The sequence below is a fragment of the Gadus morhua genome, chromosome 1 (assembly GCF_902167405.1).
Source record: "Gadus morhua chromosome 1, gadMor3.0, whole genome shotgun sequence".
Taxonomy (NCBI): Eukaryota; Metazoa; Chordata; class Actinopteri; order Gadiformes; family Gadidae; genus Gadus; species Gadus morhua.
Genome location: NC_044048.1, coordinates 12,704,352 through 12,776,440, shown reverse-complemented (window position 1 = coordinate 12,776,440; position 72,089 = coordinate 12,704,352). Strand labels below are relative to the sequence as shown.

The window sequence follows — 72,089 nt, the reverse complement described above, 5'->3', positions numbered from 1 at the left end:
TTCTGCAAGAAGCTGAATAATGCATGAATGGAAATACGGGGTTACCCCCCTCCCCCCCTATTTATTCATTATTTAGGTAATCCCGAAGCGATGACCTGTTTCTATGCTATGCGGTGCTAAGTGAGGAAGAGACAGATAACAGGCACACATCCCCCGAGTGATATACTCAGGCTTCCAGAAAAGAAGGCAACATGGAGAAGAGGAGCAGGCAACAGAGAGGAGAGAGAGACAAAGATAAAAATACATTCAAACACGTTCTGCTTGTGCGTGTGTGTGTGTGTGTGTGTGTGTGTGTGTGTGTGTGTGTGTGTGTGTGTGTGTGTGTGTGTGTGTGATGCGTCAGGGGGGGGGGGGGGGGGGGGCTGGCTATGTGGAGGCAATGACATGAGACAATGTGAACACACATTGACGGGCTGCAGGGTCAAGAACTGTGTAACATCTCTTTGTGACACCAACGGTGGCTTGTCATCTGCAATGTTCTGGCCGTGCGCTGAATCGCCTCAGCACCTCAGCGCCTTTCTCCGTCTCAACACCTTGAAGATCACGACCAGGCATGGGGTCTGTCCCTTTATTGTAACTCTGTGATTCCAGATACTATTAACTATGGTTGGTGTTGTTGATGGATGAATCAAAATAACTCCTCCGAACACAGACACTAGCGTGTCTACTCTTAACGAGACATCCGGAAATTAACTTAGCGTTTGAACCCGTGTCGGGACTTTTGTCTGAACTAGAATGTAGCAACAGTTCCAGTCAATCAATCAATCAATTATTCTGCCTCCGTTATCCCAGATAATCCCTCTTCTGCAAATTAACTGGGAGATCAAGCACCCTGCATCAGTACTGGACGTTTGAAGTTCAGACCAAGGAGTGCGCTGCCCATCCCCCCACCCCTGTTTTCCACTGCAGGGGTAAAGCTGAAAGACTAATTAAGAAAAGACGAAAAAAATATTTATAATTCATTCTATCTGGTCCCTGCCTAAGAAATGTGTTGCAGTGAAACGGGCCTGTGATATGGGATCTGCTTAGAAAGTTTGCCTCATTGACTGTGGTGTAGTGAGGTTAAAAGTAGTAATAAGCTTAATAGAAGGAGTAGTAGTAGTCAGAATAATATTTGATTAGTCACTAATAGCCTAGAAAGATTTAGCTGCAGTGATACTGTAACGGTGATTAATGGCTATACCAATATGAAGTTCACTTGATGTTCGGAGAAAAAAAAGAAAAACACACTAAATAATTAAAATGTTTTACATGTGTCACTTACTGATAATGAATACAAATAAAGCATGAAGCAATTGAGCTAGCTGAGCTCAGGGTTGATGGACGATGCGTTTGCGTGTCATTTTGTGGAAGATGTGTCAGTGTGTGAACAAGACATCCAAAGACCTCATTAGCTAATTTTCACTTTGAATATATGTTTTCTTACAAAAGACACAAATATATACAAGGTTTGTGTTGTATTCATCTTATCTGATATATGTATAGTGTACATATAGATGTATGTGCATTCATGTACATACAGGCATACAGTCCCTGTATGCATAAATACATATAAGATAAGGCTGTGATTGGGGGAGAAGAAGATGGAAAACGGGCTCCCTAGGGTGGTCAGGGGACCACGCAACATCTTCCCGGCCCTGTCCTACTGCTGTCTGATGCAGGCTGCCCTGGGGTGAGGAGGAGCAGAGAGGCTGGCTGCTGCCGGGGCCAAAGGACCCGGATGGCCTCCCTGACACTGATTAACACTGAGAGAGACACAGCCATGCGTCAACGCCGCCACAGAGGGAGAATAAGCTGCCGCCCCAGAAGCTGGTTATGTCATTCTAAGGGATGAGAGGTCTTCTTGTACCGCCTCCACTGAAACAGGCAGCAAGCTTTTCTTTTTCACACGCAGGCAGGTGCATGTCAACGCACACTCACACAAACACCCACACATGTGCGCACGCACGCACACGCACACGCACACACACCCACACCCCCCCCCCCCCCTTTCGGCTTTTATTACCCTTCTCTCCATGTCTCACGGGGGTTTACTTCCACATAATCACCTGCCATCAAATAGATTTATAGGCAATTTATCATCAATATGCATGTGTCTTGAAAGACACTTTATATCATCAATATAATATCTACATCATGTTATTATATATGTGTTCAGTATTTATTGATGGATGTTTTTCCTAATCCTACATTGTCCATTTCCTTGCCATCGTCAGCTGCTGGCTGTGTAAGGCACTCTCGTATCACTGTTAACTCAACCAGAACACGTCTGCAGGCATCAGTAAGCTCACGTTTCTGTGCTTGACAATTACTTCACTTGACATGTTCCCCTGACTCTCTCCTTCCCCTGACTCTCTCCTTCCCATCAGAAGAGGTGTGAACAAAAAAGAAAATACAAAGAAAAATGGGAAATTAGGGAGGAGACCAGAATATGGAGGACGGAGGATTTCCTCTCTCGCACCCTCCAAAAACAGTGGAAGCAACAGCAATAGCTGAAACCGCTAAAGCTATTCACTTTCAACACACTCTCATCATACATCCACCAGCATACTAGGGTATCCAACCTTCCCGATTTGACCGCGAGTCTCCCGGGTATCCAAGCACATGTATCTTTATTTCTAGGTATTACTGAGCAAGAGTATTATCATGCAATGTATTTCCAAAAACGCACGTGTTGGCATTGGTTGAGATGTAATTAGGTGATTTCCAGCCCTGGACACCGCTACAAAGGCCCAGACAACTCAGGGGGTGCAAACCTTCGGCGAACGTCAGTGTTTTGATGAAGAAGAGAACACAAATCTTGAGCTCAATCAAAGCATGAAAGGCTCATAATCCTGAACATAATCAAGGCAGGGAATCATAAATTATGATTAAATTACTTAAGACTATGTTGCATCTGTAAAATAATTTATTGGCAAACAAGGCCTACATGACTGCTATTGCTTGCTTTGCAAGAAACACCCGCCAGCCCCCCGGCGCCCCAAAAAAATAAAAACGCTTGGAATGGAATGATGTCGAGTTAGCAGCCCTCTACACCCGGAGCAGGGCACTTGCCCTCCTCATCAATGTCACTCATTTCCCTGAACTGTCGTACAGTTGAGGCATTTTTTGTTTATATTATTGTTGATGCTCTCATGCAATGCACACAAGCTAGGCTATAGGTGACCTTGTGTGCAGGCCAGTTGCCACATGTGTGCATGTGCATGTCAGATCTGGTTCCCATGTCAGCAACAGGACCGGGAAGCATTGAGGCAGAAGATAGGATCTGAGCCAGCGTGACACTGAATTCTCATGCCCTTCACATCATTCAGCACTCCCTGTATTGTTCGTCACAATATTCTGTAAGAGTAATAGAAAATACGCTATGGGCAGATATACTATATTTCTGCATTCCTAAATTCCGATAATGCATGTTTTGACGTTCATCAGTTTACTGGTACAAAGTAAACTGAATAGGAATAGAAAAAATGACTAACAAGGAAACAACATCCAAGAATTCTCTCAGCAGATGGGCTTCAGTGTCGTCAAGCAGACCCAGCACCTCTGTGGGGGCATTCGTTCCACGCCGCTCATCCATCATAGAAGCTTGGACACACAAACAGGGTTATCTCTGCAACTGCTTGCTCCATACTGGGGACAGTGTGGAGATGGGTCCTCCCATCTCGGTCAGAGCAATAGGGAGCACTGAAAGAGCAGTGGTGGTGGTGGGAGTTGATGAGGATGGAAGAGCGAATCGGCGACAATGACAGATGTGTTGAGTCCTGTTGCATTGGATTTGTTCCAAGTCGCTCATCAGCATCTCTGAGCAGATGCTGACACCATCCTGCCAGCGGTTCCCTGCTTGTGCCAAATATTAGTGGTTTGTAAGTTAATACAAAATAAACAATAACCCAGAAGAAAATAAAAAAAGCACATTTCCAGTGGCAGAATGAACCGTAAACAAAACAATCTGAACGTCTGTGGCTGGCAGTTCAATAACGATTTTGTTATGCCATTTGGGCTTGTGGTTGAGGACAAGGCCACATTTATGCATCCCATTTAAATACACACCAACATAAAAAGATAAAGAATATGAAAATACTGGTCCAAGTATTGACAGTCTGTTGAACAAACCCTGGCTTCAAACCTTAACATCAGGGAGTGAGTCACACGCGCATCGCTCCGGACCCATTGTGAGCCTGACAGCGGCGGAGGCTTGGAGGTCCTTGGGCTCAGCTAGACAACAGGCTTTGTCACCAAGCGGAAACGCTCCTGGAGGTCAAGCCGTGCCTTCTCTTCACCATGATGACTTTTCTCCAGGCAAGAGGCTTTAATGTCTATAACGAGGGCTCTTGTTTGACCTTGATGCATGCTTTGGACCGCTAAAACCGACCCACTGAAAGAAGACTAGGACAAGGAACCCCCCCACACGGGCCCAGTCAACCCTTAAGATGGGGTGGTAGCATCGTTCATTAGGCATATGCTGTGGGTGTTACAGATCTGAAGCCTTGCTGAAGAGGACAGCCGCCGACTGTTTATTGTATTCGTAAGATTAATCTGCCTGCCACCGTGGCCAATGAATGAAAACCAAACCGTGGACAACACATTTGAAACAAACAATTTATTTGTTTTGACAGCCGTGTTAAAACTCTGCAGCTGAGCCCTGTGGGGTCTGCTGGTGGATGCTGGGATAAGTAACACTAGTCCCCATGGGATGGGGACTATCCCATGGGGAGGATGAACACTGATTTATGATTCACGCCAAAGTCCCGGGCCAATTCCAGATCCCGCCAGAGAAGTTGAACTCATTAATTAGAATGATAGGGGTGTAACGATTCATGCGATGCATCGATGAATCGATTGTCAGTCCTACCGATTCAACTAAATCGATCTGCTAAAATAAATAAATAGAATGAATCGCTTTGGCTTCACCAATAATCGATATAAATGCTTTAAATCGTATGAATCGATTATGATTAATGTTTTAAGACTTAGTTTACACGTTTATTTTGTGAAGTGCAGCTCGGTAATCCTTAACTCTGTCATCAGCTAGTCAGCTTGCAAGGAAGTCCAACGAGAGTTTTTTTTCTCCCTCACCCTCTACTGGTGCATTTCAAACATGGCAGAGAGCGGCAGCGAGATTGTTAATGCACCAGCAGACTTGAAATCCAATGTGTGGAAGCATTTTGGCTTCGCAAAGAATAATGGTAAAATTTACAAGGGGTGTCACATTATTGCATGTTTATTTCATGGATATAGAATTTTGGTTCAAAGTTACTGAATCGAATAGTGGTTTACAGAATCGAATCGAATCGTTCCAAAAATAAAAAATTGTCCTTGAATCGAATCGCCAACTACTGAATCGTTAATCGAATCGTCTGAAGCCAAAGATTCACACCCCTATAGAACACCTTCGACCTAACAATCTGCCCTTCTCCTCCCCCCGACAGGGCCGTGAACTGACTGATGTTCACGAGGGCCTGTGGTACATTGGCTCTCTCCGTAACCCTGCTCCCAGTGTCTGACCATCACTTTGATGCTTTCTCTCTCCCCTTGAAGTCCTCCCCCTCCCTCCTCCGTACTCCTCACACTCAGAATCCATGCAGGCTTGTAGAGCGGTGTTCAGGCAGCTGACAGAAAAACGGAAGACATCAGAATTTCCTCATGATCTCTCACTACCTTCACCTCCTCTCAGACTTCACCTGACTGTGTGAGCAGCCTTCTGCCAGAGCAAATTCACCTCTACTGCCTCCTACCCCAGGAAACTGTCTTCCATGTTCTCTTCCCTCCCCCCCCTGCGCCCCTCCCCTTCCCAGCTCCCTCACAGCTGACGACTTTTTTGCCTACTTTACCAAGAAGGTGAAGGACATCAGCTCCTCTTTTATCCACACCTCTTTTTATACCCACTTTATCCTCTGAATATGAACAGAAAAGTCATGTCCAACCACTCCACCACCTGCCCCTTGACCCGGTCCCCTCCTCCCTTCTCCAGGCTATCTCAAACGACATTCTGCCATCCCTCACCACTCTCAGCAACTCCTCTCTCAATTCCGGCCATATTCAAACGTCCTTCAAGAGTGCTAGATTCCAGCCGCTCTTAAAGAAACCGGTCCTCGACAACACTGCAATCAAGAACTAAAGACCGGTATCCATTCTTTCATTCCTTTCTTAATCTCTGGCAGTTGTTTTGCACCGAGAACATCACAAAGGTGGTACGATCCTTCAGATTTGCCCTTTTCAACATCCGCAGGATCCGGCCCTTCCTCCCTAGGGACGCAGCTCAACTCCTGGTCCAAGCCCTCGTCATCTCCCGCCTCAACTAGAGCAACTCGCTCCTGGCTGGACGTCCGCCCTCCGTGATCAAACCTTTGCAACTCATCCAGTACGCTGCAGCAAAACTTGTGTTCAACAATACAATTTTTTTTCCATGATAGTCCCCTCTTCTGTGACCTCAACTGGATCCTGAAGTAGCTCGCATCAGATTCAAGACGATGGTAGTGGCCTACAAGGCGGTCAACGGAACTGCCACTCCTACCTCCAAGTGTTGGTCAGTCCGCACATCCTCCGTACAACCCTCTTATAAACGTATTTTATCTTTGTACGCCTTGGCAATTAATGTACACACTTATTGTATGTACGTCCTCACACTTAAAAATAGAACTTATCATCGTGTCATATCTTATCCTTGCTATCTTTACTGTATACGGGTAATGGGTTAACCTAGTTAACCTAGTAAGTGATTGGCACATGTTTCAGAAGAATATAAGGTGAGACCAACATGGTTGGCACGGGGTCAGCTGATGACCAGCATTGCGATGGACGCCGTAAGGATGCCGGTTGACTCATTTTTATAAATAACGATGAATAACGTTAAATGCAAGAGCACAGCACAGAGGCGCATAGGAATAATGACAGTTATTTCTCTTCACTGGATTTATGAAAAGAAGTGTCCCTGCCTGCAGTCTTAACCTCTCCAGTTTCTCCGTAGAGGTGACAATGGGGGAAGGCTACGATGGAACAAACACCCTGAGTAGCAGGTGTGTTAGTTCCTTCAGAGTTGAAAAACTATCGATTTCATCTCCTGGAGACAGTCTCGCTCATGCACACACACACACACACGCACGCACGCACGCACGCACGCACGCACGCACGCACACGCACGCACACACAAAGGGTACAGTGAGAGCAGGAAACAACCGCAGCTGTTGACAGTCATCTCTCTGTCCATTCCTACTGTCATGGCCATTCTTTCTGTGCTTCCTGCCCAACCATCCCCACCCAGGCCACTGGGATCGCCCCCCCACCAGATGCTCGAACCCAGCTGGTCACAGCAGAGTGAGGGGCTGGGCCACACACACGTTCAGCAGACCTGGTGGTACCTCCTATTCCCTCCCCTCCAAACTCAGGAACTCAAGACGGAATAACAAATCCAGGGGAGGGGGGCAACCCGTCCACTACTTGATACACTATGTTGCCCATCACTCACACACACACACACACACACACACACACACACACCACACACACACACACACACACACACACACACACACACACACACACACACACACACACACACACACACACACACACACACACACGATGTACTGCTCACCCCCAGGTCAACTTGACTAAAGCTTACACATATCAATTTAAATGGTTATGCAAAATGTGTACCGATGCGCATGGCTGTTATTTTTAGCCATCCAACTGTATGGTAATGTATGCATTACCATACAGTTGGTTGGAGGGCAAATGTATGGTAATGAAGGTTAAAAGCTCACACTATGCATGTAAATCTTGTGTTTACATTATAATTAGACCAGACTAATCTACCAGCACTATCGTGCGAATCGAGACGTATTTGAGGTGACGTGTCTTCCAATGCACTCATAATTATCGATGGATTCCCAGTACCCTTCTCCTCCAAAGTCAAGAGCCTCGGCGTCATCCTGGACAACACCCTCTCATTCGCACCCCATATTCACAACATCACCCGGACTGCATTCTTCCACCTCCGCAACATCGCCAGACTCCGCCCATCACTGACCCAATCCAGCGCTGAAATCCTAGTTCACTCATTTGTCACATCACGCATAGACTACTGCAACGCCCTCCTCACCGGACTCCCCACCAAACTTATCAACAGACTGCAGATCATTCAGAACTCAGCCGCCCGGATCATCACCCGCACCAAATCATCACCCGCACCAAATCATCTGACCACATCACCCCTGTCCTCATTCAACTTCACTGGCTCCCAGTACACTACCGCATCCAATACAAAACCCTACTCCTCACCTACAAAGCTCTCCACAACCTAGCCCCCAGTTATCTCTGCGACCTCCTCCAAGAATACACTCCCTCCCGCTCCCTCCGCTCAACCTCTGCTGGACTACTATGTATCCCCACATCACGACTCACTTCAATGGGTGCCCCGGTCATTCAGCTGTTCAGCACCCAGGCTCTGGAACTCCCTTCCCCCACACATAAAACAGTCAGACACCATTTCAACCTTCAAGTCACAACTCAAAACTCACTTGTTCAAACTCGCACACAACGTCTAACTGATCACTGTTTTGATTGTTTTTTTTTTATTTATTTCTTATTGCTTATGTTTATTTATTTATTTATTTTTTCCACAATGTCTTGCTTTTTAAAAAATGTATGATGACTATATGCTCTGTAAGGTGACCTTGGGTGTCTTGAAAGGCGCCTCTAAATTAAATGTATTATTATTATTATTATTAATGGCTTCCGAAATTGATGTCAAGGAAAAAAAAATGCATTCAAAACATAACACTGTTGTCTGAAGAGCAAACAGACGATGTTAAATAAAAAAGAAACACGTGTATTTGACGGCTCAAAAATGATGAAAAAGACACAGGGTCATGGCACCAATTCAGTTTTGTGAACCTTTCTTGCACATAAAGAAATGCTAAGTGTGACCTGATCTATTGTTCTGAAGTCCTCTTCGTTATTCACGTCTCCATTCGTCTCTGCTAATCTCCTTTGGCATCCTGACTAAAGCTCCACACCGCTGCCTGGGATGCTGCAGCCGCGGTGCAGGGCTGTATCCAAGCGTTGCATAATGCTAATCTTTTGATTTGCCAAGTCGAAGGTTAGCCATGCCGCTCTCGCTGCTTCTCAGAGTGTTTCCGTATCCCGACTGGGAACAGATTGTTCAGAAATAATCATAATAACAGAGGCTGAAAAATCACACACAACTGCCAATTTATTTTTTCGCAGTAATTTAATCATATGCCGCCCCGGGCCAGGAGTTTAAAGCAAACACTCCGAGTGCTGAAACTATTCTATTTGACGGCGTTTGATTGTTTGAAAAGCTGTGTGCAGTGTGTTTGCAGTGTGTGTTTGTGTGCTCTCAGTCTGTGTGTGTGTATGTGTGTGTGTGTGTTTCCTTTTGGTAGTGGAAAGTTTGTATGTATCTCGTGCTTGGCAACAAACATTTAATTAAAGAGGGACGTGAAGACAATCATGGATTAAATGAGGCCAGAAATCAACCGGTGTCCTTGTCTCATTAAACGCACAGGTGGGACACCACCCGCCACCTCATGAATACGGCCGTCGCACAGCCGTGTCCTGCGTCAGCCGTTACCACACGGACGACAAAACAACTCTTTCAAGTCTCTGCACGTGGTTTTATATAGATAAGTGTTTATACGTGAAAACTATTCCCATGAGCGCCAATGTTTGCCTCTGGGGTCAGATGGTACCATCATTTCCTCTTTGTCATTCATGTTGAGCGAACAATAGGGTTATTATTCGCTCAGTTTGCCAAGGCAATAGCACATGAGCTTTGAGGGTTGAGCCCAGGAAGGCTAGCGAACTGCTATTGCATAAGCTAATGGTGATCCTTTAATAAAACTAAATTAAACAAAACAATCTACATCTACATCAGGACAGCTTTTTACATATTGAAACCCTGTGATTTTTTTGGCTCGAATTTGAACCATTAACTTCCCCAGTTTTGTCAGCTGGAAAAAAAAACATTTTAAGAAATATAAGTTGATATTTTGGGTGTATGAATGTAAAACCCCTCTGAGAGCAATATTTCATGATAGAGACTTTTTTATAAAAAAGTTGAAATTTAAAATAAAATAATTTGTGCTGTCAAGCGATTAAAATATTTAATCGCGATTAATCACATTAATGTCATAGCTAACTCACGATTAATCACACATTTTTTTCTATGCTAAATATCCCCTGATTTCTTTGTCCCATTAATTGTTCTAATTTTAATGCTCTTATCAACATGGAGAAGTGCATCGGCTTGCCTTGTGCAAATGTTTTTTATTGATAACAACATTGGCAGATTACTGATCAAAACAGGACGATACAAAAAAAAGAGCCTATAGTGCAATTAAACGATGAACATAAAAACATACTGCCTTGAACATAGCAGTCAGGCTACTGCTTCTTTGTTTTGAGCCAAAGAAAAATAAAATAATAATAATAATAATTTGCGTCAATCGCGCGATAAAAAAAAATTAACGCCGTTAAAATTGGTTTGCGTTAACGCCGCTAATAACGCGTTTAACTGACAGCAATAAAAATAATACAAGAAAAAAAACACGCAACGGGTGTTCATCGTAACAGAGGCTGTTACTCACATAAGCTCTAGCCTTGCAAGCTTAGAGCGCTCAAAGCGGAATTCTGCTGAGCAACAGGCCGTGGCAGTTTGATTTAGTAAGCAACGCATCTGTTACAATTAATCTCAAATTAGCCTGAAGTTGCTGCCTGACAGCTCCGTCAACACAACCTCCGACTGCATTAAATCAAGGTGTAAATCCTTCTGCTGATCACTTTGAAGCCTGACAGTCAGTCTCCCTACCTCTGGCCACGCACATGACATTATCTGATCTGCCGAGCATGACAGGCAGCAGAATGTCTACAGTAAGTGAAAAGGCTTCTCGCGTGCACTCAAGGCTACGATGCGAAAACATCCTCAAAAGGACATTAAAAATAACCTTTCCTATGCCCTCTCGACAACAGCTAATGTTGCCGAGATAAGGCCACTTGTGTTCTTTAAATCCATGCAGAGTTCAAGGCTGAAGTTCCTGTGGCCCGTAGCATGTTTGGCTAACTTCATTACTGCTGGTCTGCCAAATAATAGCCTGTCTCTCCCCTCCAGTCAGAGCAAATGCTATTGCGTTTCGTTTGCCTTTGAATGCACTTGCATTGGTAAGCATGGCAGTGGGGTTAGGGTGTTAGACTGCCAGGCTAAGTAGTGGGATTGATCCGAACTCCCCGCATTTTGCCCTGCAGGTAGACTGCAGGGCAAAATGCATAACTCCGTCCTGATTGACATGTATCTGAATTCAGTGGAAGTCGCTTTGGATTAAACCAGCTGCTAAATTATTCCGTCCCTCAATGTAGGCTATAGTGGCTGGACGGCAGCGTGAATGTATAAGGGTTTTTTATACAATAGCACCAAAGAAATCTCGAATAAACGGTCGGTTGGTATGAATCATTTTGTAGCACCACAAACACTTCAACCATAACAATAAGGGCCAATTATTCATGGTGTTCATCTATCAACCTGAACATCATGGTTCCAAAAACCCTTCCCTTCACAAACACACACACACACACTCTAATGGTACACATTGCGAGCAGCACACACTCACTTACGCACAATCTCATGCTGTCAAGTGTCATTTGTGCTTTACAAAAGTTAGTACTCCACTCACTGCTCCCTGCCTGTTTCCACTGGCAGCTCCACCAGCATCGCTCTACCCACTGAACAGACCCGGCCAGCCGCTTAGACCGAGGGAAGGAATTCTTGGAAACTGAGGAACTATTATAAGAAATATAATGGATAGAAATGTGTGCCTTGTTGTATTGATAGGCCACTTTTGGCATTCCTATCTCAACTATTGACTATAATAATCCAACCAAACCATGCAATCTATGCCAATGGTATTCACTGTATTCAGAGAAATTATGAAGAAAAAGTGATTTCAATGGAGATTCTGCTCCATCAAAACTTAATGAGCAGTCCACCGTATAAAGGATTAAATATATAACAGTGTCCTGAAGTCAAATCCTAACATGCATTTGACTTCAATCTTTATTTCGGAGCGCAGACCAGAGCTTGCCAGCGACCCTGCTGGAATCTCCTCAGAATTCACTCAGGCAATCAGAGAGAAATCCTTTGATATATCTAAGTATCGTCTCCTCACCTAAGCAGTACATAGATCATTAGAGTCATGTCCGGAAAGTCTGCCATAACAGGATTAAGAATATCTGGATTTAAGGAATACTTTTATTCCCTGGTTGAGTGATTACGAGACAGAGAGCAAATTAGGGAGAGTCAAAGCTCGGAACATGTGATCCCTTTCCCCAGAACGCAAATCAAAGGCCAACATGCTGTAGGAGACACAAGATAATTGCAATTGCAAAACAAAGTTATCTTCTCACACACACACACACACACACACACACACACACACACACACACACACACACACACACCACACACACACACACACACACACACACACACCACACACACACACACACACACACACACACAAATGTTTTGTGTGTCTCCAATCCTTAATCTATCCAAGCGCAATGATTTCTTATCTCCGGGGCCAGGCCCTGGTGTCTTCAGACCACACGCTACGGCTGCACCCCCTGACCGAGACCCCGCTGACGGTAACCGATCTCCACCTCCACAAGCCTCTCTCACGCTGTGGCAAGGAAATTAAAGCCAATAGAACGCTGTTTCGCTCTGCCTGGAGTGTTTTATTTATGTTATACGTTTTCAAAAATGTAGTTATCCCAAGGCTCGGGAGCTGGGTAGCAGAGTTCTAACAAGAGAGACGTGATGGAGCGCCCACTTCACAACATGTGGGTGGCCTGTTCGGTCACTGGTCAGGCTTACTTGCATATCAAATATGTGAATTAAGAGAAAAAGAAAGGATGGATTCATTACAACTAATGAGAGTAACAATAACTGTGTTGTAAAGATAATAATAAATATCCCTGTTGTAGATATGGCTGTATGTGAAGTAACAATTCTGTTACCCCCCGATATTCTGGTTGTCAAATCTTGAGAACTGCATGCGACGAACGAAACTTGACCAACCCAAATCAATCTTAGGGATTTTGTGCCCTCTGCTGGTTAAATATTCTTACTGTAATAAGACGGTAATAACGCAAACAGAAAAAAAGGTGGCCATGTAAAAACGATATAGATATCCATTACACATCTATGCGTAATGGATAATACAAAAATACTTGGATTTCACCCGTGACTTGGTGACTTTAGAGATCCTTTAGTTTCCTAGTTTCCTTTAGTAATTCAGTTAGATTTTTCATTTTTCATTTCATGTTTTGGGTTCTCTTCTATACTTTCAATATTTTCAAAATGAAGAAGACCATTGGTTGATTATCTCTTGGTATTGACTGGGGAAGGGGCAGTCATTAATGAAAACTCAGAGTGAATTAAAATCCCAAATGAATCCTCGCTGACCACTTCAGCAACTATAAAAACCCACAACATCATTAAGTGTGCAGACAGACACACTTAAGGGAGGAGATACGTTTAAAGATTCTCCGGGGAAGCTGAAAGTCAAAACAACGCCAGCTCCCATCCAGCTGCTGGACTGAAGCCGAGACTCAGTCGGCAGCACGGCCACGGTTTAGGGACAGAGGCGAGATCTCCCCTGGACTGCCGGCCCCTCGATTGGGGGAACATAAAAGGCATTCAGGGGCTAAAGAGAGAGGCTGGTGCATATCAGTTCAAGGCCTCTCCTCTGGTTGTCAGCGGACGATGACATATGCTCTGACAGCACGTCCGAGTACAAACAAGCTCCCCTTTCATCGGGTAAAAGACCTGACAGTCCCCCAACGACTTGGCAAGCACCAGAAGGATAGATCACACTCTGCCAAGCCCAGGATGAACCCCCCAAGGTCTACTGGAGCTGGATGCCAGACCTTTGGTAGATGCTTGCAGACAAGAGTGTTTATAATTAAGCTAGTATACCATATACAAACACTTTACACTTAACAATAAGAGTATACTAATTAATGATTTCTCATGATTAACAAAGGCAGTAATAAGCATGAATGAACAGTTTATTAACAGTTAACCAATGGTCTAGTTTTCATTTAATAATGGTATTCATGTATAAGGTATTCATTCATACATAATTAAATATGGTTAACCCTAACACTACACCTAACCCTATCCCAAGCTAATGCTATAAATAATGTTTGATTCTGAATGAACTCATGTTAGTTAATGGATAATTGCTTTACCCTTTTAGAACAGAGTAACCAAATATTATTAATTACCAGATATAATAATTAGTCTTACTATTTGTATCTCCTTGTCAGCACACATGGGGTTTGGCAGTTGAGGTTGAAAAAAGATTGCAGTAGGTAAATTAGTCACACCGTTCATTTATTATACAAATCTCTATTATAACTCTGTACTGCTCACGGAGCTCATAAGAAACGATACAAGATCACATAGATAAGAGTGACCAATAAATAGAAAAGATAAATACAGTCAGAAATAAACAATTACTCCCTCACCATCACCAATCATTCATTCATTTTGGAAATTTCACATTGTTCATTAAATAAGACGATAATTTCCTGCCACAGGCCACTTGGGCAGAAACACACCTTTCCAGGACACAAGAAAAGCACACAAATGAATCTGTCCAAAAAAAAAGTATACAATTATGGCGTACCATAATAGGGTACATGGCGGAAGTGCAACAGGATGTAAGGGTAACCGGGGGCGCACTGGACCCTGGTTACCAGAGCAACCACCTGGTTTACCAGAGCAACCACCTGGTTACCAGAGCAACCACCTGGTTAGCAGAGCAACCACCTGGTTAGCAGAGCAACCACCTGGTTAGCAGAGCAACCACCTGCTCCCCCTCGATCGGTTACAATGGCCTACTCACTTGAATTTCCCGCTCCAAACATGGAAATGAAAGCAAAGCGTTTTATTCCTTTGCCACAATCTTATGATCATGGTTTCAAAGAAAAGACGTTATGAAACGGGAGAATATTAGCAGCATTCCCGTATCCTACTTTGATGAACTTCTGAAGATGAACTTCAAAGTGGAATGTAAAAAAAGGACATGCATAGAGTGGAATAGCATAAAAAAGTGTGCAGCAGCGCAAAACATGAGAGGACAGGAGATGCACTAGTATTGCTTATGTGGAGAACATCCCTCTCTGAGGTTCCCCTCCGATTCCATTAAGAACTCTCCTTCGATTTAGTTAAAAAGCAACAAAATAAACTCAACAATCACAGCGGGTCCATTCTAGTGCCATCAACTACAATGTCTAACTGTTTAGGAAAACCAAAAAAATAAAACACGTAAACGCCCTTTTTCTAATGAAGTAACTCTCCGTCGAGAGTTCAAACTGACCGTTTATCGAGACTCACCGATCACACAACCACCATTTTCTCCCCCCCTTTAGTTCAGATAGACACCCCCGTAAATTCCCATTGAACCAAATAAGGCTCACACAGTCGCATATAACCCATTAAATCCCCTGAAATGTGTGATTTGTGTGTTTTGTGTTACAGTAACTCGGCTTCGTCGTTGTCGTCTTCGGATCCAGAGGGCCCTTGTCTGACCTCCTCGTACCACTTGTTGGTGAGAGTCTTCATCTGGATACGGCCGTGCAACAGATCCTAGGGGACACACACACACACACACACCAAACACACACACACACACACACGGTGATGCAGATGCATGTGGAACACACTCGTACGCGCAGCACCGCAGATTCTGGGATTATGCAGCTCTAAGAGCCGTAGGGGTTTGAAACTAAAGACCAGGACGTTCATAAAAAGCAGAGTCATTAAAAGCAGAGTCATGCTTCTAACAATAGCTATGGATATTTGAATCAGATCCTATAGGTATAACAGTTGTGATTATTTGAACAATAGGTTGACAAACAAACAATTATTAATTGAAATGTTTTAAAAAGTAAACCAAAATTCCCCTCGCATCTAAGCTTCCCCTCACTGCCTGCTGTGGCAGACAACAAACCAATTTACACTCTTATCTCGCCCCCAATAGCTCCAAGGCCACGCCTCCAGCCCAACCAATGAGCTTCCTTCACCAGAACAGCAAGCAGGGTCCCAGAGGGGGGTTGACCCCAATCTCCACCAATGGCATAGCAGGGGGCTCAACCCCTGGGGGGCGGCTCATTGGAAAGGCCCATTAACAGTATTGTAGGGCATTCTTCCCACGTAGACACAGACGCCCCAACCCACCACCTACTGTATGGCATTCTCTGCACGTAGACACAGATACCCCCACCCACACCACCACTACCTACCTCCTGGGTGAGTCTGCGCGTGAAGAAGGGGTTGAGGTACTTTGCGTCCAGCCACATGAAGCCCTTCAGATCCTGTCTCTGGTAGATGTGCGTCTCGTACTCCTCCTCCGTCAGCTCCGAGATGTGCTCCGACTCCAACGCGTTGCCCTGATTGGACGGGGAGGGAGAGGAGGGAAAACAAAGGAGAGGGGCAATCAGAGAACACAGGGAAAAGAGGAAAAGGCAAGGGATACAGAGGCGGGGCGGGAGAAGAGAGAGGGATAGATGTATGTTTAATGGTGCAATGGTGGGCTTTGAAGACGAAGGAGTTCACACAAAGCGCACTGATAGTAAAGACTACGTGATTAAAGACTGGGCACAGTGTCACTGGCGTTTCATGCGGTTCAATCTGGATCCTTAAGAACCCAAGTAGCTGGGAAGCTCGTAGATGACCAGAGCCTTTCAGTTTTCCTCTAGCGGTTCTGCCTACAGTACCAGTGACATACTTGAGTTTGAGAAGTTTTTGCACTTTGTGCACTGCAGATCTAATAGAACGAGAGTGACCGTCACCCCCCCAGACCCACAAACACCTAATTCAGAACCCTTCACTTCCACTCGGTGTTGTGGATGAGTTGATCGAAGCCGACACGTTCTGGTGGCTTAAGGGCCAACCCCACAGCACTAGTGTGTGTGTGAGTCAGTGAGCATGTGTGTGAGAGTGTGCGTGCGTGCGTGCGTGCCTGCGGCTGTGTATGGCTGTGTGCGTGCGTGCGCGCGCGCGTGCCTGCGGATGTGTGAGCCCCCACATCGCCCACTGAACCCCCGAGCGGCTCCGTTCCTCACCATCTTCTCCGTCTTGCTGAGGGTCACGTCCTTCTTGCTCTTCCTGCGTGTCTGGCTCTCCTCGATGTCCATCAAGCGGATAAGAGGCATGGTGCCGCCCCCAAGGATCAGGATTGTGAAGAGGACGATGATGATGGTGGTGGTCCCGATCAACTGGCGCTTCTCCAAAGGCTCCAGGCCCAGGTGGAGGCTCAGGGCGTAAGGGATGGCCCCGCGAAGACCTGCGGTATGAGACGACAATAAGACGAGCGGCCATGGTGGTGAAATGCGCCATTGAAAAGGTTGGAGGCTGACGTCATGTGACAAAGCACGTACAGGGTCCTTCGTCGTGGACCTGTTTAAAGACATGCACAACTCGGGCTGCCCCTTAAATCGCATATTAATTTAAAAATTTAGATTTCGGGGTGATGCAATTAAGAATCGTGAAGGTCACATTTGCATTTAAAAAAAAAAAAAAAAAGGCCAGCAATTATAAAAGCAGAATACATTTTGCATGCCATTATTTCGAAAATGGAAAGCAGCTGCTTTGTTCAAATAGTTTTTTTCATAAACCTTCGGCACATAAGGATATTAACTGAATATTACCCCAATGAATAATAAACAGTCACAATAGCGGGGCGAAATAGTCGCCAAGATGGTTTTTGTCCTACTGGCTCACCGCTGAACCACATGATGAACATCATCTTAGGACTGATCTTGGTTTCCCTGAAGAAGTTGAGCAGGAAGGACAGAGGGAAGATGTTCACGGCTCGCCCAAGAAGCACCAGGAACTTGGGGAGAGAAGGTTTGGTCTCAGTCACACTCAGGGTCACACAGAGTTAAGGGAACAACGTTTAAGGTGGGGGAATGTAGCATGTGGCGGGGGTCCTCACTATGCACCAGATGACGAAGGAGAATTCAAAGTTGTGCGGGAAGCTGAAGATGGAGAGCCCGAGGAACGCAAACACGCACGTCTCTGTAGGCGGGGAGAAAACAAGGACAATTTGGAAGAAAATAAGCATTATTCAGCCATTTTTTCTCAAGAAGAGGTACTTGCAAAAGGAAGGATTGCAGAAAACAATCAAACGAATTTGGTAAATCTTCCCAACGAATGACAAAAATTTCCAGGTGAGCAGAAGCCACTGTTTAGAATACAATAGAACAGAATCCTCTTTATTGTCATAGCATAGTACAGTGGAATTTAAATGTCATCCAGCCGGTGCGATTCACAACAACACATTTTTTCATATATAAGAAAGCTAGAAAATATATGTTTCTCACTCAACTAAGTATTTGCATGATCCCTTTAATGTTCAGGTTCCCCCCCAGACTGCAGGTGACCCCAGGGTGACTCACCACACATGAAGGCTACGGAGCGCAGGGTCTGCTGCATCAGGATCTGGGTGACCGGGGACAGGTTGTGATGCGTGTAGTGAGACATGACGATCCCAGAGAACAGGATGGACATGATGCCTGCGGCCAGGGCAAAAAAGGCATTAACAGAGAACCCCAAAAATGCTGTTGTCTCAGGAACGGCATCGGTTTTTGTCGTTGATCACATGGGTGTTACCCACCCGATAGTTTGATGCCTTCTGCCAGGCCGTAGGGAAGGTAAGCGAAAATTATCATCACGGCAAACTCCAGGGAAGGAGTCTTCCTGAGGTCAAAGTGTTTGAGACACTGGTCCACAAGTTAAGGTGTCAAAACATGGGTGCAGATCACAGCAATTAGACACACAATGATTATCTATCCATTTCAGGTGCAGTGAAAAGGTTTGAAAATGGTGGGCCGTAATTAATTTTCTAAGCACATAACAATCTTCTTTATAGTATGACTAGATGTCATGGCAAACACTTTCAGTTGCCTGACTAGTTCAGTTTAGACTTTCATATACAACATTTCTCCTGTAATATTGGAGTTTCTTAATATCTTAAAGACTTGGATGCCAAACCCTCACTCTATATAAAACATCAAGATGACCTGATTTACCATTTGGCAAGGGAAAAGCCGCCACCACACACACACACACACACACACACACACACACACACACACACACACACACACACACACACACACACACACACACACACACACACACACACACACACACACACACACACAGTATGGATACAAAGGCAGAGATGAGTCCTGTCAGAGTGCCCAGGGCAGCGGAACCAAAGAACATCTTGAGGAAGTAGCCCAGCGCCTGCACAAACGTCTGCCAGCCCGAAACCGTGGCGTTGTTGGACTGGGAGAAGAAACCTTCGGCTGTACTGCGAAAAGATAAACACAGGCACACGCAAGGAGAAAAGTGACACCTGAGACGTACAGAGAAAGTGCCTTCATTCACGACGAGGGCACCTTTATGCACTTGTTGCTGCAATACAGTGGTCTGCCTCTAGATGGAGTGGTTGCCGAGGCCTTTGTCCTCGTCCGCTGGGTCAACCCTTTTTCGAGGACAACCGAGCTGACCACATAATCACACAACAGTTAACCTTTTGTCGGCTAGCCCGGCGCGGATCGCGTGACTGACGTGGCCAGGTAAGGAGAGACGTCTTACGGTGAGGCCAGGTGTCCTGGAAGGCCAGTGGAAATTAGGCGATAACAGCTGACAAAGTGCCAGGGTGCATGTGAATGAGCCGGCCTTTTAATAATTCATCCCCGTTTGTCCTCCTCTACCGTTCAGGGGTGGGACACCTGAGGGGTTGATCACATTAGGGCAGGTGTGAAGAAGACAGGGCGGGAGAAAAAACGGACAGGATGACAGGTGACACATAAAAAACATCGGACCCGCCCGGTTTCTGTCAAAACGTGTTTCTCGGGAGTGTGTTGCAATCATGTAGCGAAAATATTTTCTTGATTAAAACCTGTCAAAAGTGTGAAACCCTGTGAAACAGATAGTGGACGGTATGCCGTGTCGCAACACATCGGAACACGGCCTAGGATCGGACGCGACTAGAGTTCCGGAAAGCAACATCCGAGATAACGACGAGATGCAATCTGATTTGGTGGTGAACATTTAGTGCGGGTGAGGAACGCCTGCTGGTGTCGTCAGCGTCACGCGTGATTCGTCGCCCGCTCCTCTCCCTTGTAAGATGCTGTCAATCACGGGAATGTGCTAGCGGGGAGTGATGGAAAGAGAGAAGATGACGAATAAAGACAGAGATACAGGAGACAATAAGCTACATAGAAGAGCGGGAGACAGAAAGAAAGAGGAGAGAAAGAAGGAGAGATAGTTAAATGGCACATTTCCACCGGAGGGTGCGGGTCGGTTCAGTCTGCAAAGGTGCGGCACGGATCGCGTTTCCAACGCCAAAAGTGGGCGTGATCCGAACTGAGCCGTATTGGGCCGTACTCGTCTCACAGTACACCTCCGTTGGGGTACTGAGACGGCTGAAAGGGTGCCGGCAAGTTTGAGCTACACACGCCGTCCGTTGATTGGTCGACAGAATCGCACTTCCGTGTGACAGGGGGATAATAAGAGACAAACGCATCACCCGCAAGGTATTTCTGGACGAAAACGGCGAAAGCTTTGTTTATTGAAGAAAATGTCGCGCAAAAGTATAACCATCCTTCTTGACCGTCCTACGTTGTTGCTCTTGTTCATTGTGCGCGTTTTTCTTTTTATTTGGATTTATTAGCACGTTACAGAGTGTCGGGCCGCTATGCGATCACGATGCTTATGTAATTGCCGCGGCTATCGCCATACGGCATAAACCCTGCCCTACCATAAGGGTACTGTCGGCGGTGGAAATGCGAGCCTTAACTGAGCTGGGCTTTACCACACCCTCACTACTGGCTTAGGCGTCCTGGGTCTGAAGCGTACCCGCCACTTTAGAGATATCGAATAAGTGACTTTGCACTATGAATGGTTATTGGCTCAGTTGGATTAGTTGTGTCTGTGCAGCTCTCAGCAATCATCATTAATAGAGATTGATTAGTTGTTTCAGAGTAGTCTGATGTTATACAAATGAATTGCATCAATATGATCTAAAATCTATGACAATAACGAGATATACTAGAAGTCCTACAAATAACCTAACTGTGTGTTTGTGGGTTTGTGCATTCTTGTGCGCGTGTGTGGAACCCAAGTCGATTGATGACATTGTCTATGTTTAGATGTTCAGAGATAAGAGAGGAGATTATCAGCGATGAAGTTTGTTTATTGCACCTCTCGCGATGTAGACGCGTAACCAAATTGGTTGGTTGGACATTCACTGACATCCATTATATTCTTAACAGGTGTATGGCAGAACCATAGCAGTATTTTTTGTCCAACGCAGGTAAGCGCATAGAAACAGCCCAGGCCAGGTAGCTTCCTCCAATAGCGCCCACAAAGGAAGAAATCCACAGGCTTAGATTCTGTGTTTACAAGCCACTGCGCTGGCTCACAGACTTGGAGACTGAATCGAGTCATTAAAATTATGTGCGTTTTAGGCAGTGGGATAATTCTGAATTCTGATTGCAGGGATACATTTCAATGAGTCTTGAGGGGAAGGGTCAGAGGGTGTATTTTCGTTTACTGATTTGAAACACAGCAGAAGCATTGACTTGAATTCTTGATTCAGAACAATCTTCCATGGATCACTTTGGAATAAAAATTAAGTGCTCATTTTTTTGATGCAAGAATGTACGTAGACGGGATGGTCAACTGAACACAAATTTATCTAAAATAACATTTAACATACAACAGTACTAACTGCTTGCCTCTTAGTCTCTGTCTGGGAACGTCAGCATGGGCAGTGGACGGTAAACACTGAATGCAGATATGGGCGCAGCTCCAAACTTGTTTTGGATATTATGGGTGTCAATTCAGGGCCAACTGCCCAATTTCAGAATGCGTAATCAACTCATGTGAGAGTTGAGTTGAACAAATATCAAAGCTCATTTACATCTCGACGTAGACAATGTCGACAAATAACCTGGGGCTTCACAAGTAGAGTAGGTAAAGAAGGGGTAGGAAGAGGAGAAGAAGGTGAAGACGGAGTCAGAAGAGGATGAGGAGGCGTAGGTGAAGAAGGAGGAGGGTGAAGAAGAGGCGTTAAGGTGGAGGAGGGAGGAGGAGGAAGAAGAGGAGGAAGGTGGAGGAGGAGGAAGGAGGCTGAGGCGAGGCCTACTTGGTGAGGACGATGGACACAGCGTCGTTGAGGATGCTCTCGCCGAACACCAGCATGTTGAGCACTGGGTCCACATTCAGGGCGTTGAAGATGGCGATGGTGGCAACAGGATCCACGGCGGAGATCAGCGACCCGAAGGCAAAGCTACGGCGGACACAGACAAAAGACAGAAGGACTTTGCTATGGTGTAGGCTTTTAGTGAAACATCAAAGAGACTTGGCAAAAGGATGTACACTATACTCATATGTATATGGATATTTTCTGGATTCAGCAGTCCTACTATGTTATAGCAGAACTACTGGGTGGTGACGAAACTGAAAGGGGCGGAGTGGCCAGTCTACATTGAATTAACTTTTTTACATTTAATATGTGCTCGTCCTGTATGCCAATTTAAAGCACCAACAGATTCTAGCCTTCAGCAACATGATAGGTCAAATATTAATAAAAAAAAGGGAAATAACCCGATTTGAGCTTGTCAGCTACATATATTATTAAATACTAATTAGGAAACTTTCCAGGAACCATATACCAGCACAATACATGGCAATAAAGGCCACCGCAGCATCTCCTACACTGTCTGTTGCAATCCGGAGGACTGGTTATAATTAAACAATTACGTCAGTTGTCGTGATTGGCAGTTTACTTGCTTATGATTCATGAAACATGGGTGCGTCTTCAACATTCAAAAGCCAGTATGGTCATCATGTTGCCACATAAAAACTCACCTGTCCGTCATGCTCATCTTGTAGATCACATCGGCCTTGGAGAGAAATTAATGGGAGGGGGTTGGTTGAGTTCCACATAGACACCATCACAGAGAAGCACAGACACAGCTATGGTGCAAAGACATCTCATATCAAGAATTATTCTCAAAGGAAAACAAAACTGCATATCTAAAAATGGCCGATTGACACTGAAACAGACTGGAAACGCCTGTTAAATCATTGCTTTGTATTGGGGAAGTGCGTTTCCGCTGCACTGGAGGAGGGCCAGCTGGCCTACGGCGAAATGATCAGACAAAATCAACTTTGGAGGAACGCACCCCGACCTAGTGACACTCCAGGGTGTTATGCGTGAATCACAACCACGCCTGATGATATCCACTTCTAAACGATAAAATACATGCTGCCCACACACCTGTCCAAGGAAGTAGATGCCTCCTCCAACAACGAAGGCAGAAATCGCTGTGCCGATCACAGCAAAGAGGCAGATGGAGCCAATGTTCTGAAAGAAGTTGCCCTGGACAAACATGAACGTGTTATCACACATCAAACATTACTAATAACTACTAACTCATTACTATCAGTGTTTCCCCCAGTAAATGTCTTAGTCAAGGTGGTCAAGGAGCAGGGGGGGGGGGGGGGGGGTCTCCCTGGTTAAATTCAATTAGAAAAGCTTGATGTCACGACCATTGTTGTGAACACCGATGCATTATTGATCTTTATTTTTACACCTGATGGAAGTATGTTTTCTTTCCCTACGAGAGTTTTCTACTTTGTTAATGCATAATAATTAAAAAAAAAAAAAAAAAAAAAAAAAATTTTTTTGATAATTTTTTTTAGATATTTTATATACATTGGTAGTCAAGGCGGGGCCCTATTGTTGATAAGGCGGCCGCCTTAACAACACAGTGCTGGGGGAAACACTGACTATTCATATCTTATTATACTAAAAGTTGATCTCTTGGAGCTCTTTCGAAATTAACCAGACAAATGGGGGAATGGATGTTGGAAGTTAGCATGGCACATTTAGATGATCGTTTTTTAATGGCTCTATCAGTATTATTACCACATGTCTTATCAAAACTTGGAAAAACAATGAAATCTAATAAAAGTACTCTACTCCAATCAAAGTGCTCTGTATTTCTATATGAAAAGCAAGGCCATGGGTTATCATCTGAACTCATCTGAACATCCGGCCGGCCAGTGAGTGCATGCCGGAAAAGCACTGCTGGCCTGGCTCTTTCCTGTTAGATAACAAAACTAGGTCTAGCTGCAGAGCAAAGGGTTGTACTATTACTTACACACTTTATCTGATTTTTTAATCCAGGATTGTACTGAAAGGGTTGTTTCATTAAACTCTGGCTCTATATTCTGGCTGAGTCAGTATTTACAAGGAAGGGTTACTGGACTGTCCATTTTTAAATGGGTGAACCATTCGGGTGAAGCGCTCACGTCATGTACTCAGAGACACAGAGGAACACTAGTCCGGCTTACAGATACTCGATAAACGCAAGGCAAAATGATAACCCTAGCAACAACAGGAATAAGAGTTCACCGGGGGGGTTCTATGAAAGGAATTCAAATCATGAACAGATAACAGCGATACACAATGAGATGAGCCGTATCCGTGTGCTCCCTTCAGCGGCTCGCTCTGCTCTCAGGTTAAGAACAGGTGGAGTCACTCGGTCGGATGCAAAACCGGTCAATCGAGCTAGCTCCATAGGAAATGAAAAAATGGTTTCTGCAGTCGGGGAGACCAGGAAGTAGGTCACGTCAACAAGAGGTCAAAGAAAATTGTTCATAAACTAGTCGTTATTGAAAAATACAGGGAAAACCCGACTTGCAGCACAGTGCACAAAAGGCTCCAGCGGCTTAGTCAGCGCACCGCCGCACACTGCTAGGAAACAAGATTTAAACACACCTTATGCAAGGAGTATCCCGACTCAAAGATGATTGGCGGCAGGAGCAGGAGGAAGAACATGTTGGGTCTGAACATTTCCTCTTCCTTTTAAAAGACAAAGAGACAAAAGGAGCATGGGGTTAGGCCTGGCACACCTGTACAACAGAACCAGGTGCATCGCACGGTCTGAAAGGACCAAGCTAATGCTTGGGGTTGAATGGTCGGACACAAGGGCCATATATATATGTGCTTTAAATATATTTTATTTAAAGCACAATTAATTCCATAACTTTAGGTTGCTCAGGGTTAATTGCATTAAGGTCAGAGAACACACCATTATGTTTTAAATTGCCCTTAAAATGAGGAGCACATGTTTCTATTTAAGTGGTTGAACTTATTTTCAATAGCTTGTAGTGGAAGAATAACAACTATAACCACACCATGTTCAGTAGATTAGAAGAAACCTCAAATGACACGCGTGCATGCTCAGGGGCGCATGCACACGCAGCAAATAATGTAATCATTGTTGGTTCTCAGCTAAAGGGACTGGCGTAGGCATCATGTGTCACTGCATTACACTCATGCTGCGAGTGTATCTGTCCATGCAGATGGATCATGTGGTACGTTACGCCGCAAGTGAAATCTCTTGTGCTTTTTGGACCATTAATGGCGGATGCTAAAATAAATGTGGGTAAAATGGATGCGGGTGTTGATGTGTGACCTCCCCTGTGATGTACTGTGTATGCAAACAGGAGACTCTGTGAGAGCTTCCTCCCATACGGTTTTAGTTCCTTGTTTTGCTGAATCTGTCAGGGCTGGTTGTTCATGTGAATGGGGAAGCAAGGGGGTGTGGCTCCTGCTCTGTCAGCATAGGGGCATATGGGGATTCAGGGCAAGGCGAAGAACGTCAAAACAGCTTTGTTTCAAATATTTATGTCTTATAATTAATTTTTAACAAAATATGACAGAGAAATATAACATTTTACAATCAAAATCCACATAAAATGTGTTCACAAGGATAGATCATGAATTATGTCAATTTCTGGCATCAATGTTTTCCTTGTAAGACATTACGTTACATTGATCGGAGGTATAGCCAGAGGCACCGATGCCACGAGTAAAGGTAAAGTACACAAAGTTGGAAATGCTCAAACTCAAATTAATAATCTGTATCTGCCGGTATCTGCCGGATATAACAAAATGTTCTTCCTAAATGCCCTGTTTATTGTAAGGAAGGAAAACCTCAGGTTGCATGGCCATTTAATCGGCTGTGACATTTGATTCACTATTTATGACATGCCAAATAGGTGAGTGCGAGTAAGCAGAATATTGTAGTGATGGGGTCACACAGTTTAACCTTACAACTACTGTATAATGTTTCAGTGTCTTGTAGGAGTTAGGTGCGATTGTTCAGTGTTGTTCACTTGTTGGTTATTATTCCTATTTAGGTTGTTGTGAAGTTAAGCACTGAACCAGAATGGACAGCAATGTTTTGGTTGTCAAGGCCGGTTCATCTTCAGTAAGTCTAAACCTCGCAGTCTTGCTGACGACTCAAAAGACTCTGCACGTACCATTGTGTCTTACCAGGTCGCCATAGCATAATCAGTGGGCATCAAACTAGATTCAAAGCCCATTGTTCTGATAGTTGCACAGATAACGTCAAAGACCACTCGTACTTTCACAGGGTTGTATCTAAACGGTGTCAGGGCAAGGAGTTTTTTTAAATGCCTAAATGAGGTGGACAGACACAAGGTGAAGGATGGAGAACGTTGAGGTAGGAGGAGTGGGGTCTGGTGGGGATGGCGTTCATTTGAGTTATTTTGCTTTTAAAAGGATGGTCTAAGGAAAGAGCTTCATGAACCTGTGATCTTTAAACACCGAACCAATGAGGAGCTATCAGAAATGAACATTGGCTTTTAACAATTGAAATTTAAAAATTGTCAAATAAGACTAAACAGACTCATAGCCTTAACTGTTCGCGGACCACTCATGCTTACTGTCATGCGAAAAGCCCCGTTCTGAGCCAGGAAAACCACTGGATGAGGGGAAAGTACCCGAGACACTTTTGGGTTATCACTTTCCTACCTGACATTTAGCTCTGAAGCCCTAGGTGAAGTGAAAGGGCAGCGTTGTATATGCACGATGCGCGGAGAGACTGGAGAACAGACGTGGTCGTTAGAGAGCCGGCCATGCATGCAGCACAGCTCTCGACAGACACAGATGCACTCCTGCACGCATCCCTGCACATGTTTGACAGGCACATGCTTAGCAATGTGTATTTGCACCGACACATGAATAAACGCACAGCGTTCGGCCAACAGAAGGGTCGTTTTGAGTGCCTTAAAAGGAGGTCGGAGAAGTGACACGATGTAAAGCAGTGTTGAGTCGATTCATGTTTGAACCCCCGCCTGACCTGCCCTGGCGACGATTATGAAATATTTCATGAGCATGAACATCAGGTATCGCTCCGGGTAACCAGTGAAGACCAACGTAGCACATGAACGAGCAAGGATGCACACAAGGAAAACAATGTGTATAGCTGATGCTGCTCAATACCAGCCAGAATACATAAATATAATGGTACGGCCACACCAACCGCGTTGCTCGCGTTAGGGGCGTTGAAAATCGGCATTTTTGCATAGGGAACCATTGGTTTAGGCGCGGTACACGCGTTGAAGCGTTGAAGCGTTGCGTTGGGGGCGTTAGGCGCGGCAGTTGCACGTAATTACGCACGTAAACGCAGTAACGCGCCCAACGCACCAACGCCCGGAGTTCAGAAAATTGAACTTTCAACGCTCCAACGCGTGACGCTAAGCCGCGGTAGCCAATCAGCGTGGAGCTTGACCCGACGTCACTGGCAGAGAGTAGTGAGCTTGCACAGAAGCATACGGCCGACATCTTTCTTTTTTCTGGGTGGAAATAGTAACATAGTTACGCCATTAAATGCGTTTATGGAAACATTTCTAGCGAGAAATGTGCATTTTACTTTCATAATGTTCGCTCGGTGAATGTGAAGGATGTTTGGTTTGATAGTTATGACGAAGAGGGAACGCTCCGTTCACTTGCATGGACAGAGTCTCTGGTTGCTAAGCAACCTCAACGTCTTGGCGGACTGCTTCTCTGCTGATCAACACTGCGAATGCTGGAAACACACCAGACACACCATGTGAAGTTATTTAACCCGATTATTGTTATTTATATCCGAGATTATTTAATCTAACCTGATCTAAACTCTATCACCCAAACACGGCGGCGTTTGGGTTTCCTACCTCGGACTCCAGCGCAGCCACGGCCGACATTTTTCTTTATTCTGGGTGGAAATAGTTACATAGTTACGCCATTAAATGCGTTTATGGAAACATTTTTAGCGAGAAATGTGCATTTTACTTTCATAATGTTCGCTCAGTGAATGTGAAGGATGTTTGGTTTGATAGTTATGACGAAGAGGGAACGCTCCGTTCACTTGCATGGACATGGACTCATCTAGCTGCGTTGGCGCGTTGACGCGTTGGAAGCGTTGAACCACCACACACTGGTCAAGCGTCAGGTTAGGCGCGTTACTCGCGTTGTCCAACGCGAGTAACGCGGTTGGTGTGGCCGCACCGTAACACATTGAAAAAAATGTAATAAAAACCAAAACTACATTGTGTTCACTCAGTTGGTGTTTTATTGTGTGTTTGTTGTTAGGGGGGGGGGACCAAAATGAGGAGAATGCATGTCAGAGAGAAACGTTGATGGAGACAGCCCAGGAGTACAGGCTCCCTGCAGCCCCTGTGCAGCTGCTGACACACAGCAGTGACATAACTGCTTGGGAGAAAGCCCCCTGAAACCACAATTAAAATCACTCTCCCCAGCCCCCCCCCCCCCCCCCCCTGTTTGTGTGTGTGTGTGTGTGTGTGTGTGTGTGTGTGTGTGTGTGTGTGTGTGTGTGTGTGTGTGTGTGTGTGTGTGTGTGTGTGTGTGTGTGTGTGTGTGTGTGTGTGTGTGTCTAACTGTTTATTGGGCACAGGGGGATTTTTTAAAAACCTTTCGCTTCTCCGTTGCGCCTGAACAGATACAGGAATACCAGAGGGGAATGGTGGGCTCCGCAGAAGCAGTACACAGGCACAAACACACATTTTTAATCAGTCATGAGCACAAAGATGTGTGTGGGGGGGGGGGGGCCGTATAGCCTATGTTTATGTTTCAGAGAGGTGGGAGTGGAGCCGGGAGAGTGATTTGGCAGCAAATTAGGCGTTTGGCAGAGAGAGCTCCCTCATGACAGGATGTGGTTTCTTAGGAATTTTGTGTGGAGAGTGTGGCTAGCCCTGGAACGTCCCCCACATCTGTAGAGTGGGCCGCCCAAAGGCTAGCAGCAGCAGATGAAGACCCAAGGATATATACGGGTGGGCGAGAGGCTGAGTGAGAGGGTGAGTGGGTGAGAGGATAGGGTGAGTGAGAGGGTAGGGTGAGTGGGTGAGAGGGATGCCATCTACAAACTTGCTCCATGCTGAACTAGCAGGTGAGTGAGTGACTGTGTTTGAATACGTACGGTAAACGCCTCAGGCAAACGTGACACACAAACAGTGGTAAAAGGGTTTGTGGTGGGAAAGGATAATATTGACAGAATCTCTCTGAACAGTTTACACTGCTCTTTGCTCCCTGGAGCCTTCCAATAACACATCAGTTTTTGTAGGGGTCGCAATCATGCATAACACTTTGACATGGTTTACACACTGCCAACCCTCCCGATTGATATGCATACCGCGATGGGACTGACCCATTTACGGTAAATAAGAGGTGAAATTAATTATAGATAAGTGTTCGGTTGCGGTGCCAGTTCCCAAGTCAGAGCCAACCATCACTAGAGACACCTGGGCGTAAGTACGCCCCGATAAACCAGCACGTACCCTGGTGGTGGACGGGTAAATCAGGGGGGGGGGGGGGGGGGGGAAACCCGACTCTGGTTACTGGGAGAGCTTCCTCCCATGACTCAGCAACAGCCAGGGGCCCCCAGAGCCGTCGGGACAATGGGGCCCCTGTGTGGCGGAAACAACTACATAACCTCCCCATCTCTCTATTGCTCACTTGCCATCTCGCTGACTGGCAGAGAACAAGGAATGTTAATCAAAGACTGTGAGAATCAGGAGGGAAAGAAAATAAATAGAGGAGGCCTCACATGCAGAACAAGAAGCGCGCTGGAAGGGTAGACGTTGTTTCACTATGGAGAGGTAAACTATGGACAAAAGCTTGGGGCCCGGGACCAACTATATAAAGTCATGGCTGGATAAACAATGATATTTTGGTTGATTATGATGCTATCCAAACAAGGTTTACAAGGATTTGCAAGCTAAATCTCAATCAAGATATCTAAAAGAGGCCCGACCACACCTTATTCTGACCAGGAACTGTGGATTAGGCAAACCACACAGCTCCCCAGAATGTAAAGCCTGTTCTAATATCACAGGAGGGATGTCTCTCTTAACAGATAAGCAAAGCAAAACTAAGTCAGCAAAACTACTAGGGGTGTTGCGATTCACCGATACAAATCGGTAGCCGGTTGGATTAACACAGATGCGACAACATCGATACGTTGGCCCCTGAATCGATTTCAAATGACCAAGAATCGGTTGATGCACCGATTTAAACGTTGCAAATCGGTTGAGTGAAGCTTTAGCCTGATATCAACACAGCACTGTAAACTCAAACATTCCGATTCCATACGGATCCGAAAATTGGAATTCAAGGAAGTGGGCGGGCCCGTGTGTGTATTTGTGGATGTTTGCGACTTCGCCTACGTCTGCGTCTCACAAGCAGGTAACAACCATCCAGAGTTGTGAGAAGGGGAATATTGACAAAAGCTTCGCTACTTGTAATTGTGTAGGACAGCAAGTAGTTCTAAAATGATAAATGTGTATTCCATTTTTTTCCCATGCCATAAAGAAACAAATATAAAAACCTAAGATTCCATGATCCCTATACCATATATATATTTGAAAGTAGGCAATGGCTCTTTTATTCCGAGCGATCTGATTGGTCAAAAAAGTTGATTCACTGGTCGGAAAAGTACGTTTTTTTTGAGAGATCGCTCTAAAAAAATAAAATAATCTACCAATCAAAGCGCTCGCAATAATTTGTTATTTTGGACCAATCACATCACTTGCAAAAATTACTTATTTTTCTACCGATCAGATCGATCGACAAAGAAAAGATATTCAGACCAATCAAATAGTTCCATATTAAATTGTATCGTCCCTGAATCGTATTGTAGCGCATGTTTCTAGATATGTATCGGACCGTCCTATAATGGAGAGATGCACACTCTTAAAAACGACCATACCTTCCAATTGGCCAGTTCCTTAAACTCTATTATTTTGATGAAGCCTCCCATTAGGATTCCTAGAAAACAGGAAAGGACAAGAAAAAAGACATTTATTAACATTTATTCAGCTGTAACAAAGCACTCACAATGAACTTCGAATTAATGTATGAGGTGTTATTTACAAGCTACTTTTTATATGCAATAAATTACAATTAAGAACCAAGGTTGTTACAGTTGACTTAACTACATTCAACAACAAGGTATTAACTGCTGTGGGCCAGGTATTAAGCAATCCTTTTACCTAGAACACCATTCTCGATTTACCTAGAAACACTTCCTCAATTTACGTCAAACAAATGGGGTTTAAGACGGGTCACAGAAAACACTCAACAATCTCCCCTGACATTCCAGCGTTATTTAGAAAGAATTTTAACAAAAGAATGAGACAATATCAACATAGGGGCAGAGTTGAAAGCCCATTGGTGCGTTCGAAACTTCTGGTCGTATTGTCCCTCTAGATTAGGGACCAAATACAGAAGAGCTTTTGTCGCCCCTGGGTTGAAAGCAAGGTATTTAGCTTTATCTCGTTACACAACTCATTAGAAATTAAAATGCTTCGAAACGGAGGCCGTTACACACAAGGGGCATGTCATGGGCCTGAAATAAAACACCAGAGAGAACCAATCTGTGTCTTAGAAGGTTCGAAGCTTCACAAGCCCCGCCGACATAGAGGTGGGCTTAGAGAGAATGAGCAGGATGTCAGAGAGAGATAGAGGGAGGAAGACAAGAGGAATGGCGGTCGCTGCTGGATTGTAATAAGCCGTGTGGTTATCTCTCTTTAGCAGTGGTCCTCTCTTCTATGCTGGAAGCGAGGAGCCCTGGCTGGGATACATCATGCCGGACAGGCTGAAGGAAGGGGAAAGGGGGACTGGTGGGGTCAGGGCCAAGGCCTGGCTGTGGGTTCGAGTGATCGTCACTTTTCATGCAGAAGTTGATCGAAGTTGCTCGTAAACAAAGAGGAAACTAAATAAATTACCCCAGAAGACATGGCATAAGATGACCAAAAGCAAAAGAGGGAGAAACAATGAAAAAGTCCATTTGAATCATGTTAAACACAAGACCCGCATTCTTTTTTTGCCAGCCTATATATTGCGGCGATGGAAGTGCTGGTGGTTTACAGCGGCACGGGCCCAGTTCACAGTCGGCTTCAACACGCGTCTAAAGACTATCGATCTCTCGTGCTCAGCCTTAAGTGTGTCAGTTCACACCTGCCATTAGAATGCGTCTCAACTTGCATATCGAGGAAGAAGAAGAGGCAGAAGAAGAATAAAAATAAATCATAACAATACAGACCAAGTCGATTCATTGGCATATCGAAATTCCCAAGATGGTTGACCCACCCCTAATCTATCTCCATGGGCTTTTGAAATGTTTAGACGTGGGGGACAAAGTCGGCTTAAGGATCTGATTATTTGGATTTACTTAATATGACGGCGTTGGCATGCAAATGACCACATACTTCTGTTTAAGCAGCGGCTGTCAGTTGAGCAGGCTGTCTGTCAATGTGTCAAGGGTACATTTGCTTAAACACTGCTAAAATAATGAAATTTGGAAAAAAAAGCATTTTGTACTTAGAGCTCTCTACTCATGAGCGGATCACCCAAGATGTGAATAGGGCCATAGGTCGGACCCAAAATGGACAAAATGCTTTTCAACGACAAACAGGGAGGAGGGAAATTAATGTTAAATAAGGGAACTGCTCATACCAGTTCTGTAAGAAAGCACAATGGTCGCAATGTCAACTATGTTTACTATATTAAATATGACCCTGTCTCATTGAGAGTTCATCAAAGTGTATTAATAAGGTCAGTCGGTCAGTGTGTTGTGTGCGTGTGCGTGCGTGATGTCAAGATTAATACTTACCAATTGAAACAACGGCCACACTCTCTGGCAGGAAATTTAGCTTGAATTTAATAAGCAGATGCACCAATATGATGCAGATACCTACAAAACAAGAATGCAAACCATAGCATTACGATACTATTAAATGTTAGAAAGCTCTTTTCTGCTTTAGTATCAACTAAGAGCTTCACAATGAATGACAATTGTGTTTTGTCTGTTCTCCATCGTTACCAGATATCCATGCCATGGGTGTCAAGTTGCGAAGACAGCTTGAATTGCAGATGAATAACCTGCATTTAGCTGCATAAGGGTTCACTCCTCCAAATAAGTACTAGGTTACTATTTAGTAAAACTTAGTATAGTATCATAATAAAGCAAAAGAGTTCAGGCAGTACATTAAAGAGATAGATTAGGTATAAAGTTAGAAAGGCTGATGGGTTGGCCATTATTCTAGGCTGGGCTCGGGATACAAGATTGGTAATAGGTTGGTAGATAGTTTAACCCCAATACTAAATTGTAGGCTGAAACCAGAATTATGCCTGGTCTATAGCCCTCTCAAAGAACGGATATAGAGTTAGGCCTGTTGATTGCAAACTATGGGTTTTCAGGGGGGGGGGTCAAGGTGATAAAGTGCACCATGACTTTCAGCTATTGAGTTGACTCTCGCAGAAAGTTTAACAATGCATATCAACAACAGCCTGTTCAAGAGGCTTGTATACTACTCACCAATTACCAGCAGACTAAAGAATATAGTCATTCCACTGGACTGTTCCTCCTCTTGGGCCTTCACCCCGGTCTGCACGGGCAACATGTTCTTAGGGGTTGGGGGTCGAGCAGGCGTCGGGGGGCGGGTGGGCAGTGCTTCCAAATGCTGGGTTCCATCGCTGTTATTATATGTGTAATTGGACTTTCTGTAAAGGGGACATGTGTTAGGATTTGTATTGAAGTCACCACCTCCGATGTAAACAGTAGCTGCTAGTCGCTACATGATAACTATTTCTTAAAGATCTGAAAGCAGATCAGACTATCGGCCAATGTTATAAGATACTCGGTTATACATTAGCTATCAATGGTCATGCTGGCTGTTAACGACTATGACAATGGTCGAAGTATTCTATCAGATACGTAAATAGTTAAACTTTCCGTACTGAGGATCGCTTAAATCCTGTATTGTTTCCTCATGGAGAATGTCATTTTCCAGTTCTTCTCTCGTTTCAAGTGTTTCCTGCAGGTCCGAAGGGTCTTCTCTCTGAACTCCATCCAGGAGACATACGCGTGGATTTAGAGACAGTAGCAAAAGCAATACTAAACTATTAAAGTGGGAATCATGCATCCTTAAATTAACGTGTTAAAACAAAATATGGGCTAGTTATATTTTGTTTGAGACTTCAAATTCCATTTCGTCAGTGTAGTCGTGTTTCTTTAGTCAAAACAAATACTTCCTGGTTACGATTTGTGGGGGTTGTAGTCCTACATTATATGAGCCGTATATACAGAATCAATAAATCATATATAAGTGCCCATCCAATTATGGTTACAATTATTCATTTCTTTCAGTTAGTATTTATGAATTTAATTCTCGCAACATAGTTACACGTATATTTCGGGGACCCGTAATACCTATTTTAGTGGTTCATTACCCAGAGCTCCCTATAATACCTTCAAATAGACCCATTGCTTTGTGGGTAACGTAGTTTCTAGTATTCCTTTTAATTGCCCGCAGCAGAGATGTATAGAAAAATGGTTTTCACTGCAAGGGTATTTATTTTGTGGATATATATATATACACAGTATACAGTAATTTGTGATTTGGATAGAATCTCACAGCTATCTATCTGCTGACCTCAAACACACACACCGACACGCACACGCACACACACCGACACACACACGCACACGCACGCATGCACACACACACACACACACACACACACACACACACACACACACACACACACACACACACACACACACACACACACACACACACACACACACACACACACACACACAACCCCCTCATAAACACACAATACCTAACCTATACTAGTAATAACCCTAGAATATGAAATATTAGTCGAACAACATATTTATGGCGACGATGGGTTGATGGCCATCACGGTCCTAAACTGGATTCCACGAATTTTAAGATTTGGAAAGCTAATTTAGCCTAATTACCATCACCGATGGGCTGTGGTTAGTTAATGAGTTATTATCAAGGTGCTTGCTATGGAGAGCCTCTGTAAACACACGCTTTTTTTTATTTTTGAACGCCCACTTGCTCTATTATCCGAGAGGGGGGGGGGGGGGTGGGGGGCGCTCCATTCAAGGGCTGGACGCGCAGGAGCGGTCGTGTTCCGTCTGCATCGTACTTTAAAAGGCAACGAACGATGAGCTCCCACTGAAGATATCGCGTCAGTTTTAACTGCATTATCGCAGTTAACTGTTTCAAATGAGAGATATCTTCGACTTTCATTCATACCATATTTCGGAGTGGAATATGAATGTCTCGATGATCGACTGATTGAAGATCCTTCCCAGTGCTCATTCTGCGCTGTAGCCTACTAGACGGACTTCCTACTCGCTTCGCCACTCATCGTTGCCGCATACCGACCAACTATATTCATCAGATTTCCCTCCTTGATCGGCCGACCACTTTTTATAATTTGGACCAAACAGGGGCTGCTTTGGCTGCTTCGGAACTGCTACAACGTTATTGTAAATACTCAAACGTGGCTGTGGGTTTTTTGCTGTATATGATGCCGAAACGTCTGCGATTCCGGAGAAGGTCATTCCTTGGGCTTTTATTCCTCTTCTCACTGTCGACATCCGCATTGTATTTCATCTATTCAGCCCCCGGTATCGGTAAGTTTCGCTTGGTTTCATGCTAAATTAATACAATGCGATGGGATTGCCTGCGTTGGGGTGTGCGTCTGTGTGTGTGTGTGTGTGTGTGTGTGTGTGTGTGTGTGTGTGTGTGTGTGTGTGTGTGTGTGTGTGTGTGTGTGTGTGTGTGTGTGTGTGTGCGTGCGTGCGTGCGTGCGTGTGCGTGCGTGTTTGTGTGTGTTAGTCCATGAAAGCTTGACTGTACAGTAACTAAGTCTTTTTTTGACAGCAGAGAGGCAATGCGCCTATTGAGCTATTATTATTTCCCATTCGACGATGTGGACGCTAGCCCATAACCTGCAATAGCACAGCACCTGCCTGCCATTACACCTCGTCACGGATAAGAATCCTGCTTATTACCTTCGGGTTGTTATAATCGTTACAGCGGGCTTAAAGAGGGGAACAACAGCAGGCTCATTTGGCTGGGCTGGATAAGGGTACACCATGGGCGTTTTGTGCCCATGGTAACCGAAGTTTGCCAAGTGGATTTGGGTCGAGTAGCAGTTCACGGCTCGTCCATCACCAGCCTGTTATAAATCATGTGACTCTCATGAAACGCACAGTCCTCAAGTCGGTGGAGCCGTACATTTGTCTGTTTCAATGGATCACGGCCTTCACATCCAACGGTTGGGAAGAATAAGCGCTATTCAATAAGAGGGGATCTATCATTTGATGCCTGTCGAAGTCACATGCATTTCAGTAGTATCCCATGACGTGAATCACTCCTAAATCATTTATGCCTCACCCCCGTTCCCGCCTCATTTTATGACTCCTCCTCTAGATCAGTCTGTTTGCCCACCTTAATCTCCCTATCTGTTTGCTCACCTGAGCTTCCATATCGTTACTGTCTTGCCTTTCCATCTGCCCATCCCGTTTCTTACATGAACATCTACGGATGCAGTTATGGTTTGATTGGTGCTGAATCCATTGATGTCATACAGTTTTGTTGAGAGCATGGTACACCACTCATCCTCTCATCTTACTTTTGTTCCGCATCAAGATGGCGATGACCTGATGGTCTCTCTATCACTGGCTTTGGTTTTGCGGTTATCTTGTTGTCAGGGTTTCACAACCCAGATGGGACTTTTACCTGCCATTACTTTGTTATTGGTCTTTGGGCCGAGCAAACACAACATACCTTTGAATTTGAGCGGTTGGCTAATGCTCAACCTTTCGCCTTCAGTGAGTGTGCTCTCTGTCTCTATTGCACAACATCCCGGTGCATTTTAATTGTTGCACATGGAGTTGCCCAAGCCCTGACAACAGTTCCAGGAATTAAACATCCAAGTGTGATGACAGTGTCATGAGAAACAGTTTCAAAGCCAGATATTATCTTCTTGTCTGGATATCTGTTGTTTTGGCATGAAGAACTTTACTACTCTTGAAATGGATATTTGTATAATGAGTAATTTTTTTACTTTAAAAATGTATAGGGAATGTGCATGGATTACTGACTACAACATGACCAGGGAGGTTATTCTTAAAGCTAGGGAAGGAGTAAGCTTGATTTTGAAAGTAATTGATTTGCATTTATAAAGAGCTTTTTCTATGTAACCTAAGCGCTTTACATGGTGACACAGTGAGTATGTGTGCCTATGTGCATGTGTGCGTGTGTGTGTGTAACAACCACTTGGGTGACATTACTAGCTCGCTAGCTTTAGCAATAGGTCGGCCTTTTGGAAGATTCTGGTCACACGCAATGATTGCGCGGGAAGAATGCTCGCAGGTCGCCTGCTCCATAGGTATACAGGGAGGTAAGCTTATCATTTTATTTGGCCCAATTAAATTATAGAATGAGTTATAATATGCCTGCGACAGCCACAGATACCCTTTTTTGTCAGTGGATTTATTGATTGCAGTCCAGAGGTAAAGACATTTTCCACAATTATGACTATATTTGCATCTAAAATAAATGGCCTACCCTAACTTGCTTAGCTTCATGTAAGTTAAACACACGTGTGTGTGTGTGTGTGTGTGTGTGTGTGTGTGTGTGTGTGTGTGTGTGTGTGTGTGTGTGTGTGTGTGTGTGTGTGTGTGTGTGTGTGTGTGTGTGTGTGTGTGTGTGTGTGTGTGTGTGTGTGTGTGTGTGTGTGAATCTTAAAACATCCAACTGAAAACTGATCTCTCTCCCATCATCAAAATGGGTATTGATCCTCATGCTTTCTACCACCTCTGACCGACTTAATCAATAATTGAATCAACTCTTATATGGTAGACACATAAACTGACTGGAATAGTTCATGGAGACTGCAATAGAACCAAGCATTGATTCCTCCTAATGGGAATCAGAAAAACACCACAAAAAAAAGCCCAAGAACACACATATAATTTGCTTTGACATGCATGATACATCCCCCCCCCCCCCCGCCCCAACCACTCACTCACTAACTCCCTCCCCCCAACTCAAGCAGTTATTGATGGTATCTGCTTTGGGCTTTGGTGTAAGCTGACTCTGCCATGCCCATCCTCCTGGGTGTTAATTGGGAAGGCTTAGAAGCCCCCATGGTTTGAGGTGGGGTCCTTTCAGAAACGTGACAGTGAGCAGCAGCGTCAGCCCATTAATTATAGATGGGAGGTAGTGCCAGGGTTTCTCCTGCTGCCGTTGTGGAAAGCCACAACGCTTGCTCTTTGCAGACAGCTTGGGCTTGGCTGCAGATGGAGGCACCATTTAGAAATAGCAAGAGAGGTGAAGAGAGAATGAGACAGAGCTCCCTCAAGGCAACTCAGCAGAAAGAGATGGGGAAGAGAAATTATAGTGCCAGAGGAAAAGGAAACGAGGGGACGATGTGGCATTTAAAAAATGTATTTAATAAAGTCTGTTTGTTGCTAAGGCCATTTGAAGGCCCTTTGGAAACCCAACCAACATCATTTAAGATTGTGACGCTTCACCCAGTTGATCCCTCTCCCTCTACACCACCCTTTCTCAACACACCTGGCGCTATATAACCACCTCCCGTATTTATATGAGCTTATGTATTTGATGACGCGGTAACACCTTACAGTTAGGCTAACATAAGCTAATACAGTAGTAAGCATTCTCACCTAGTAGTATAGGTTTGATTTAGGGTATGGGTTAAGGTTACCTGGTATTCCTTACCCTAATCCTATAAAATAAACTATAAATGAATACCTTAGTCAACTTGAATACAATTATTCAATGATTGCTAGACCATTAGTTAGCAGTAAATTAAATAACTTGTTAATGCTTACTACTGCATTGACTAATGGGAAATCATGGTCAAATTAATGTACCCTTTTTTGAAGTGTTACCAATAATGATGATGATGATGATGATGATGATGATGATGATGAGTTGGAGAAGGAGCCAAGCCCCCCAAAGCCAAGACACTGAATGCAGGCTGAGACGGCAGGCCACAGCTGGGCCTGATTGCAGCAGTTTATTTAATTAAAACATGAGAGGATCCCAGTGGAGCGAGCGCTAGGGACGGCACAGGGCCTATTTATAGGAACACAGAGATACTGCTGCACTCACACATACACATTTGTACATACAAATGCTCACACACACAAACACACACACAAACACACACACACACACACACGCACACACGCACACACACACACACACACACACACACACACACACACACACACACACACACACACACACACACACACACACACACATGCACGCATTCAATCCAACTATCAAGGAGAAGGTTGAAGAATAGAAGGGCAGGTGCTCCCTTTATTCCTTTTAGAGCCAGTTTTTGTGTGTATGTGACGTGTGTGTGTGTTTGTGTGTGTGTGTTTATTGCATGTAATATATGAGTGAGTGTATCTAATGTCAACTGACACAACACTGGGAATTCTTTTTTTCTGATTAGCGCCATGTTGTACCCCGGCCTGTCTCAGGAAAAATAATAACATTGTAGACCATGTGTGTTTCAAACCAATGAATTCCCATGATTTTTGGTTGAAAATAGGTGAATACCAGAATGTATCCCTTTTATCTACTGTGAATCATGTAATGCACTTACTTTTATTCAAAATGATTGAGCGTAAACATAATTCCCCGCATAGCATAAATGTGTTACATGGATACTGAATGGAATAGTAGCATTGCATTTAGGTTTGCACTTATACTAATGTGCTCATAGTTTAAGGGCAGTGAGATGTGACATACATTTTGCTTAAGTGCTTTTGAACCACAACCAAATTCTCGCTCTCACCCACAGTCTTTTACACCACCTGCCACTATTCGTCTGAACTAGGTTGCACTAGCTATGCGTATATTCATTATTATGTCTGTGCGTATTGTCCTTACTAATTCCTCGGTAACCACCAATTAGTAATGAACTAACATGTTCTTAGCCAGCATCCCCCATAATTGTGTGATGAATTTATTTTGCAGATTATATTTTGCAGACTTTGTCAACAAACGCCACCATTTACACATGCTTAGGGGTTTGTTTAAAATCGTAATGCAACGTAAAATCTAGTTTGTCTGGTGCAAACTGTTCTGATTTTTTAATGTGTGGATTTCTACTAGACTACCTATAATTTACACAAAGCCAGGGCAAAGGCTTATCACAATTTACAGTATTCTATGATGTGCACTTTTGCTAGGCTATAGGCAATTTTATTGACAAACATCCCATGACAATGTATGATGTTTAGCACTCAACTACAGCCGTTCTAGAGAAATGCACTATTGTGTAGAAACAGCTTTGCATTTGCCTTGTGATGATTGCCTTAGGGCATGACCTGTGACCTAAAGGATCTTAGGATAACTTCGAGAGCACACCCTGCATTCTTTGACTGTGTGTTTGCAAGGGTATATGTGTGTCTGTATACTTCCTTCAGTCACCTTCTTGGTTTCCTGAGGCTATATGCCTCAGTAAGCCATTTGAATTCTCATTTGGATAAAAACTGGCCGGCACTGTGAACACACACACACAAGCAAAGGGAAAGGCATGAGTCACCTCCTTTGTACACGCGTTGGCCTTGTATTGTTTGTTGTTCGGATTGTTTGGGCATTAGGCCTATACACCAGGTTTACAAGTTTGTTAAAAAAGCGAGGTAAATGGTTTAGTCGCCAACCATGTGTTGTTTGCAGGTTTATCTAGTTATTCGTTCCAGGTTAGCCATAATATCTCACTGGCTTTTATGGCGAGTTATTTATGCATGCACTAATTTAGATTAGTGTAGGCCTGGCATCCTTGACAAATCAGTTTATTGGTGGCATTGTCCTTATTTGATCTATATATATATCCAATACTTCAATATTGATTAAGTGGTATCACTTCCCCTTCTTGTAGACTCCTCCTCCACTCAAAGTGCTCTGTCTCTTTAGATATGTATGGGTCTTAAACCTTGGAGTCTGATGTTTACCCGTGGTTGCCATATAACTAACGATGCGTGAAACAGGCACATATATGTGTCTCCCCACGTTTAGGAAAGAGCTGACAAAAGGTTAAGCATACTGGCTTCTAATTCTTTGCGCCATGGGCAGCGTTGCAGGCCTGCATAGAAGACAGTACTGTCAGTAAGTATTCAATGTAGAAGGAAGAAGATCCAAGGGTTTTTTCAGAGAGGGAGGGAGGGAGATGTGCACAATGTGTATTTCATCCATATAAAGTCATATCAGTAGGAGAAGAGATATTCTACTACACAGTGCTTCGATCAGACTGGGTATTTCTAGTGTATTTAGACATGTAGCAAGCAAGCTCAGAACGTAGATCAGAACGTGGATTGGATGTATTGACTACAAATATTCAAGATTATCTATCATTTCTTGTCCCTCTCTTTCCTCTGAATGAGTCCAAGCTACAATGGTGTATTACTAGTTTCTATATTCCTACCATGCATTCACATGAACTCTGTCAGGCTCATTATATTTCCGGTCGCCTAGTTCCGCCAATTAAATATGAACTAATTGCCTGGCCACTGTAGTTTTGCAGCATTAGGAGCAGACAGGAAGGCACATCAATAATAAAGTATTTATTGGTCAGATGTATTTATTCTTGGGTCCACAACCTATTTAATAATGCAACACCTGTGCTGATATAATTAATTAAACAGAAACTGAACAGACACAGAATTCCCAGCAACTGACATTTTAGCTTTGGTTACTATGGTCACTGCAGCGCTCGGCCCCTCCCAGGACATACTCCTCTTTATTGTCACAGCAACCATAGAAGACATACCAGCCTTTTACCCCTTGATTACTGTTGCTAGACCAAGATAAATAAACATGAATTGTGTTTTAAATCCAATGATCCAGGGCCACAATATTTTTTTATTGATTTTGTAAAACCAAAGGAAATGTGAAGTAGTTTGTAATTTGTTGTCCAGAGCAGTCTTTATAGAAAAAAACATGCATTTGTTTGTTTGTTCTATCGGAGCTCTGGTCATTTACGTTTTTTACTTATTGTTTTATTGCTTCTTTGCTCTTTTACTCTGCCTATCTGTCAGTGGGTGCGTGTGAATGCATGTGTGTGAGTGTGTGTGCAAGCGTGTGTCAGTTCATGTCTGTGTGAGTGCATGCGTGTAGGTGTGTGCGTGTCTTGGATGATACTAGAACCTTAGGATGGGAAATGCTGAATTAACAATTGAATCCAGTAAATCATTAACGGAGTGAGTTCATTGCACCGCACTTTGTTAGAGCCATTGGCAATCCTCTTAAAGCGTTCGACTATGTACCAACCTTCCGTTCTTTAAACACTTGCTCACACACACACACACACACACACACACACACACACACACACACACACACACACACACACACACACACACACACACACACACACACACACACACACACACACACACACACACACACACACATTCAGACGTATTCTTTACTCTCACACATCTTCAATCCAAATATAGTGTACTGGAATTTACACCAACAGCAAGCCTTGCCTTGAAAATGCTACGGAATTACGTAACTTTTACCGCCAGTGTAGCATCCAGACTGCCCTTTCCTAGGGCCGCTTTTAAAATACCCCTGTCCTTTCATTTCAGAGAGAGATTTAACACACAATCAACATGGCCCTCTAAGTCTTTTGTCTGGGTGTAATGGCAATACCTTGCTTTTTTCACATTCCTATGTGGTAGGGGTCAACCACAGGTATGCATGAGTTCATGCTATCACTGACACAGAGAGAACTTGAACTTTGTTCATAGTGTTGTAGCTTCAAATTTTTTGCATGCATCTGTTTGCAAACTAATGCACGGCACTTTTCTTCTGTAAATTGCTCTTAAAAAAAAGAAGGACTCTGTTGCGAGGTTAAAGCCGATAGTGATTTTAATAATGTTAGAAATTCTAAAACTGATATATTCTACAAATAAAAATGACTGGCCAGGCCGTACCTTTCTCCGTCCCCCCTCTCTCCCCCTCACACCCCTCAGTTCATTTTGGATTTCCAAGGGGCGTTATCAAACGCTGCAGACCAAAAATGCCACTGGACACAATTGGGTAGACCTACAACCAATCAGAAATGTGGGAAATATTATTGACAGCAATCTTGGTTGATTAGGAAAATATCCTCTATGGCTCTCCAATATGGTGCTCCTCTGTGTTATCGTAATAAACCCGCCCCATATCAGATAAATGCCCGAACGCGGCCAGGTCGGCTGATCCGTTAAACGGGAGGGGGACCAGACAAATATGTTTTATCATGGCAAATCGAACATGAGCTGGCAGATTCATCTGGTTTGCAGGTTACAAAAAAAACTGATTTATACTGGATTTAACCGTAACAATACCAAACAATAAGCATATCAAATGTTATGCCATCTTGTAACACACATACATGCACATATTTGCTTCACAAAACAGAGTCTCAATCTTGAGCACATGCTATGAAAAATAATGTTATTCTCAAATGTCTGTAATCCCGGATTTTTATTACATTGCAAACATTGATCAAACACCTGTCTCAGATCAAGCTCTAAACAAAATGGCCACGCTCGACAGCATTGCACCACACACCTCAGTTAGACTTTATTAAGCAGCCCAGGACCTTCCAGTATCAAAGCCGCGGGTTATTAATAACTTAAACATAACTTTTCTCTAGGACATCTGTGTTATCAGAAAAAAAAAACTTCCTGTATAAATCCAACCCTGTACACATAGTCTCGCGCTAGAGGGGTGTCGTCTGTGGGCTTAGCAGTGGCCAACTATAACTGTAACACGCTGGTTCAATTTTTATTTTTATGTGAGGACTGCACCAGGGGTTGTTGTCATCGATAATGTAGACCGTGTTTTGTGTTTTCATAGCATCCAAAAAGTGGTTACCGTCGGATTAACCAAGGTGGTGGTAACTGGTCAAGTGCCACTGTGATCAACATTTGCATAGATAACCATCCAACACCCATATAAGCCGGAACAGGATTTGCGTTGGTTATGAATAGACTCAGTCAAATCCATTACAGGGGCATAAAAATGTCTCAAAGTACACAAGGGGAAGTACGGGACATTGATAGAAATTAAAAAGGTCAACAGAATGAGTGAGTTAGAAACGTAACAGAACAGAACTGAATGAATACATACAAATATCTACATTCCCTCCTTCCTGTATGATTTGATATTACTTAATACTAAGGCTGGATACCATCTCTTGTGGTTCCCGTAAGAGAGAAACACATACACACACACGCACACACACACACACACACCACACACACACACACCACACACACACACACACACACACACACACACACACACACACAACACACACACACACACACACATACACACAGAAACACACACATTCTAGTACACCACCCTGAGGGATATTGTCCACAAAAGAAGCCAATCAGTGGCCTTCTTCATGATGAGTAAACAGACGAAAAATAAAAACAACTAAGCAGAGGCAGAGCACAGAATCCATGAAACAAACGATCACTGGAAAGCAAAAGCTAGAAAGTAGAAACTATATATCTATATATTTTTTGTCATTCCTGCCTATACTGTCCGAACTGAATGAACTTATTGAGCTATATGTTTTAATATATATATTGCTGGAGGCTGTTTTACTATTCATACCAATGTTGTGCTCACACCAAATATATGAACCTGTGACACTGTACAGCCAGGATGTGCAGTGTCTGTCTATATGTCACTCGTATGGCAGCAGTACCGTGGAGTAGACACTGCCCCAGCCTAAGAGTTCAACGAACAGGGGGTAACCCCAGCTGTGGACAGTCATCGGCACTTCTGCAGGGAGTAACAGGTCAAATAGGTGTCGGGGTCTGTGTGTGCACGTATGTGTGTGTGTGTGTGTGTGTGTGTCTGTGTGTGTGTGTGTGTGTGTGTGTGTCGTTGCATGTTATCTGATTTTATAACTAGACATGAAATGATGAACGTAGTGTAGACAAGGCAGGCGGATAAACAGGCGTGCAGACAGGTAACCAGTTAAGCCAGAAACCCGCATGAGGAACTTGAGAACAAAGAACACGAAGTCAGAATACATTTTTACAGTTAACTTCAGAGAATTACTGTAATCCTAAGTGGCGGAGAGTTTCACTTCACAGACAACCAAACACATACAGTCAAAGAGGATGAGCGAGACCGGCCAAGGCTACGTTGAAGTGTAGATTGTGAAGTCTGTCACCCGTTGGGCGTGTACGATTTGGGTCCCGGTTCAGATCGGGGTCCAGGTTCTGGGAACAAGGTATCTACGAATGCTCCTTTGGTCTGTAACCCTCTCATTCCACTAATTACTGAAAACTGTGACCTGTGACCCCGGCAGCGCACATCCAACAGCCGCAGGATCCACAATGTAGTTAAGGTGGCCGTCATACACGGTCAACCATGAGATCGGCGGTCTTCCTAGCTCAAGGTAGTGAAGGCATAAGCGAGTATAGGTTAAACTTTGGAAAAACAATTAATGATGGGGATAATGATCATCTTACCAAAATAGGGACGAGTGACAAAATGCAGAGCGATATGGGACCATGGACGATTAGGGATGGGCAGAGGACAGACAAAACCAGAGTGAGGTTTGGAGGGTGTCTTGTTCCGGGCACAGATAGAGCAGGCAGCCATAAACGACTTAGCCTCATCATCCATGGACGTCGGCCAAAAGTGATTTCGGAGGAATTCAATGGTCCGTTCGACTCCAGAATGACGGCTGAGGTGTGTGAAACAAGCCAACTGGATAACCTGGGAGCGGAAGCACCAGGAACAAACAGGCAATTTGGGGGGGAACGTTACTAGGTCAGGCAAGTGTCCCTTGGCTTGTCTGACCTGACCTCAGACTCCAACTCGAATGAGGGTGGTGACGCAGCAGGTTGACGCTCTGTGGGGCCAAGGCAGGGGAGAGGCTGTCATCAAAATGTCATAAATGTAAACAAAGATAGACCGGTTGAGTTTATCTCCGAGCACATCGATGACCGAGGCTGTAAGCACAGCGGGGGCGTTGGTTAATCCGAAAGGCCTTGCTGGCTAACCAAAGTTTCCAAGGGGAAATGTTGAATGCCGCACCCAACGGAACGAAAAACAGACAAAAGACTAACAGGAAACAGATATTGCTCAGCCTAATTTTGGATACCTTAAATAACCTCATCTTAGAGGAATCAGACCTGCGCTAATCAGTCGTGAGGCTGATCCAATGGTCCGAGTGGCAGTAGATAGCTGATTGTTTTCAAGTGCTTTCTATATCATGATGCCTGATTAAATTCAATTAACAAAATGATTAGTGCTTTTTTTGACACACCCATCAAACCTACACGCTTTTCCTAAACCATTTTTGTTAAACGTTACATTAAAGTCCATTTAGATGTTTACAAAAAGTCTGTATTTTTCATAAATTCCTTGTAGATAATATATGGAGAAAGGGACTCCCTCCATATACGTACTACAATGATTATATTGCAGTTCCCATTTGTTAGGAACGTGGACACTTTATTATCCATGTAGTGTTCAAACTTGATCATGTGTCTGCTTACACATTGTTTCCTCAGAAGAAGCATGCATATATTTATTGATACATATGTATATATATGCACACTGTATATATTGTTTAACATTGAAAGAAAGCTGCTCTTTTTGCCAGTTATTTCTGTATTGGTTGGTATCTGTTTAATCTAAAAATGGCTTGAAGGAGCAATTCAGAAACATTCTCAGAGAAATCCAAGGCTGCCTTTCACTAGCATGCCATTGTAAGTGGAAGCCTAAAATAACCTAATCTTAGAAGAATCAGACCTGCCAAAAAAATAACTTTTTGTCTGATGCTTATGATTGAATGACTAGAATGGATAAATAAGACAGTCGATTGGAATGATTGGCACCCACCCAACTCAAATATGATCCAGATTGCCACACTGACGCACTGAGTGACTGGAAAGCTGCTACTATGCTGCACTTTCCGGAACCTGTCACTTCCTCTGACCCTGGTTCTTCTCACGCTGTGGCTTACAGCATTTTGTTTGCCTCTCTTCCCTTCCACCTGTAGCAGGATCTGTGTATGTGCTTTGTTTGTATTTTCTCAGCGTATACACTGAATATGTGTGCATGTGCATGTGTCTCTGCATGTGTGTGCATATGTGTGTGCATATGTGTGTGTGTGTGTGTGTGTGTGTGTGTGTGTGTGTGTGTGTGTGTGTGTGTGTGTGTGTGTGTTGTGTGTGTGTGTGTGTGTGTGTGTGTGTGTGTTGTGTGTGCGTGCGTGTGTGTGTGTGTGTGTGAGTTAGGATTTAACCAGTGATAAAGGGATTATGATCATAGACAGTGCCATTAAGAAATGAAGGAGGCTTTCTGAGATGATGAGGGGGATGAGACGGGGGGGGGGCCCAGGACAGGAGTCAGCAGGGCGGCCTGCCCGTTGGTGCGAGGGCGGAGCAGGAAAGGTGTTACTTAACATTACTGGAAGACTCATTACTTAACAAACTGCAGTTATGTCTACATTTCTGTCATTTTAGGTGGGATGGCTCAGAATTGAGTGAATTATTTATGAGCATTCTAGATTTTATTTTTACCTGTATGAATAAAACAGATATCCTCTCCATGTTATGACCTGTTAACCTGTTAACCACGCGGAGAGGAATACAGCGGCGGAGCTAGGGACTGAGAAACCAGAATCAGGCAGATCAAACCAGACATATGATTGGGGCTGCTGGGAGAGAGCATGTGCGGTCGGCGTCAACTGTTTCCCATAGAAAAAGGGAACATTCAACCACGCACGCACGCACGCACGCACGCACGCACGCACGCACGCACGCACGCACACACACACACACACACACACACACACACACACAAACACTGCTCGTAGGAAAAAATCTGCAGATATTTATTTCTCTCTATGTGTGTGTGTGTGTGTATGTGTGTCTCTTTCTCTCTTTTGCTCTCTCTCTCTCTCTCTTTAGTCAGTCTCCTTATTCGTCTAGTGACACTCTCCCTTTCTCGGATCTGTCGTGGTCTGTCTTTTCTCTGCAGAGCGGAAGCGCCAGGCATTGGGCACCACCGAGTTGTTTATGTAACTCCTGTCTCCCCCGTCTGGTCTTGCATTTCTCGCTCATGTTGTGGCTTGGCTTGGCACACACAAACATTGGCAATGGCCGGGAACAGTCACACACACACAGGCATACATATTCAAAATTAAAGTTGGAAAAACAGATGGAGAGGCAGAATGAATTGTATGAGACAATTCTCTTTTTACAATCACAGTTGCAGCCTGTGTGTGTGCGTGAATGCGTGTTTGTGTGTGTGTGTGTACCTGTGTGCATGAGTGCAGGCATGTGTGCACGCACGGTGTGCAAACACAGTGTGTGTCTGACAGAGGCTGTTGCTCTATTTTAATCTATCGGTCAAAAGAATTCTGTTATGACGCATTGTACCAATTGCACTTTCAGAATAATAGTCAGAAATGTAGTCAATACTGCATTATCTTACAGCATGCCCTCATATACTTATATCCTTTGGAATGCATGGCGAGTTACTGCTGGTATTGCAGCTAGTATGTCTACGGACACACCTCTGTGGGTACGGAGTACATGGCGAGATCAATGTCCGCTTGTACAGAGAAACATACATTGTCCATTGATCAGTGTTATTGATTCACCAGAGACATTCATTAGTGTTACGCCTTTTGTTCAGATGAATCTTCCAACCGACAGTTAGAGAACGACCTCGCCATCAACGGAAAGTCCTTGTGGTTTTAACATCGGTAGAATATAGATATGATGGGTCGTAAATGGGTTCAGTTAAAGCAATGATTAGTATCTGTTGAAAAGGAAATGGTGGCCAAAAGTCCCTAGGATAGTGAACATATTGTGAAACTGTATATGAGCCCTACCCTCTTTACTGGGACCCCTCTTACAGTCATGGCCCCATGCGCATGTCCATGGTATAGAGCACATATTTCCTGTGCCAAGTTGACCCATCGGAAGATCCCAGAGTGATACTGACAAGTTACACAACTAAGAACCCACATGGCTTTGAATGGCCGCATTCACACCAATCACCCCTGATTAAAGTTAACCGACTTAGGGTAATTGTATTTGTGGTCTTGAGTATACCACACATGGTGGGCATGGAGCCGTAGTCTACATTACTTGGCAGAGTGCCGGGGACATTTAATTGTGATTTCAAATAGTCTCTTAAATAGATGTCCTCTAATAGAGAGATAAAGATCTTTCTTGTATTGTACAAATGTTAAGTGGTCTAACACTCCTTTGACGAGTTCAAACGCGCACACAGAAGAAATTCCCCATTTGATTTTTCCTAACTGAGGAGCTCATTTATGTCCCAATTCTGACTCATCGCCTCATTGTGCAATAAGTTCCACCGAGCAAGTAGTCAAGGAACACCCAACAGCGATAGTGTTTCCCAATCCTCGCGTGTGACGTAAAGCGTCTCCTTCCCTCCTTAGGTCATGGCGTATGAGACAGAGAGAGATAAAATATGAAGCGTATGGTGTTATACGACTGGAGGGCTCCGGGGACGTGGGGGCTGATGTGACACGTCACACAAGGGGAGTGCAACAAGGGGAAGGGGGAGAACCACTTATTTCGGAGAGACATCTGTTCCCAGCAGCATCTGGCTCATGCTCTCTTCCTCTGTAAGGAGAAATAACTTATCTATCTTGTGTGCTGAGCCTCGAGGGGCCGAGAGCTTGTAAAGGGACCCTAGTGGCCCTGATGATGTAAAAGGTGGTGAAACCCTCCTAAATCCTTGCTTGCATTCATTTTTTACAACTTTGATGCATATAGTCCATGTATGGCATTATAGCCACAGTCCTAGTTTCAATTAGGTTTTCATGCAAGTGTGTGCGTTTGTGTGTATGTACATTTGTGTGTGGGTACACTTGCACCTACATGAATCAAAAGCAGCCAAATCCAAAGCCTCATGATCCAGTCATGACCTGGCCTCATCATGTGACCAAAGGAAGGCAGACCACTAGCGTCGATGCGATGCGCATGTGACTCCTCTCCCAGTGCATACTCCAAATCTACGTGGGCAACTCCCATCGCTGGGGGCAGGTTCTCATGCCCATCACAGTGTCCGTAGTCAGGTGACTAGGATGAGGGGGAAGAGAGAGGGGGATGGTAGAAATGAGGGAGAAGAGTGGGGTAGCTAGGGGGGGGTTGGAAGGGAAGAGAGATAACAAAATGCTGTAAGCCACAGCGTGAGAGGAACCAGGGTCAGAGGAAGTGACAGGTTCCGGAAAGCGCAGCATAGTAACAGCTTTCAAGTCACTCAATGCGTCAGTTTGGAAATCTGGTTCATATTTGACTTGAGTGGGTGCAAATCATTCCAATCTACTTACTTATCTATTCATTCTAGTCATTCAGTCATAAGCCGTAGAAAAAAAGTTTCCTCTAAGATTCCTCTAAGATGAGGTTATTTTAGGTATCCACTTACAATGGCATGCTAGTGAAAGGCAGCCCTGGATTTCTCTGAGAAGGATTCTGAATTGCTCCTTCAAGCCATTTTTTGATTAAACAGATAGCAACCAATACAGAAATAACTGGCCAAAAGAGCAATTTTCTTTCAATGTTAAACAATATATACAGTGTGCATATATATACATAAATATATTTATGCATGCTTCTTTTGAGGAAACAATGTGTAAGCAGACACAAGTTCAAGTGTGGACACAACATTTATAATAGTGTGTGTGTAAGGGACATGGTCAGACAGGGTTGAATTGTTTCCTCAGAAGACCAGTCATGTAGATCAGCAAAACGTCTGCCGCCTTGAAATGATTCAGAGGTTTGGGGGTGTTCAGCAATCAGGTTTGTTTATTCACATAATTTCTGTTTTTGATATTTTCTTCAATCTCTCTCTTTCCTCCCCTGTGGTTGTGTATGTGAGTCTGTGCTTACGTATGAGTTTCCTGAGTGTGTTTGTGTATGTGTGTGTGTGTGTGCCTGTGCGTATGTTTCATGTGTATGTGTGTGTGTGTGTGTGCGTGTGTGTGTGTGTGTGTGTGTGTGTGTCTAAATCAGGGACACACAAATGCTAACTGCAAGAAAATTGTCAGTTTAGACTGCACCATAAGCCCCTTGCAGCAAGCAGGTTCTGTTTGGTGTGTGTGTGTGTGTGTGTGTGTGTGTGTGTGTGTGTGTGTGTGTGTGTGTGTGTGTGTGTGTGTGTGTGTGTGTTTACCTGTAACATTGAATCCATATTCTTTTTCTGTTTGGCCATGGACTGTGTGGAAGGCACCAAGGTCCATGGGCCCATCCCATGCCTTTGAGTGGGGGCGTTCGATAAACCCGATATATCCGCAAGGAGTAGAAATTCGAACCGAGTGAAAAGTGAATACATACGAGGCAGTGGTGGGGAGAGAGAGAGAGAGAGAGAGGGGGGGAGAGAGGGAGAGAGAGAGATAGAGGGGGAGAGAGAGGGAGAAAGAGAGAGAGGGGGAGAGAGAGAGAGAGATGCTCTGCGAAAGAGGACGCAGGGGAGTGGACTTGGCAGGAGGACTGTGCGTACGGGAAGAGCTGTAGAGGACAAGGTCAGTCAAGGTTCCCTGTCACGGATGACGGGTTACAGGGGTGTAATAGAGTCCTCATGTGTGTGTGTGTGTGTGTCTGTATTTATAGTGGGTAAGAGTCTTGATTCATCATGGTATTGGCGTCTATGCCCGCTTGCAGAACTGGGTGGTATGTCTGAGTGCATATTTTGCAAGTCGTTTCATTGGTAGAACAAAAGGTTACACTTACTTTTACCGTCCCCTAGTTACTGTGACCCGGTTAATGTATGCTAAAATATAATATATTATTGGGTGATTACCACTGGTAAATATTAAGTAATTACCGAGAAACTAAAGCTGAAATACTAAGAAAAACCTCCACTATTACCCAGCAACTCAACAAAGTAACATGTAATTGTTACCATTTTTGGTTCTGATATTAATGCATACTTCCTAGGAATCAATTCATAGAAACATCTCCTCTAGTACCCACCATTTCAAGTCGCTATTTAATTTATACAGGGATTTTGTTGGTAACAGCCCAAGTTTATCTATAAATGACTTAACAATAAATCTGTTTATGAAGGGTTATTTATTTCAACTTATAAACTATGGAATTGTTTATCTTATTTCTAAAGGACATCCATTACTTACCTTGTTCCAAACCCCCATAGGAAAAAAAAGTCCTCTAGGCGCTAGGGATCCTTCTTAAATACTGTGTACTTTCTTGCAAATCATTAACTCCTGCATTTTTTTCATTCACTTTAGATCATAACTAAACATAACATTCCTCAGTAAACGTGACAATTCACTCAGTAAGTAAGCTGAAACTGAAATTGAAAAGGAAGCAGTGTTTATTTCTGGGGTATAACTAGGCTCTTACCATATGCCTTGAAACTATTCATTTCCTTTTCCATGCATTGAATACAACCTTCGACCACATGTGTTCTGCAACGAATCGAAGTTATACTGCTCTGATCTGAACAAGGAAGCCTTTTAAAGTACAGTTGGTCTGTCTAACTATACCTTTAAAAAAGCTGTGTTATGCGTTAAAGTGCATAGGTCACAGAACTTCTAATGGCCCATAAGCCTTGATAAGCCCTGGGTAATGCGCAAGGAAATGGTTTTCAGGACAAAGTTTTGTCTCTGGGAAGGCCTGTGAGTCTATCTTTGCCTGTGGTCTGATGTCTTTGAGTCAAGGTAATGAATATTGTCCTCTGTGTGGAGAAACTGGAGAACTGCTAGTTTGACACAGTCTTCCAGGACCATTAGAACAAGCCACAATGGTTCACTTTCTGGCACTTTGGAACCGACCATGAAAGGTAGCAGATGCAACAAAGACCAGTTCTCCTGAGTTGGATGGGACAGCATTTGGGCGGTCAGTTCTGTCCGTCCACTTGTAAGGGACCTCTGTGATCAGCTTGTTCAGTTCAAAAAGAGTAACATAACCCTTTCTTATCATAACATTAAGGCATTAAGCCTTAAGGCATGTCTGGTGTGTCTGTGATAACATGGCAATACCTTCATTTATTTGTCAATGCACACTTCCTTTTCCCACGTAGCAGTGTTTAAGAGTTGAACTTCCCAAAACATTTGTAACATGCTTAACATGTTTTGTTCTTGTTGCATAACCTCACCTTCTCAGTTCTCACCTTTTTTTCATTGAACTCAGAGAGCTGTCCTAAAGTAAATCTGCAGACATGAGTTCAAGAAAGAATGTCTATGAAGCCAACAATTGAAGGGGCTCTCAAGTTGTCACCTCCTCAACTGATACTGTACCATTGATGTTTGTTCCAAATAAATGGATGAAAGGCCCTTCCTCTTGTAGTTGAATAGAGTTGAAAAGCAGTCCAAAATAATGTATGAGCTTGTATGTATTACTGCCACCCACTCCAATTGAAATGCAGAGCTTGCTTTAGGTAGGACAAGTGACGTGATGGACCGACAACTTGATCCGTGATTTACAATATAAAAACTTATTTGAATTTTGGCTACAATAAAACTCTAAAAATATTTTAAGAACATATATATATATTACAGTGGTTCAGTTCAACTGAAGACATGCAGACTCTTACAATATGCCTCGTAATAATATTTTCCCTTATCCAAATAATGAAGGATATTTTCCACAACATTACAAGGTAAAACTGGACAATTCACTCATTAAATGTTGCAGAACATATATGGTTAAGTTTGTGTTTAGTGCATTGAAAAATAACAACCAGTTACTAGGGACATGGTCAGAGCCTGGCAATATAATGGAAGTATTGATGTAATGTTTCAACTTAAATAAAAACATTTGTATAGTTAGGAAAATGTAATAAAACCTTTAGAAATGGATGGAGCCATGACCAATTACTATGGAGGTACTTTAATAGAAAGTACTCTCTTCATTGATATTACTTAATTAAACTTGGGCTGTAGCTAACATAAACCTGGGATAACTACAATTGTCACTTGAATTGATTGCCTACATTCCTTGGAAGTATGCAATTATACATGATTTATTAGTAACCTAAAACGTTCACAATACACAAACTTAATTTAGTTGATGTGTAGCAGTGGAGCATTTTGTTAGTATTTCAGCAGTAGTTTCTCTGTATTTACCTCTTATTTGGCAGTGGTATATTATAAATAACCATATATTTCCCAGGTTTATACTTAGTAATCAGGGGATTGTAAAAGGAGTGGCTACTGAAAGACGCGCGTCTGTGTCTGTGTGCAAAGCCAAGTTCCCAAGCCCATGTGACCGTTGCTACGTGTTTGATCCTAGGCTGTTACCCACCTCAACTGCACATCCTGTCTACTCTGCATCTCTAGATGTCTGCAAGCGTTTTAACTATCGTAACCTGAGTTCCACAGGCACACACACACACACACACACACACACACACACACATAGATATACATATAGATACTACGCATTTATTTTCAGATTCCTTATTTATATCGACCAGTATTAGGCATTGTTCACAGGCTAGCCTGCTTCAGTCAGAATGCTGCTTATGTTATCACAGGAGTCTTGTGGTTTAAGTGAATGAAGTAGTGAATCGTACACAAAAATCCCTGACAGACTACCGGCATGTCACCATATTGCCTCACAACAAGTCCCTGGGGAGTCGATGAAAATAGCTACCTCGCGTCTGCCACCTCCCTTATTTATGCACCGAAAAATCACTCTCCCCTCTTCTTCTCCTTTTGCTTGTGAAATATCCAGTGTCTGGTGTGTATGTGTATGAGAAATAGAACACAATCTGGCTTTATTGCCAGTGTAACCCAGGCCCTAGCAATCAGTACCTAGTGTGGATGTCGACGGTCGCAAGTGTACAGCAAGAGAGACGATGAACAAGGTTCAGGCCAACCACTTTCCCTGCTCAATTACTGCTGCTGGTAGAGCTGGCTAACTAGCTTCTCAGTGGTGTCCGTGCCTAGCCTGCCAGAATCTCGTACTTCATTTCATTTGCACAGGGAGTCTGGAGCAACTCAATTGACAAACGTCAACTCACTTGAATGCAGGTGTCTGTTGGAGTTTACAACTATTGGATCTGCCCAGTGCCACTCTGGATCTGCCATTACCAATCGCTAACGTTTGGCCGGGAATCACGTTGCGCGCAGGCTGTTAACAAAACCAAACACAGTCAGGCCTGCCTTAACCTGCCATTGGGCCCTGGGGCTGAGGTTTCGTAGGCCCCAGAGAGGGGATCTTACAATGAAGATGTGTAACTTATTTCCGACATTTTGCCGTTGCCGTTGTTAAAAAAAAAAACTTTTTTTTTTTTTTACTGCAGCTCATGATAGGCCCCCCGATCGGCGTAGGCCCTGGGGCTTCAGCCCAGGCAAGCCCGTGCATTAAGGCGGCCTTGAACACAGTGTGCGTGAAGATGTCCGTCCACGAGAGCTGACTTTAACGTCATTGTTCTCAGCCACTACCTCTGTTTGCTGATTTGACGCAGAAAATTTGAACGTAGAAAACCCACTAAAATACCGCAGACCCAGACGTAGTACCAAAGGGAAATTCTAATTGAGAAGAAGTAGGCGGGGGGAGCCAGGCTAGTCCGTGCCCTGATCTCCACTTAATTCACTTTGACTTCGTTTGGACACGAGGCCTAGATTGTAGTGGTGGATTTTGGACGCGTCAGCGTTCAGCGCTGTGGACGGTGGTTGTAATGAAAGTGTTTCGAAGGGGTGGTTTTCTCAGAAATTATAGACAACACAAAAAGTCTCAGCCTCAGCTCAAATGGAGTCTAAGGTTAGGGTTACTGTAGAGTAGGGTATAATAGTAATGCTCTGAAGGGTTATACCTTCATTTGTGGCCAATGAGGCTTTCTTTGTATATTGGTGTGGATTAGATGACTCACGTCCATGTAGTTAATGTAGTGGAGCTGGGACGGGGCTGCTGGCCGCCCTTGTTTTCAGTCCAAAAGCCTCTTGACTCTTTTCCTATCAGATGGCGCAGGCGCTACACATGGGCCACAACCCGGCGGGAATTTTGCATGTCAATTGTAACACATAGATGTAAATTATGCGTATTTTAGTAAATGAAACCAATCCTGGTCGAATAAAACTCTGGATTGCTTCATGAATCACATGAAGAATACAGAAGAAAAAGAGAAGAAAAAATACTTTCTTTCCTCCAATTCTCGGAATTTTAAAATTCCGAGAATTGAATCAACGAGAGTCTTTAGACCACATGGGATCTGTTTACTCCATATCATTGCTTCCGCATGGTCCTCATGCTGTGGGTTGTAAACCAACAACTTCTTTTACTTCATTGCTGGCTCCAGGCCTTTCAGAAACCGAGAGCCTACATTCTTAATAGACATTGTTGGTCTTTGACCCATTTTTCTTTTGACAGCAATACCTTTGTGAACCAGGTGATAGAGGCAGACAGATAATAATAATAATAATAATAATAATACATAGGTTTTATATAGCGCTTTTCTCGGTACCCAAAGACGCTTTACAAAAACCCAAAACAAAAAAGCTACAAATGGACAGTACAGTACATACATGCATACTTACAAGTACTCCAAAACAACAATACAGAGAAAGATAGGACAATGAGAACGAGAGAGGGTGAAAAAAGATTCAGGTGGTTATGAAGCAGGCAGGCATACAAGCAATATAGCAGGGAATAAGCATCACATTTTAAGAATTGTTATGTTTACGATTGGGTGCCCCTACTGTTTCCATGTGCAATTCACTTTTACACCAATGTTGTAAAACTGTCATGGACAGCTAATCACATGCATCTCTTGATAAGCTCAAGGATTTGCGACTGCCCATTTCTTCCTAAGCCCCTTCATCTACCCCATGATGTCCGTACTGGTGTTCTTTTTGAGATATTTTTTGCCAGTGTACACATATCGAAAATCTTTTTCATCTTTTTAATAGATGTATTCACACCGGAGCTCAACTGGCAACACGCCTTTTATTATTGTAGAGCAAGTGGGATATACTTCTAAGCAGCGTATCCTTTTGAAGGGCATATCAATTAGGCTATCGTTTTAATAATAATAATAATAATACATTTAATTTAGAGGCGCCTTTCAAGACACCCAAGGTCACCTTACACACCTTACATATAGTCATCATACATTTTTTAAAAAGCAAGACATTGTGGAAAAAATAAATAAATAAATAAATAAATAAACATAAGCAATAAGAAATAAAAAAAAAAAAAAATAAAAAAAGGGTTGGCCAGGGTTCTTAATTTGCCGATGGCTAATCAGAGTAGACGGCTTCTCTTGGAAGCCAAGTGTCTTCGAAAGGTATGCAACCCTACACAGACTTTCACCTGAGATCAAGCATTTAGTTCCTCCTTCCTTTCTTTTGATGTTAGGATGTTCCTGGCGGCCGGCGGGGGGTCATTATTGTAAATTTGTCGCACACGGACAACAATTTTCAACCGAAATGTTAAAGATAAAGATACTTAATATCAACATATTATATAATGTATTTATAAGATGCTGGACCAGTACTCATCTACTCAAATACACTTTCACAGCCCAAGTCCATACTGAGAATAATGAGCTGCCCCAATATTTTATATCTTGCTGATTTCACATTTCATGAACAAAGCTCTTTTATTTCAGTATAAATGCTTTACGTGTGAATTAACCATATCAATAACTTTGTTATAATAAGTTATCACTACTTCTCTCCAGGTTTTAGTTTCACACTGATGAAGGGGATTGCCAAAATGTATATCACGAAAGCAAAATATACAGCTAAACAAACTCCAGTTTCTCTCTCTTTATGCTTTCGTATCCATATATCTCTGTCCCTTCCTCACTTTCTTTCTCTCTCGCTTGTTCGATAGATTACAATCCTCTGGGTCAGCAGCTTTTGTAGAGAAGCCTTTTTTATTTTAAATGTAGCGATGAAACCCCTTGCTCATGAAGTAGCAAAGACAGGAAATCAATGGAGACCGCAACCAGCTGGAAAGCAGAACCCAACCACGGAATAGACCTCATCCCTTCTTTTCTTCAATGCTTATCTTGCTTTAACATATTGTTCTCTACGAGAGAGAGAGCGAGAGAGAGCGAGGGAGAGAGGGAGAGAGAGTGAGGAGGAATCAGCCATCATACCATCATCTCTATGATGGCACGCACTTTGGCTTGTAGCTCTAACTGCACACATGCACGAACACAGTTTGAATGAGATAAGAGGCTTTTTTGCTGTGTTATATGAAAATATGAAAGGTAAATTACACTTTTTAGACAATTTGGAAATCATCTCGTGACCCCCCAAAAACATCTTTCAGCCCCCGATTTGAGGGTGACAGAATAGGATGAACACACTATTTACATGCTATTATAAGGAATGCAAGAAGCACGTTAGTGGGCATGAGCAAAAAATAAAGGATTAACGTTCCCTCCTCTGTGTGTGCTTGTTTTCCACAGTCAACGAGTATGTTTTCATGGTCCAGGCACGGGGAATACAGATCAGGGAAAACGTAAAGAACATCGGAGCCCAGGTTCTGGAGCAGGTCGTGAGAGGAGCGCACAGCAACAACGGCACTGGTGAGGACACACTAACACACACACACACACACACACACACACACACACACACACACACACACACACACACACACACACACACACACACACACACACAAAAACTAACATACACACAGGCACACACGCTTCAAGTCAATTGACTATTTATAGCCCTTAATCTAAGTTTAAATATCAAAGTGTCAAAGGCCAATGACACCCCCGCAAACCTAAAGCCCTCACAAGTAGGAGTCTAAAGGGGTCGAGGGGTGTTTAGGAGTGCAGTGGGTGATACATGAGCAGAATAGTATTGCAGCAAACTCTTCGAAGCCTTCTAAAGTATGCACCACGCACATCCAGTCACAATGAGCACAAAACAGCCAGCCGAAAGAGAGAGCTGTAGGATGGGTTGAGTTACAAAGTTTTCAGGCACACATGAATCTCTATTTAATGCATGTGGAGATGGCATGGCTGATTTGTTGAGCCTTGCTCTGGGAACAGATGGCCGGTATGTAAGCTAAACTACATTGCAGTTGCGCTGCCGTAAAACACGGTGCTTTTAAATATTGATGTGAGCGTGTGTGTGTGTGTCTGTGTGTGGGATCCTCAGACTATGCCTATGACTTCAACTCGAGCGAGAGTGAGGCCCCGCCCACCACATATCTGCCAGAAGACTTCAACTACCTGCCGTCCCAGGTGTGCCCGGAGAGGCTGCCCACCATGAGTAAGACTACACTCTTCTAACTTCACGAATCAGGGGTTCAATCGAGGTGAACAGGGCGGTTTGTTTATTTTTGCTTCATGTCAGGAAAACGAGGCGTAACTCCGCCCCCTTCAGTGTTTGCTTTCTGTTCCTGGCTCTGTGCCGTCTCCCCACCAGAAGATCTACTGACACATAGTAGGACTGCTGGAGCCCATTATTACTTCCGAAATGACTTTACCGACTTCAGCAGATTCTTTCCTCCAAATCAACCATGGAGTGGGGCTGACAACAAACAAAGTACACTCTCCAGAAATTGCCGTAATGACCAAAAATAAGAGAGCACAGAAAAAAAATTGCCTCACACACAGTGCAGATGTACTTTGGGAGTAGAAAAGTCGGCCATGCTGCAATGGTTTTAGCTGAATCTTTGAAGGGTATTTCACAGATTCAACAGAATCCATCTTGTCCTTCTGATCTCATATTATCAATTATCTTTTTTTAATGGCTTTTAATGCAAGCAAAGGATTTAAAGACCCATTCAAAAACAGTGAACCCTTGTTATTCCCACTAGTCCTCCTCTGTACTGCTCACTTTGCCCAGGCCTTTCCTTATCGTTTGCTTTTCCTTATCACTATTTGTTTATTACCTTCTCCCATGTCTCTGTTCAAATATCTATTCTAAACCATTAAAAACATGTTTTATCTTTTCCCAACTTTTTCACCCCTTCCTACCTTCCCCTCTCTATGTCTCTCCCACTCTCTCTTAATCTCTCTCTCTCTCTCTCTCTCTCTCTCTCTCTCTCTCTCTCTCTCTCTCTCTCTCTCTCTCTCTCTCTCTCTCTCTCTCTCTCTCTCTCTCTCCCCCCCCCTCTCAGAGGGCAGGTTGGAGGTGAACATGACTGAGATACTTCTGGATGAGGTGGAACACTCCTTGTTGAGAGCAGATCCTAGTCTAGCCCCAGGCGGCTACTGGACGCCCACAGACTGTCAACCTCGCTGGAAGGTACTAAAAGTGTCTGTGTTATGTGTGTGTGTGTGTGTGTGTGTGTGTGTGTGTGTGTGTGTGTGTGTGTGTGTGTGTGTGTGTGTGTGTGTGTGTGTGTGTGTGTGTGTGTGTGTGTGTGTGTGTGTGTGTGTCCACCATTTCCTCTAGACAGGAAACGAAAAGACAGAAAGGGACATAATGAGATGCACCCAACGCAAAAGCACCACCAGGCATGTTGTGCCTCACCACTGTGCTGTTAGTCAGCACAGTGTTAATAGTATTCATAGTAGCCAGGAGCCGGGGGCTAGGTAGGCCTACGAGGGCCATTAGGCTCTACACTGGAAGCAGGACGTCAGCACACATCCAGCCAGGAAGTCAACACCCGTTTAGTCCTTGTTGTGGTTGGACAGTAGCAGCGGTGTGTGTGTGTGTGTGTGTGTTTGTGTGTTTGTGTGTGTGTGTGTGTGTGTGTGTGTGTTTGTGTGCGCGTGTGTGTACGTGTGTGTGTGTGTGTGTGTGTGTGTGTGTGTGTGTGTGTGTGTGTGTGTATGTGTATGTGTGTGTGTGGGGGGGGGGGGTTGTATGTGTGTCTGTGTGTGCGTGTGTTGTTTGTGTGGTATGTGTGGGTTTGGGAGTAAGAGTATGAGTACAAAGAGAATGTGGCACAGAGGGGTCTGAAAGAAAATGGGGAAGAGCGGGGCGAAGAGACCAAAAGAGAGAGAGGGGGCGAAAGACAGAAATAGCGAGAGAGGGTGGGTCAAACAAAGCAGTTATCTATAATTGAATGACACATGCAAAGTTGTTGGCAGGTGATCAAAGAAACCAGCCGAAGGCACTATCTTTGTGTTTATGTTCATTGCCTAAACAGCATTGCCTGCCAGTCCACAGTCCACTGCACGAACCGTTTCCAACCTCGCTCTCGTCTGGCCCTCATTCCCAATCCTTTATGATGTTTATCAGCGTAGCCCTGCCTGCTATCTCTCTCTCTCGCACTTGTTTACTCAGTTGGACAGAATGGGATCTGACAATGCACCTTTATCTCCCATGGTTTGAATTCCAAATGTCCCTTTGTGTATGTCCATTTCTCCCTCTCCCTTTCTTTTTTTCCCACTTTGTGTTTAGCTTGAATACATACTTAAATACAAACCAAAATAACTAATAATAATAATTCTGTTTTCCAAGGTGACATTAAACCACTCTAATTGGTCAATACTTGGTACCTCCGATTATGAAAGGGAGATAGAGCCATTAGTGTGTTTCTGTGTGTGCTTGCCTCTGTGAGCGTGCTGGTGTGTGGTGTGCCATACAGTGGCAGCATAGCCTTTTAACACATGGCACTAATCCGATTGCTCTCTACCGCCTGGGATCCACCAATTAAACGATGTGCTGCGGTGTGTTCTCCTGCTAGGTGGCCATCCTCATCCCCTTCCGGAACCGACACGAACACTTGCCCATCCTCCTCAGGCACCTGGTGCCGGTGCTGCAGAGACAGAGGCTTCAGTTCGCCTTCTATGTCATAGAGCAGGTACGTTCACACACACAGAAACAGATACACACACACACAGACAGACACATCCACACACACACACACACACGCACGCACGCACACACACACACGCACACGCACACGCACACACACACAAGCTTTAATCCCAAGCAAACACACCACACTAAGCACATCACGTCATCTCGCAAGTACACTAGGAGGGAACAATAGATGGTGCATGTGCACAGATCAGAGGTTAAAGGTGTAGCTGTACAACCCTGTAATGTTGAAGCTTCTATATTTTCTGTCGACAAATTGGCATTTCTTTTCCAATGTTTCACCAAATTCATACACAACCAGTATCCAAATCCTCAACCACTGCTGTTTTCCCTCCCTTTTTTCTTGTCCTGCCCCCAGACGGGAACGGAGCCGTTCAACCGAGCCATGTTGTTCAACGTGGGCTTCAAAGAGGCCATGAAGGACCTGGACTGGAACTGTCTGGTGTTCCACGACGTGGACCACCTCATGGAGAACGACAGGAACTACTATGGCTGCAACGACATGCCACGCCACTTTGCCGTCAAACTCAACAAATACTCCTACATGTGGGTCCAACGGCCGAGACCGTAGTGGAGAACTGTTAGGCGGGTCAGCACATGATGAGACTCAGAATAAGGATGGGCAACAGATGGCAGTTTAATACTTTGTTGCACAGAAAACATATCTTTAGCTTAAGAGATAAGAAAAAAAGCCTTCTGCATTTAGATTCCGCTGGTTTTGGAATGACAAAGAAAGCTGTTATCTGATTGGATGTTTAACCAGGGATCAGTGTCGACTGGGTCAAGACTTAAATTGTTTTAACTTTCAGCTCAGCGACAAGGTTGAAAATCCAAAAGGGGCTTCAACGCTCAACTTGGTGTCGCTGACGATGAATTCTCATCTTGTGTTGACCAGTTTATAATCTCACACCCAGAGAATATAGAGTTAATTAAATGCTCATTATGGTTTCTGATGTGTTTTCCTCCAGGCTTCCCTATAATGAGTTCTTCGGGGGCGTCAGCGGCCTCACTGTGGAGCAGTACAAGAAGATCAATGGATTTCCCAATGCATTCTGGGGCTGGGGAGGAGAGGATGATGACCTCTGGAACAGGTGAGGGCAAATAAACACACACACACACACACACACAAACACGTTGCACACACTCATTCATGCACACACTCACTCACACATTTATGCTAGCACACACACACATGCAAACACACGCACGCAAACACACAAACACAAAACACACATGGCCTCTGTGATACAGCTGTCATTGTCCTTTGCTGGGTTTGCTCAGAACGATGAGTCATCTCTTCTGTGTTTGCCTTACACTACCATGTCCTACAGTACAGTCGCCCCCAGGTAGCTTTAGAAGCGCTGCCCCTCCTCTCCATTATCTCTGATCTAAGTGAGTGGGTTCCATGCCTCTTTCCAGAGATAAAAGCCTCATTGTGTATTCCCTCGCAAGAATTTGCCCAACGCCTATTGATTCGGTCTGTCTATTGAATTAGTCTCTTTACCACGCATGTACAGTATGTCCCGAACATTGGGCAACAACACCGTTTTTGTCGCAGAGGTTGGCTATTGGGAAGGCCAGCGTTTTGGTCTCTTTTCTAATGGTACTTTGATTTGCAGGGTGCAGCTTGCCAACTACACAGTGAGTCGCCCATCAGGAGAGCTTGGCCGCTACATGTCCATTCCTCATCACCATCATGGGGAAGCTCAGTTTCTGGGCAGGTCAGTGTTTACACACCATACAATACCCATGCATTTCAAGAACAACGCACACACACAAACACCCACACACCCACACACATACACACACAAACACAGACGTGAACGCACGCACACACACAGACACACGTGAACACACACACAAACACACACACACACACACACAGACAAACAGCCACATACACACACAGACGTGAACGCACACACACGTGAAAGCACACACACAGACGTGAACGCACGCACACACACAGACACACGTGAACACACACACAAACACACACACACACACACAGACAAACACACACACACACATACAAACACCCACATACACACACAGACGTGAACGCACACACACGTGAAAGCAAACACACAGACGTGAACGCATACACAGACTCGTGTGAACACACACACAAACACACACACACACACAGACGTGAACGCATACACACACGCGTGTGAACACACACACAAACTCACACACACACACACACACATACAAACACCCACACACATACACAGACGTGAACACAAACACACGTGAAAGCACACACACAGACGTGAACGCACACACATAAAAAAACACACACACACACACACACACACACACACACAGACGTGGACGAACACACGCGTGTCAGGATTTGGTTGAATCGTGAGAGTTGATCATTGGAATGTGGCTTAAGCAAATGTGATGTAAGCCAGTCACATGGGAAGGAGAGTAGTGACTTAGAGGGAATTTCATTCCTGATAAAGACTTTTCATGTGACTTATATGGGGGCTGTAATTCAATAGCGTTCTTGTTGCTTGTGATTGTCACTCCTTCTGTACACAAACACGCCATTCTCTTCCAAAGTACTAACTAAAAAAGATTCTGAATTATCGCATCACATAAACTGTATATGGATAATGTCAAGTTCACACCATTGGAAACACATCCTGTTCCTCTTGTTAAATCGTGTTCTCCTAAAGACCACTCCTATCCACTAACGTGATGCTACTAGCATAGCCACTGGCTCATGTCATCGTGTCTCATATCCTTTTTACGTTCTGCCCGGAAGGTACACTCTGTTACGCCACTCCAAGGAACGCCAGGGGCTGGACGGCCTCAGCAACCTCAACTACTCCCCCCAAGTGTCCAGGAGGCACCTCTACACCAACATATCAGTCAGCCTCACCAGGAACCTGGCCCCCATCGCCGACTACTGAGCCACCAGCCGCCAGATCACAGAACCCATGCGATAGCCACCGTCCGCTGGGATTTCAAACCTATGTTCCCAGACGCAGCCCTGCTTAAGAACCTTCTTTTTTTTTTTTCTTAATTCAATATTTTTCTGTTCGTTTTTTGGTTTTCGGCCTTTGTGTGTTTTCGTCCGGGGGGGTTACGCAGTGTCACACGGGGAGAGTAAAGAAGGGTCAATGCGGCACTTTGTGCCACATTCCATCACTCCTCTCATCCGTGGACCTGGTCTCCACCATGCCTTTCGCACCATTTTGGCCTTCAACCTTCCCCCTCATACCCTGATTGGTTAAATTAGCGCTTAATCCGGGAATCAGGAGCTGGCTGCTTCACTAGTCTGGTCCGCACACTAAGACTCAACTGTGTGGATGTGGTTTCTGAGGCTTTCAAATTTAGTTTATCTTAGCATGTATATATATATATATATATATATATATATATATATATATATATGTATATATATATGTATAATCATGTGGCATTTACACCCGTAAGTCATTCACATGCAAACCAACAGTGGATTCTTGCAGCTGGTTCTGCAAAATGTATGCCAAAACTTTTAAGTGAAGTGGGACATATATAAAGACAGAGATATATAAAAGTGATTTAATGAAAGTGAGAGTTTTTACAGTTCCTAAAAGTTCCTTAGTTAGGAAGTTCACTGTATAATAATAGTGTACAGACACATAACCATTTTCAGAAAAGGCCTCAGTGTTTGTCAAAAAATGGCGCATCTGTTGTTTTTTTTGGCTGCTTGGGGAATGGCTTTAATATGTGTGGGTGCAAAAGATTCATTGATTAGCAATAAGCTGCCAGAGCTCACAGCAGAACTTAGAAACTGACTCAATATAAAGATGCTTTAGCGCGGCTGCTGACACACGGAGAACGCGAGTAGTGCGGAGAGCCTGCTCTGTATGCAAACCTCCCCGACGGACACACCTCCGCCTAAACAAACAATCCACCCGGTCAACACCGGGTGGCCCGGTGGGGCCCTGGGCCTCTGTGTGTTTAAGTTATTGAAAGTTATGCAAATAGCCACGTAGAGAGATCCTGTTCGCCGGATCTGTAGATGGACGTCGGCCGCGAAGGTCAGCCTTTGAAGGACGAAAATAAGTTGTTTTTTTAATGCCGTTGTTAACGCCACACGCACACACACACTTGCACACACACACACACACACACACACACACACACACACACACACACACACACAAACACAGAGAGTTGAAGAGAATCAGACGTAGAAGCGTGCACGCTGGCTTCCACTCTCATTTATGTTTACAGTGTGATTTCATTTTCTTGTCCTGATTGGTGGAACACCCCCCCCCCGCCCTCCCCACCCTGGTATCGTATGCTGTATGAGTGTCTCACGTTTTGATCAGAGGCTGCCTTTATGTTTATATGACACTGTATGTACACGTCCCCATTAAGGTCCAAAAGCAAGGCACTGTTGATGTCGTTGGAGACGAGTCTGCCGTAATCGATGACTAGTGAAGACTGTAGGAGGTCATTCAGAGGTAAAGGCAGTGTGCTTTGGCCCTACAACAAGTATGACAATTTAGAGAGCACCACAAAGAGACAAAAGCACCCCGTTGTTCTCCCCAGTGTGTGTTTGAATATGAGTGTGTGCGTACGTTTGTGTGTGTGTTCTGGACAGTGTTGATGGATACTTAAGGTTCTTCCCTTCTCTTGACATTGTCTATTTTATAATTACACAGCTACTTCATTTCACATAAATCGCCTTTTTAGGAATACTGTGGGTTGTAGATGTGTTACCCTGGTAATATATAAAAAAAATGAATTTGAGGCTGGACCTCAAAGTATTTATTTGATCTTGTACGGATTGTGTTCTGTGATTGTTATGATTTTTTTTGAGTTGAGTCGGTAGACGATACAGATGCACTGAAGCGGATTGTGTTTATTTGATTGGGATTTGTGAGGTTCCCGTTTGAGTGATACATGTGCGGTTCCATGTTGTTCAATTCAACATATGAATGAAATGGGATTGACAATGGTCTTGAGATGATTGGAGTTGGAAGTTGTGGTTAAAGGGGTCTCATTTAAATTGGAATGGGATCCCCAATGCTGATGTATTGCGTATTATTCTGCTGAACAGTCAATCGCCGGAGGAAACCATTTAGTTTGAAAGCCACAGGAAGAAAGTTATCAGGAAGTGCCGGTTGTCACCTGCCTCCATTAAGCACCTTCAATATTGTAACCACCGGATGGAAAATAAACCACTAGCCGACATAAAGAATGTGTGTGTGTGTGTGTGTGTGTGTGTGTGTGTGTGTGTGTGTGTGTGTGTGTGTGTGTGTGTGTGTGCGTGTGTGTGTGTGTGCGTGTGTGTGCGTGCGTGCGTGCGTGCGTGCGTGCGTGCGTGCTTGTGTGTTTGTGTGTGTGGTGGTTCTGGATGTATGGTTGCCTGCAGTGGGTGCTCAGTCCTGCCTGGAGCACATCAGTCTCAATTTTTTGCCTCCCAGAGAAGCATGCTGAGGGTGCTTAGTGAGAGACATGAACCACGGCAGCCGGGTGGTTTTCCTATCCACGTGTGTTTGAGTGAGATGGTGGATCCCGTTGACCTACAGTCCTAACCAGACAAATTCCAGCTTTTTTTTTTTTCTGTTTCCGCACTGATTTTCATTTTTCATTTTTGATGTTAGATCGCTGACCTGTCAGAAAAAGAAACCCTAAAAACACACAGGTCCTGATTTAGAAATAACTTTTTTTTTTTGAAGTGGACGTATATTATGCATCATTTCATATTTTTTACCATTCAATGAATATGTGAGGATAATTGAATATGAGAGACGGACTATCGTATGTGTGATGACACCCCCCTGACTGGCCTATTTATATTTTACAGTGTATGGACTATAATTGTTTCCGGTGTTCAAACACTGCAAGTGAAACACAGAGCCTGTGTCAACTGCATCTACAGACAGGGAAAAGCAGTCAACCATTGCCATTGCTGTGATCCAACCTGTCAAATGGCCTTTAGTTTGTGTTTTTGTTGTTTTGTTTTTTGGAGTCATGAAAAAGAGTTTAAAAGGTGCACGGTTGTGTGAAGCGCCACATTCCAGGCTCAGGCAATGCCTGCTCTTACAGAGACGTGCTCAATAGCCACATACTCTCACGCCCTGTCCTGCTCCATCCTGCGCCTGTCTGAATGACGGTTACCCGCGAGTAACCTGACGAGACGGGCAGCCTTAATGCTTTGTTAATTTATTTCAGTGTTTTTAACTCTAGTTTTTTATTTTTTTATAAGCAAAAAATCTATTTAAACTGAAAAAAATGTAATTCATATTGAGACAATGACCATTGTAATTAGTGTTGTGTGTGTAGCGAATTACAAGTTCTAGAGGAATTAAAAATCACCACAGATGCTAGCTTAACGAACAAGGCTTTGGAGTGGTTTGGCCGGCTGTATATCTGGTGCCATTCAAGTGCTAGTGAAGCTTGCATCGCTACATCAACGCTTTTATATCATGGCTTAGCCAGCATAGCCTTTTTAATGAGCGTACTACTTCACAAGTCTGAACATTCTGGAAGCCTTCCTCCTACTCCAACCCTTACTTAAAAAATGCTGTAACCGTGGAGGGCTTATGAGTGGGATGTGAGTTATCGATCGACAGATGAGATAGCCTAGTTCATGCTTATTAAGATAAGGACAGCTGTCCTTTGATAAGGACAGCTGTTGGGTCAAAGGTAAGGCACTGTAGGATGTTAACAATTCTATGTCAGCCAAAATCACCATATGCTTACGAAGCTTAGAATGCAACACTGGCACACTAATTAGCAACACAACCCACTCCAAAATCTACACCAACAAATAGATTTCAATTTTTTGGTTTTTCATTAAAGCTTACAAAAGAAAAATGTAGAAGCTGAAGTTGAAATATATCTTCTCTGATTGTAAGGAGCCACCTTCTCCTTGAATTGAAGCCATTCGAAGCCACTTGTTAAAAAAAAACTTGATGTCAGCCTTATGTGTATCTGTGTATTGACATATTATCTTTTGATTATTGAAATTTGTATGATGGAGATTTTCTTTTATAACATCATTGTTATTGTCAAAGTACACCAATAAAACAAAACTTGAAATTATATTTTTCTATCTGCTTCTGTTATGCTTATGTCATTCCATTGGCTACATGCCATATATTTAAATAAAACAAAATATGAAACATTTAAATGAAATATTAGCTTTAGAATTTATATTACCGGCAAACCCATTTGATTATCTTAAAATGATGGTAATGATAAGATATGATCATATTTATTTGTAGTGTTCCTGTATTGAACTCAAATCATGGCAAAAGTGATAGTGAAGTTTGGAATACAGTCCAAACATATGGAGCAAACATAGGCTACCCAAGGGTCTGGTTCAAAATAGTTGACTCAGTTTAAACTGAAAACTTAAAGGCATTGTTGCAGGGTTTATTTTCCAACGAATTCGTGCAATTTGCTTGTTGGTATTTAAGATTTAAACTGTTATTTATTGTATTTAATGTTGTTAGGTGTCACAAAACGGAGTGTTATAAGAAAAAATAGGTACTATTTTACCAGTTTGCTATTGATCCTCATTTCCCCCAGAATGCATTGCATGACGTCACGTTGGGGAGACACGAACCAAAGCCGCATTGAGACCCTTGAGAGTAGAGACTAGTAAGAGAGTGTTCAGCAGATTATACAGATACATAGATAAATACATAGATATTATGCAAGGGATTATGTATAGAACGCCGGTCATTATCGAGAGAATAAGCCCCTACAGGGCGAACAAGACACCAACGCGCAGCGGAGGTGTCTTGCTTCACCATGAAGGGGCTTATTTTACGATAATGACCGGCAAAGTTCTATACATTATCCCGCTTATTACACGGCTACTTGCCAAAACGAAACATTTTATTTACAATTTATTTGTTACCAGCATTCATAGTGTTGATCAGCAGAGAAATAGTCCGCCCAAGACGTTGACGTCGTCGCTTAGCAACTGACATCGCTTGGGTTGATACATATCCCGCTTATTACATTGACAAGTTACCGGACTACGTGCGGAGTGATACCAAAGGCAAAAAGTAATTTTGTTTACCTTGAAAGCGGTCATTATTCATCCGTTGCCAATGAATTATCCAAAAATAATTGACCGCCGGAAGTTGTAAAGTGCCCATGCAAGTGAACGGAACGTTGAAAAGACCTATTTAATAAGTAAGGGATAATGTATAGAACGCCGGTCATTATCGAGAAAATAAGCCCCGACAGGGCGAACCGGACACCGACGCGCAGCGGAGGTGTCTTGCTTCGCCATGAAGGGGCTTATTTTACGATAATGACCGTCAAAGTTCTATACATTATCCTGCTTATTACACGGCTACTTCCCAAAACGAAACAATTTATTTACAATGTATTTGTTACCAGCATTCATAGTGTTGATCAGCAGAGAAATAGTCCGCCCAAGACGTTGACGTCGTCGCTTAGCAACCGACACCGCTTGGGTTGATACATATCCCGCTTATTACATTGACAAGTTACCGGACTGCGTGCGGAGTGATACCAAAGGCAAAAAGTCATTTTGTTTACCTTGACAGCGGTCATTATTCATCCGTTGCCAATGAATTATGTAAGGAATAATCACCGAGAGGCCGGGCAATAAAGAGTTTGATATGCCCGGCTCGTGGACGGCTTACCGCCCGAGACGAGGTCGAGGGCGGTAACCTTCCGCGAGCCGGGCATATCAAACTGTTTGTTGCCCTGCCTTGAGGTGATTATTCCGTTTATTCTACTTCGCGCCGGCCAACATAATAAAACAATTCAAATAGGCCTACTTTAATAATTAGCCTTTTTCTTATTCGTATTGCATGCTTATTAAATGTATACTCTGTTTAAGTTAATCTCCCTCAAAAAGTAGTTCCCTTTAGAACTACGGTGAATAACGTTAGCTCAGCTGTAGGTAACTCGTTTCAACCACACAAGGCTGGATCTGATCACTAGTTTAATAACGTAGTTGCTACATTCGTATCAAGTCAGCTTTAATGACGATCGATCAAACATGCACTCCTTGGTTTATTTTTACAATGGACCTCATGTTGGAAATGTATGTGATAGAAAACGATGCAAGCGGCGTATTGATCTACTGTGCTCAGTCAGCAGCAAGTAGAACCGACAAGTCAGCGGGCAATATGCCGGATTAATGCACCCCTCCCAGCCAATCAGAATCGAGCATTCTTAAATGAAGTAGAATAAATAAAAGTGTTGTTGTATGCACCGCTTTTCATTGAATAGCTCCAGCGCTTGTTGCTGGTTGCTAAATGATTGCAACTCTCCACTCATTCTCCTCTGACTGGGATCTATGATATACTGTGCAGGTTTTATAGACGGAGACACTCGTGTTGCCGGTGTAGCCTTGGTTACTTTATTACATGCTTGTTTACGTTACAGTTGTTCACCCCTAAACCTTCCCCGCCCTCCTTACAGGTTCCTACGCATATAACTACATCTCCCCCTTTTAGTGAAGTACCAGTATTTCTTTTGTTTCTTTTGAGTATTAATAATTAACAATAAACATACTCTTGATTAACAATAAACATACTCTTAATTTACAATAAACATACTCTCCAGCATAATATTAATCTTCAACACTATAAACCTGAGACAAACCCACTTGTGTGACGTGTTATATCCTTTAACAAAAACCAAGAAAACTGAACATATAATTATTATGATTATCATTCTGTCTAGGGGTCAGGGCCTGGCTACACCAGACGCGGAAATTTTGCTTTGCGGACGCGGTGTGAACGCAGCAGAATTCGAAACCGTTGAAAGCAATGAGAGTGGCTACACCAGACGCTGAAACTGAATGTACCGCGCCGACATATCCGACATTTCCGCGCGGAAAATTAAGACATAGACTGGTTTCTATTTTTATTATTTTCCGCGAGGTTTGCGTGGGCCTTTTAACATAGAGTATGCTAATAAATCAATGAAATGTAATGAAAACCATTATATATTTTGCTGTGAATAATGAGGGAATCAATAAATCTGATT

The 72,089-nt window shown here is 43.7% G+C and overlaps 2 protein-coding genes across 4 annotated transcripts; one reads left to right on the top strand and one right to left on the bottom strand.

Annotated features, from left to right (window-relative positions):
* Positions 1-14,392: 14,392 nt before the first annotated feature.
* On the bottom strand, positions 14,393-34,524 carry slc9a8 (solute carrier family 9 member 8). Of its 3 annotated transcripts, none has more exons than XR_003976634.1 (17): positions 34,221-34,524; positions 33,799-33,983; positions 33,094-33,174; positions 31,189-31,247; positions 24,891-24,974; positions 23,385-23,486; positions 22,973-23,007; positions 22,248-22,391; positions 19,262-19,403; positions 18,702-18,807; positions 18,484-18,600; positions 18,021-18,103; positions 17,807-17,918; positions 17,149-17,369; positions 16,327-16,473; positions 14,872-15,670; positions 14,393-14,790 (listed from the first exon to the last, which is right to left on the bottom strand). XR_003976634.1 is itself a non-coding variant. In XM_030355444.1 (16 exons), exons 1-16 carry the CDS (start codon positions 34,403-34,405, stop codon positions 15,557-15,559), a joined length of 1,917 nt encoding a protein of 638 aa, XP_030211304.1. In that variant the 5' UTR covers positions 34,406-34,524; the 3' UTR covers positions 14,393-15,556. The 3 variants fall into 3 exon arrangements, 1 of the variants encoding a protein (XP_030211304.1); XR_003976635.1 differs by having other exon boundaries at positions 14,393-14,831; positions 14,892-15,670; XM_030355444.1 differs by having other exon boundaries at positions 14,393-15,670.
* An 867-nt stretch (positions 34,525-35,391) lies between these two features.
* On the top strand, positions 35,392-69,151 carry b4galt5 (UDP-Gal:betaGlcNAc beta 1,4- galactosyltransferase, polypeptide 5). The gene is made up of 9 exons (XM_030350735.1): positions 35,392-35,937; positions 58,760-58,879; positions 59,466-59,579; positions 60,433-60,560; positions 61,951-62,067; positions 62,446-62,633; positions 63,056-63,178; positions 63,707-63,808; positions 64,864-69,151. The coding sequence occupies exons 1-9, from the start codon at positions 35,829-35,831 to the stop codon at positions 65,009-65,011; spliced, it is 1,149 nt and encodes a 382-aa protein (XP_030206595.1). The 5' UTR covers positions 35,392-35,828; the 3' UTR covers positions 65,012-69,151.
* The last annotated feature ends 2,938 nt before the right edge of the window (positions 69,152-72,089 follow it).

Bases quoted from the DNA above. Each gene is read 5' to 3' on its own strand.
- slc9a8 (XM_030355444.1), bottom strand. From the start codon at position 34,405: ATGCATGATTCCCACTTTAATAGTTTAGTATTGCTTTTGCTACTGTCT. The intron at 23,008-23,384 runs GTGTGTGGGCAG...TTTCTCTCCAAG, and splicing joins GCATCTACTTCCTTGGACAG to GCCGATGTGATCTACAAGAT. The intron at 15,671-16,326 runs GTAGGTAGTGGT...TGTGTCCCCTAG, and splicing joins CGCGCAGACTCACCCAGGAG to GATCTGTTGCACGGCCGTAT.
- b4galt5 (XM_030350735.1), top strand. From the start codon at position 35,829: ATGATGCCGAAACGTCTGCGATTCCGGAGAAGGTCATTCCTTGGGCTT. The intron at 62,634-63,055 runs GTGGGTCCAACG...GTTTTCCTCCAG, and splicing joins CTCAACAAATACTCCTACAT to GCTTCCCTATAATGAGTTCT. The intron at 63,179-63,706 runs GTGAGGGCAAAT...TTTGATTTGCAG, and splicing joins GATGATGACCTCTGGAACAG to GGTGCAGCTTGCCAACTACA.